The following is a 71,681-nucleotide window of genomic DNA, read 5'->3' on the forward strand; positions in this document are numbered from 1 at the left end:
CCGGCCGTTTCGTCGCCCTGTCTAGTCTACCCCATGTGTTGGGGATAAGAACATTTGTAAAGTCTGGTGTTAATTAATAAAAATAATTTTCAAACTATCAATCCTGAAAAGGTTACTGTCACTGTCTGGATTGCATGCAATGCAAGCAGCATAGCTGTTGATAATTGCTTAGGTGAATCAAAGGAACGGGAACGCAACCGTTCTACCGCACAAATCGGGAAGATCGTACAGAAGAACTTGGAGGCATGGAGTCGCCGTTGCACCGGCCGGCCGCTCAAAAACAATAACCACGTCGGCTGGGGATATAAGGGCATCCGATCCCGCTCCAAGCTGAGGAAAGGGCGCGCGCTATGGTCGGACAGGGTGCGAATACGGTACATCGTGCTGTAATACTCAAACCCTCCTACTTCGCCCGCCATCCGGCGGGCCTGGTTGTAGCCTGCACAGTAGCATTATTTTCGTTCTTCATACTTTCACAGTGTGTTGGCCAAGAGGCCAAGACCGACAAACGGCTATAATTGCCGGCCGTTTCTTCGCCCTGTCTAGTCCACCCCATGTGTTGGGATTAGAACATTTGTAAGTCTCGTCAGAATAGGACTCTAGGGCCCGACGTAGTCTCGGCATCACAGTAAACGGTGTATATTATCCGGCCGTTGTGTGTCGTCTATCCGATGTGTTAGGGAAGAGAACATTAATTTTGTAAGTCTAGACTCTCAGTTGTAAATCATGATCTCAGTCATACGAATTTTGAACCTGTCAATTCTGAAAAGTGTACTGTTTCCGGACCTTGTAACATGCTTCAAACCAAAACATGTTTTCAACAAAACGAGGCTTATCTATTATGATCGTACATTCACAGGGCCTTCAATATTCTCGTCCAAATTCGAGTTCTTGTACAGTAGGTATTGTATTGGTTTTAGCGTGTGTGTTAGAAGAACGTCTTTTCTTACATATTTGTAAATATGCGGCGAGGCGACAATAGGTTTTTTTAATTGTGATTAAATTAGTTCGAGCTCAAAACTCAATTCACAAAGGCTACATGTATATTGTGGTCACAACGAGTGGATGTGAACGCTGCGAAGAACAGGAAAGAGAAACAAAAGTGATATGGAAGAAATGGTTCAAAAGGAGAATACTTCGAACTAGTTTTCGTACAACACTCCTCAGTAAGCTACGTTCTACAAATGAAATAACATTCAAGAAAGGTACTAATAAAGAGAAATAAAGTGAGAATATACACCTATGAAACTGATAATATGCTAGCACTAAGGTGATACTCTTCAAATACTAAGGTGATACTGTGTTCAAAACCAGTGGATACGAACGCTGTGAAAAACACATTTGAATGTTTTTCATCCTTGCAACGTAGTTTCCTGAGGGGTGTTGTGTGAAAATTAGTTCGAAGTATTCTTAGAAAAGAAAAAGGACTGAGGAACTAAAAGTTACGCTCTAATGTCCGCTTACACCACCAGTTACTAAACAATCAGCTCATGCGGTAACATTGTACGACACTAACCGATAGGCATCAGCGGCTAATGCTAGCATTATAAGTAGCCTTATACGCTTGCAAATTCAAATTCAGACTTTACGGAGAATTTCAAAGTATTAAAATTAGGAAATTAGAGGCAACATGCCTCGTACTACTCTTTACTCTCCGAAACTCAACACTTGCAATCCAGATGTTTGCTTACTGTGGACATACCGTATTTTCCGGGGTATAAGCCGCACCGGGGTATAAGCCGCACCCCCTTTTTGAGGCAAAATATTGACTAAAAGTTGGTATTCGGAGTATAAGCCGCACCCACAAACCAAGATTTTTCACACTCATTGACAAATGGCCTTTCTACAAATCTATTATGGTTATGGAGCTAAATACCATGTTAGATCAGATTATGAAGTGTTAGTGCACCACAGGTTGCTGCAGAGATGTTGGTGTATTGCTGTGTTGACTACAGATCACTCCATGTTATCTACACTATCTTCAGTCTCGCTGAAACTGATGCACTAAAACTAGTAAAAGTGCCGGGATAGCAACACAGGCGCGAAGCTGAGTCGAATGACATGTCACATGACGTCAGCATGCATACTGATGTATGCTAAGCATTCATTCGCGCAAGCATATTCCGTGTATAAGCCGCAGGGGCGATTTTGGTCCGATTTTTAGCGAAAAAAACTGCGGCTTATACCCCGGAAAATGCGGTAGTTTGATGCGCTCCCCAAGATATCCAGCGAATGGCCGAGGGCCCTCTTCATTGGTGTGAGTTGCCACTAGGATGCAAGTCATTATTAATTGATCGAAGAAGGATAGATTTTCCATCACGGTTGTTAGAGTCATGCTGTAGCCCAGTTGATTAGAGCATTGCTCGCGAATGGCAATCCCTGGTTCGAGTCCTGGTGGTGTAACTGGTGATTTTTCTTTCTTTAGTATCTTGCTTGCAAGTGTTGAGTTTCGGAGAGAAAAGAGCAGTACGAGGCATGTGGCCTCTAATTTCCTAATAGGCAGCTAATGCTAGCAATATAAGTAGCATTATACGCTTGTTTAACCAGGCAGGCACAGTGGGTTGGTCAAAGACCATGATTGAGATACGAGAGGTACCTGGTTCAAGTCCTGCCTGGGAGCGGTTTTTTCAGCCGTGCTGCTACCCACAGTCAACTGGGAACTTGTGGCCAGGCACAAGGGGTACATGGATGCAGCTAATGGGGTCGTTTTCGGCACTTGTGCCAGTGGTTGTGAGACTTATCCACTCACCCCCACCGTTAGGCGCTGCATCTGCCGCTAGGGTTTATCGGGTGTTGGCGGCCGTCGTGAGTTCCCTTCGGGAACGGACACGATAATTTACTTTTTTTTTACTTTTTATACGCTTGTTTTAGCAAACTAGCACTGCCGAGCATTAAACTGGCATATCTGCAGCAAACTTGCATTATGGGTGCTTTTGATGCCAACTACTGATCTAGCAGAAAAGCGAAACCTGGTGGCAAGCGCAGTCCGCACTCCGCAGCAAGCTGAGGCGTGGTGTATCCTGCGTCATCTGAATCATGGTCCACATCTATTCCCAGCTAGCTTTCTACATAGTCATTTTAAAAGTCTCGCAACAATGATGTGTTGGTTCGCCGGTCAAAATTCGCCAAGTTCGACGCTCCATTAGCGTGCTATGGCACTCACATCAAACCTTGACGGTGTCCTCGAAAAACTATGTTATCATGCAATGATTATATCCAGAGTAAAATACGCGTCCTATGCAAACTATCCGAGATCTCTGATGGCCAGAAGCACGGACGCCCTCACTCGTATGACGAAAGCTGCAATGCGTGCCGTGCCTTCTTTGGCTTTCCACCGTGGACTTCCACTGCAGGGCTCTTCGAGAGGCTCTGTCTTCCGGCCCTCGAGGACGCCCTGGCAGCGAAAGTCCTAATATTCGTTCGTCGCTGCATCAATAGAGGCACAACCCAATGCCATTCTCTGAAACAAGACACCGCCCATGATACGATGTGAACCTCGTCACGCAATTTTTTGTGCTCTCTCGAAAAAGTCCAAGTATTCAAAGTAGGTATGTATGTATGTTTTTATTTGAATTCGCAAGTACACACGGGCTACAAGCCCAATTACATGGAAGCTAATGTGATAATGAGGTTAACTAAGAAAAAGGGTGGAGGAAGGAGGAGGACGGTAGCAAAGCAAAAGGGAGGACAATTCACGAGCAAAATTAACAATTTCACAAATATGAGAGTACCTGAGACCGGGGTACCTGTGGAATGATAAAATACTAAAGCAAACAGAAGAAAGGAAATCACAAGCCAATACACGCTTAACTGCGCTTGAGTTTTAATAAAGGGGGAAAACTGCAGCTCAAGAAAATTATAACACACAAAGTCATAATACGAATTTCACTGGATAAGATTTTATAGTAGCATAAGCAAACATTTCCTGACAACGAGAGGGACTGTAACTACAGCCACGCAGTAGCTGCTGTAGCAGCAGCAGCAGCAACAACAAGAACAACAACAACAACAGCAGCGCAGTGCAGACTACTCCAAGGAGTACGGAATTGCGAACATAGAAGGAAGTTTGCAGATCTAGCCTGCCAGCGTGAAGGGCAGGGCGGCTACGGCGATTTCACTGGGATGGTTGAGTAGGCAAACTTCGCTGGGTAGGGTGTTCCAGAGGACGGCACCACAGTGCGATGGACGGGATGTCCCTGCTGCTGATCGGGCTAGCGGGAGGCGCAAACCCTGTCCTTGTTGGAGGCGCGTGGTGTTTCCAGGAGCAACAGCAACAGAAAAAGCAACAGCAGTAACAGCAAATGCAAAAGCAACTGCAACGGCAACAGCAACAGCAACAGCAACAACAGCAACAACAGCAACAACAACAACAACAACAACAACAACAACAACAACAACAACAACAACAACAACAACAACAACAACAACAACAACAACAACAACAACAACAACAACAACAACAACAACAACAACAACAACAATGGCTGGCCATTCTAGACCGTCGTCTTTTCAGGCCTAGACGGGTCCGAGACCCTGTCATGACCAGACTTACCAATGTGCTTTTTCTCCCAACACATGGGGTGGACAAAGACAGTGCGACGAAACGGCTGGCCATTCTAGCCGCTCGTTGATCTTGTCCTAGACTAGAGCAAACCACATGACTGTACAAAGTCCGAACAGGAAACATACAAAGCGAGCCGCGGTGTCGACCCTGAGCCAGGTCTAGGATACGGCTCCCACCGCACGATGTCGCGTACTCGCATTCTGTTTGATGAGTGCACGCCCGTTCTCATCTGATTGTCGCGAGACAGGATGCCCCTATGTGCCCAGCTGAGTCGGTTATTGTTTTCCATCGGCCGGTTGGCTATCCCTTGGGTCAATCTTCATGCGCAGCCGATACCGTCGTCCTTGTCGCTGGCTGATCCCTGAGCTTATTTCAGCTGTACGGCAGCGCAATGCTGGGCTCAAATTCCTTATTCGCTCTCCAGAGGACGCTCAGCTGCAGGACCACCACCGGAAACCGGGAAGTTGGATAGAAAGCTGAAGAACCAGTACTTCAAGGAACGCCTGGAGGCTTCTGGGACAGACTCTCGAAAGTTGTGGAACATTTTGAATGCCTTCAGTGGTCGGATGACGCCAACACCTCCGCCTCTGGTAGCCGGGGCGGAGCTCGCTGCAGCGTTTGGGAAAGTCGTATCTGATCCTGGGCGCCCATCCAGCCTGCTTTCGGATGTATATTAATTTTATAGACGATTCAATATACAATATAGTATGTTTAATTATGTAACAATCCCGATACCTTCAACCAGTTTCTACCCACCCTAACAGAAGCAGTCATGAACCTACTGCAGTCCGTCGATTCATCCAAGGCCACAGGCCATGATGAATTGTCAGGTGTTGATCTGAAGAAGTCCGCGTGAGAATTAGCTCCGTCTCTGTGCATGATATTCAACGCTTCGCTCTCGACGGGGAGATTTCCACAACAGTTCAACTTGCTAATGTGTAGCCTTGATCCTGGTCAAACTGCTTCTTATCGGCCTATCTTTCTCTCCTGCCTATTGTAGCTCGTCTACTGGAGACACTAGTGGAGGACCAACTCGTGTCATACATAATGGAAATCGATCTCCTTGCTACTTCGCAGCTTGTATACAGGAAGCCACACAGCACCGAGGACACCCTTGTCCTAGTGGTGTACCGCTGCTTGCTAGCAAAGTATGAGCGAAGAAACAGGCGTAGCATTTGTCCAAAGCCTCGACTGTGTCAAGCACATAATTATTGCTGCTGGAAGAGCTCTCCAACATGGGTGTGATAGCAACTGGGAATTCCTGGCTTGCTAGTTACCTCAGCGACCGGAACCAGCGTGTAGTTATTGGCGGAACTATATCAGGCTACACACCGTGCAGTCGAGGCGTACCAAAGTGATCCGTTCTCGGCCCACTGCTCTTCACCCTGCATTTTCGCAACATCTACAATTGCATCCCACGTCCCGTCGTCAATGAAGAGGTTTGCGGACGATATCGTTCTGGAGGCATCTGGGAGTCGAGCAGTGGTGTGCAACTCTGACCAGACGAAGACACAAGGCTTGCATAATTATAACACCTCATGGTGGGCAGCAGAGTGCAGAACCGCTGTAGATGCGTTGCAACTGGAAACTGCTAACAATTGTGTCAAACGCTCGCTACCTTGGAGTTATTGTTGCTAATGAGCTCTTCTGGAATGCACCATTCCCCAAGTTCGACTCTCCATTGATGCGCTATGTCGCTACCATCAAAGCTTGATAGTCTCCTCGAAAAATATATGTTATCATGCACTGATTATGTCCAGACAAACGCGTCCAACGCAATCGATAGTCTCCTCGAAAATGTTATTTGATCATGCACTGATTATGTCCAGACATACGCGTCCAACGCAATCTATCCGCCCTCGTGGCCAGAAACATGGACGCCCTCCCTCGTATTACGAAAGCTGTGATCCGTGACTTTTTTGGCTTCCTGCAGCGGACTTCCACTGCAGTCCTCTTTGAGAGACTCTGTCTTCCTAGAGTCGAGGACGCCCTGGCAGCGAGGGTTCAAATATTCGTTCGTGGCTGCATCCACGGCCACAATGTCCTGTTTCCGAATTATCACGTCAGACCACAGAGTGCCAGGCAGCAATAGTGGATTGGTCAAAGACCATGATTGAGATACAAGAGCTACCTGGTTCAAGTCATGCCTGGGAGCGGTGTGTGTTGTTGTTGTTGTTATTGTTTGTTGTTGTTGTTTACCTATTTTACATCGTATGTCCAACGGACAGTTCTGCCCAATATTATGAAAGCGATGACAACCAGTAAGAAGAGTCGAAAATCGAGTAGCTTGGCGACAGCCGACACTGCTGCGGAAAGGATGATGTTGATGACGCGAGCGCTAGCGTGGCTCAGTTACTGTTTTTCTTTTTCTTTTATTTCTTTTTGAATCTATTCAACGTTTGTAGCCAGGCACAAGATGTTCATTGATGCGGATAATGGGGTTTCTCGGCACTAGTACCAGTGGTTGTGAGACTTATCCACACACCCTTACCGTTAGGTTAGTCGCTGAATCTGCCGCTAGGGTTTACCGGCTGTTATTGGCCGTCGTGAGTTCGATTCCGGAACGGACACGATAATTTACTTTACACAGACTGATCGCACCCGTGGAGCTGACCAAAACCTATTGCAGGTACCTTTCTCGCCCGGTCTTTCTGGTGAAGGCACAATCCAATTCATTGGTGCTATTCTCTAGAACAAGATACAGCCCATGATGCCTTGTGAATCTTGTGACGCACTTTCTGTGCTCTTAGCATAGCACTGAGCTATAGCGTAGTCGTCATCCTCTCGGAAACCGTTCAATATTAAAGGGGAAGTTAAGGCAAAAATTAAAATTTCACTGCGTACGCCAGTCACCTGGTCACCGTGCCTGCAGGGTACAACTTACTAGCCTGTTTGACCTTTTTTGGGTGCAGTCCTGTCACTCGAGTTGAACCTTGGTGTGAAAGTTGTCGCCTGCTGGCGTGGTGACCAGTTGATTTGGGCACCCAGGAGCACGTGACTGCTTGTTCAACCATGTTCGATTGGGAATAAAGGAGGAACGCTGCATCGCAGCCTTTTCGGACCAAAACCAGTCGAATCAGCGTCCAAAAGACTACAACATATTGGCCAATCGCGGTCATCCGTGCTTTTATAAGAACGAAATGGCGCTTTTAGTGACATTTTGCATACAAATCCCCATCTAGTAGGGCGCAGTCACCCACTTTCGGTGGAAGTGCGCGAGTTCGATTGGGATTCAAGTAGGAAGGGAGCGTCTCAGCTTTCTCGGACCAAGACCATTCGACTCAGCACCCCGAAGACTACAACTGGTGAAATTTTAATTTTTGCCTTAACTTCCCCTTTAAGCATTATCGCACTCTTATCATTGACCACCACAGAAACTGGTGATCTCTAAGCGGCAAAATATCAGCATAATTATATTGACCGCTTTAATATATTGACCACTTATTATTGACCACTTAGCCCGAGGACATAGAACTTTTTCCTCAACTTCAAGAAATCAGAACTGAAAGAAGAAAAATCTGAAGCCAAATGTGGGGATTTGAACCCAAACTGTCAGATTCTCAGTCAAAGAACTTGGGGAACATACTACAAGTGACAACCGAAAACTTCTGTTTATCGAGAAGTAATGTCCAATGTAAACGGCATACTCATGTACATACTATGTACTATTACATGAATACAGTGTACACAAATGTCGATCCAGCTTGTATTACTGATTGCGGTTATCAAATTGTTGTCTCCTCGCCGTTTGTTTAAACGGCATATGTACATACTATAATATACTATTACAATGGTATTCCTTTCTTCCTATAAACACAGCTAAAACAGGTTAGGCATGACATGTCGTGATAAATCTATTATTGTCCTCACAATCGGTCAATATATGAAATATACAATGTAGACCTCGGAAAAGACCTCTGCGGACCTCGGTCTTTTACTCATTCGAAATTTCATATATTAACCTCTTGTGCAATCATATAATTATACATATAATTTGCTTCATAACTCGTTTCCGTGAGATTTCTACTATTATATTTTATGTAGAATAGAAGAAGAATCACTAAAAACTAGGGGTGAAACGATTAGTTCGAATATTCGAGTATTCGTTCGAAAATTTCAAACGAGCGAGTATTCGAAATTTTGCACTCGATCGTTTTTTGTTTTTTTGTTTTTTTTTGTTTTTTTTTAGTATTGGCATTGTATTTTTCAAAAACTTTTGTTGTACGGCTGGTCCACTGGTATGCATGCGTTATGCATGGCTTTCAGTCAGCATTTTAAGACTTGGACGATGCGATCACCACGGCAAGTAACGTTCTGAGATATGAAAGTACTGATGAAAATCGTTACTTTACACTCTGTACAAGACGTTGACGACTTTTGTTCTATGTTCACAGATAATTTCTTCCGAATTTGTCGAGAACTCGCAAATCTAGTGCTTTTGAATTTTGATAATATACTCGAAATAATCGGATATGTACTCGATCGAATATTATGAACGAGTGATCGGTTGGTCAAAATAGATACTCGTTTCACCCCTACTAAAAACTCGTTCTTTACATTTAGAAGTACTCGTAAGAATGAAAATGAATGTTCACTTGCAACCCACGTTAAAATTTTGAGAATATGAGAGTTACTTCTTGTAGGCAGTACAATGTACACGTATATTCGTTGACACAACCACACTATAACCGATACGCACTGTACTAGATTTCCACGATTGCTTCACATAATTATGTACACATCCAGTGCATGTATAGCATGATGTAGAGTGGAATACTTGAACAAATACAACTCTCCGTAGAAGGAGTACCGGTATACCGGAACCTGCACAACATGTATACACCAGTATATAAACACGTCATTGCCTGGATGTCAGTCGCCCGCAACCTAAGCAGTGTAAGGTGGAAGCTACAGCGCCAGCAGCAGTACTACGAGTAGCAGCAGCAACAACATTAGGAGCAGCAGCACCCGTAGTAGCAGCAGCAGCACCAGCACCAGCAGCACCCGCAGGACCAGCAGCACTCGCCATGGAATCAGCAGCAGCAGCAGCAGCAATGTTGTCCGACTACATCAGCATGTCGGACTACACCAGCGCGTTCCCCCAAGAGATGGGTGGCTTTGATGAGAATGTATTCACGACGCCAGTAGACCAACATTACCAATGCTCGATCTGCCAAATGGTCTTGCGCAACCCAATGCTCGTGGTTGCGTGTGGACACCAGTTCTGCCATCAGTGCATCGTGAAAGCGCTGGAGTAAGTCACATATCTGAACTAAAACTGTCTGTATGATGATGTGCTCAAGATGTATGATTGACTTGTTATCACTGAGAAAGTAATATTTTAGCCCACTGCTGAGCTTGCAGGTCGCTTCACACTGCAAGTTTGCTACAATTATCGCAAATAGTCCGTCCAAGGAATATCTACAAAGATACACTAGCATGTTTTAACATTACTGTATTTTAGGGCAGCAAACCCTACCTCCCATGATGCCTCATGGGTCTGAAGCACTGCTACTGTACTCAGCATTCTTAGCTCATCGACATAATATGTATGCATACCTGTTGGGCTAGAACTGTCTACCCTGGCTTTTCACAAAGACACAGACGTGTTATGATATTTCCAAGTATTGACTGTTTATTGTTTGTGTGTATATATGTGTGCTTGTGTGTGTGTGTGTGTTGGGATTTTTTTTTCACTGTGTATTTTCTCGCCACTTTATGTTCACAGGAGGAGCGAAATTTGCCCGCTAGACAGAAAGCCAGTATCGTTGCAGGCTCCAGGAGCGGTAAGGTATTTTATATCCAATTATGCATTTGAATGCACACATATACAAGTCCGAACATTAATCTTGTCGATGCATGTACATGTATGCTGGCCTTGTTTCCATACATTCTAAAGTTTATATCTATGGTATTTTCTGCGCGTCACCGCAATATTTGCAGTTAGTACCCAATCGCGGCACGAAACGAATTGTTGGCAGATTTGAAGTGTTCTGTGAGAAGAGGGAGCGCGGCTGCACGTGGACAGGCACCTTAAATTCGTATGATGTAAGTACAGTCACTGTCAAGATACTTTCTTTCCTTCTCGCTCTTCTCTCTCATTTCTCTCATTCCCTGACTCGCTCACTCTCTCTCGTACGCCGTGTGTTTATGTGTTTGAGTTAGGTTGTTTGTGTACGTAACATGTGTGTGTATATTTAAATGTGTTCATAACCTCTGCAGTCACACACCGGAGTCTGTCCTAAAGTGATAGTCAAATGCCCGTTCCAGTATGCCGGAACTGGTTGCGACTACGAAGTAAGTTAATGTTTGTGCAATATAGTCCACCATCAATCCTAAAATTTCCCACGTTCAGGTGGGGGGGAGGGGCGGTTTGATATCTTACCCAGAATATTACCATGACCCGTAGCAGGGGCACACACTTCAGGTTCCTCCAGCAGGTTCGGATAGAGATATCTCTATGGTCGGTAGCCCATACGGAATAGTTGATACATCTACAGGTGCCTGGTTTTTTCAGGAGTGAACTTTGGTGGCTTGTTGTGACACTAAACTTCACGTTTGTAAGGTTTCTGCATATTTGCACTTTTTGGCATTCTTTCTGTGTGTACGAGTCGCACAGTCATTGCGTGTGTGTGCGTGCACCGCTGATGTACATGTATACGCCTGGATTTGTTGGAAAATTATATGTGTTTCAATTATATTATTGTTATTGACTGTCAGTATCAGCAAGTACAGTCATGTAGTACAATTTGTTCCCAAAATAACTTCGGGACAGTCTGTTCATGGTTTTCATTTTTTATTGGACTCGTTCTCTACACTTGCGATAATTTAGCGGCAATTCTAACGTTGTAGCGTTGTTCTCTTGTAATTTAGTGGAACCTGTATTGAGTAACTGAGTTTTATGTTTCGTTACATTGTCGTCAGATCTCCTGTGTACCGGTTTTGTGGCACAATGATTATAGCCATTATATTTGGTCGTCTCTATTCTTGTGCAATCATGCATATGTAGGTTGGTTCTCTTCATGTTATTGTGACCAATTTCATAGATGTTGGTTGCCTTGTTGCTTTTCTCCCCTCTCCTCTCACCCAAGCCATTCTGCATAAGCGAAGCTGTGGACGCAGCATACTGCTGCTACACTTCAACGCGGGAATGCGTATAATAATAATAATATTGACTGTATGAGTGTGCATGGCTTAAATGAATTGAATTATGTTGTACATGCGTGTCCATCTTGTCTCCAGTGTATGCGAGAAGATGTTGGTAGGCATTGCAGGCAACAGAGTCAGGAGCACAACAATATGATGGTACAGCGGATGGATGTGCTTACCAACAGCATATGGCAGGTCAGTGCACACTTTCAGAAACCTTTTTACACATGTGTGAACCTTTTCTTCTAACATGGCTGCTACATGTGCGTGTGATTTTTGTGTAATATCTAGCTTGTGCTAAAGATATTCTGGTCTCTGCTGTTCGCTGTGGTGTAGGTTGCTACACGCCCTGCGGAACATCGCCGAACCGTTCACACAGAGGTGTTTGGCCAAATCGCCGATCGTCTTCGCGGTGGCCATACATTTTATGGCGAAGCCTTCTACAGCGGTATGTTGTCTGAAGTTAGCTGTGTTGCTGCTGCTGTCAATGTTTACCCTGAATATGTTACCTTGTTAATGTCCAAGGCCACTTCTTGTAGTATTACTGCTTTACTCCCAATTCCCGTTCACAGCTTTAACAATGATGATCACAGTGTCATGTGTTAGTGTGCGTGTTTGCGTGTGTTCATGCGTGTGTGACCAACCTCAGCTAGTATGGGGTGCGCATAGGTTACTGTCTAGATCTGTTTCACTCACGACTGCGCATCGTTAATGTTAGAGACAATCAGTGTGGGCACATCCATTGCATTACCAGATTTGCGTGCCTCTCTTGTGAAGAGTGTAGACTTGGTATATGGAGGTTTGTGGTGAGTATTTTCAAAACCTGTATGTACATTGTCTGTGTATGTTCCTCTGCGTGCAGGTCCATGCGACAGTGGGTATCGGCTGCGCATAAAGATAGTGCCAAATCAACGCAAACTTGGCTTATATTATTCCCTAGTTAAGGTAGGAGGCCAGAAAACGTCCCCTTAACATTGCTCAAGTTCTTTGCTTAGGGCTTGAAACCATGATGTCAAATGTAGCCAGAAGTGAAAAACTACCTGCGGGGCGAGCCTTTCTGAAAGACGTAGGCTGGTTGCAATTCTGCCTTTGTGCGGAAGATTCAGGTTGGCTCGTGGTTCTACCACTGCATACAAACTCTAAAACGTTGATCTGGACCAGTAGTTGCTGCATTTAGGAACAATGATAGTTAATCCTGTTGAACTGTTGAAGGTGCTGTCTCCTTGCCACAATACTGTGTAAGAAGTAAAAGGGAGCTCCCCATGTAGCCTTGCTGCAATTTCTCCTTATTGAGACAGCAGTGGTGAATACGATCACTAGGAGACATGCTCAGGAGGTCGCGTGGTGCAAGTACTATTTTGTCACCGGTGAACGCCTAAATTTATACCTCGTGTATCTCATGTTTCGTGTTTTTCTCCGCTCTAGGGCAAGAACGATGAGCTGTTAGATTGGCCGTTCCGTCACACTGTGATTTTCCAGTGTCTGCACATCACGGAGGATCGTGTGATCGTGCAGAGGACAGTGCCACCACCGCGCGACGAGGACGAGGCTTGGAGTCGCCCGTCTACCGGCCAGCCGAGCGACACCAATCACGGCTGGGGATTTCAAGACATCCTGTCCCGCTCCAAGCTGAAGCACGCGGGCGTGCGACGGTCAGATAGGGTGCGCATAAGGTATATCGTGCTGTGGGAGCTGTGTCCTGCACCCGGGGCTGCTTAGAGATGTATGTATATGTATGTGCACACACTGTATGTATGTATGCATTTACTCATCATTCACATCACTATGTATGTATGTATTCATTTCATATGACTAGGTCTGTACATGTATGTATGATACAATCACTCTTTCATACACCTACACCATGAGGACGAGCGGCTAGAATGGCCCGCCGTTTCGTCGCCCTGTCTAGTCTACCCCATGTGTTGGGGATAAGAACATTTGTAAAGTCTGGTAATTAATAAAAAATAATTTTCAACCTGTGAAAAGGTTACTGTCACTGTCTGGATTGCATGCAATGCAAGCAGCATAGCTGTTGATAATTACTTAGGTAAGTCCAAGGGACCGGAACGCAACCGAGCTACCTCACGAATCGGGAAGATCGTGCAGAAGAATGTGCCACCACCGCGCGACGAGGCATGGAGTCGCCGTTGCACCGGCCGGCCGTTCAAAAACAATAACCACGTCGGCTGGGGATATAAGGGCATCCGATCCCGCTCCAAACTGAGGAAAGGGTGCGCGCTATGGTCGGACAGGGTGCGAATACGGTACATCGTGCTGTAATACTCAAACCCTCCTACTTCGCCCGCCATCCGGCGGTCCTGGTTGTAGCCAGCACAGCAGCATTATTTTCGTTGTTCATACTGTCACAGTGTGTTGGCCAAGAAGCCAAGAACGACGAACGGCTATAATTGCCGGCCATTTCTTCGCCCTGTCTAGTCCACCCCATGTGTTGGGATTAGAACATTTGTAAGTCTCGTCAGAATAGGACTCTAGGGCCCGACGTAGTCTCGGCATCACAGTAAACGGTGTATATTATCCGGCCGTTGTGTGTCGTCTATCCGATGTGTTAGGGAAGAGAACATTAATTTTGTAAGTCTAGACTCTCAGTTGTAAATCATGATCTCAGTCATACGAATTTTGAACCTGTCAATTCTGAAAAGTGTACTGTTTCCGGACCTTGTAACATGCTTCAAACCAAAACATGTTTTCAACAAAACGAGGCTTATCTATTATGATCGTACATTCACAGGGCCTTCAATATTCTCGTCCAAATTCGAGTTCTTGTACAGTAGGTATTGTATTGGTTTTAGCGTGTGTGTTAGAAGAACGTCTTTTCTTACATATTTGTAAATATGCGGCGAGGCGACAATAGGTTTTTTTAATTGTGATTAAATTAGTTCGAGCTCAAAACTCAATTCACAAAGGCTACATGTATATTGTGGTCACAACGAGTGGATGTGAACGCTGCGAAGAACAGGAAAGAGAAACAAAAGTGATATGGAAGAAATGGTTCAAAAGGAGAATACTTCGAACTAGTTTTCGTACAACACTCCTCAGTAAGCTACGTTCTACAAATGAAATAACATTCAAGAAAGGTACTAATAAAGAGAAATAAAGTGAGAATATACACCTATGAAACTGATAATATGCTAGCACTAAGGTGATACTCTTCAAATACTAAGGTGATACTGTGTTCAAAACCAGTGGATACGAACGCTGTGAAAAACACATTTGAATGTTTTTCATCCTTGCAACGTAGTTTCCTGAGGGGTGTTGTGTGAAAATTAGTTCGAAGTATTCTTAGAAAAGAAAAAGGACTGAGGAACTAAAAGTTACGCTCTAATGTCCGCTTACACCACCAGTTACTAAACAATCAGCTCATGCGGTAACATTGTACGACACTAACCGATAGGCATCAGCGGCTAATGCTAGCATTATAAGTAGCCTTATACGCTTGCAAATTCAAATTTAGACTTTACGGAGAATTTCAAAGTATTAAAATTAGGAAATTAGAGGCAACATGCCTCGTACTACTCTTTACTCTCCGAAACTCAACACTTGCAATCCAGATGTTTGCTTACTGTGGACATACCGTATTTTCCGGGGTATAAGCCGCACCGGGGTATAAGCCGCACCCCCTTTTTGAGGCAAAATATTGACTAAAAGTTGGTATTCGGAGTATAAGCCGCACCCACAAACCAAGATTTTTCACACTCATTGACAAATGGCCTTTCTACAAATCTATTATGGTTATGGAGCTAAATACCATGTTAGATCAGATTATGAAGTGTTAGTGCACCACAGGTTGCTGCAGAGATGTTGGTGTATTGCTGTGTTGACTACAGATCACTCCATGTTATCTACACTATCTTCAGTCTCGCTGAAACTGATGCACTAAAACTAGTAAAAGTGCCGGGATAGCAACACAGGCGCGAAGCTGAGTCGAATGACATGTCACATGACGTCAGCATGCATACTGATGTATGCTAAGCATTCATTCGCGCAAGCATATTCCGTGTATAAGCCGCAGGGGCGATTTTGGTCCGATTTTTAGCGAAAAAAACTGCGGCTTATACCCCGGAAAATGCGGTAGTTTGATGCGCTCCCCAAGATATCCAGCGAATGGCCGAGGGCCCTCTTCATTGGTGTGAGTTGCCACTAGGATGCAAGTCATTATTAATTGATCGAAGAAGGATAGATTTTCCATCACGGTTGTTAGAGTCATGCTGTAGCCCAGTTGATTAGAGCATTGCTCGCGAATGGCAATCCCTGGTTCGAGTCCTGGTGGTGTAACTGGTGATTTTTCTTTCTTTAGTATCTTGCTTGCAAGTGTTGAGTTTCGGAGAGAAAAGAGCAGTACGAGGCATGTGGCCTCTAATTTCCTAATAGGCAGCTAATGCTAGCAATATAAGTAGCATTATACGCTTGTTTAACCAGGCAGGCACAGTGGGTTGGTCAAAGACCATGATTGAGATACGAGAGGTACCTGGTTCAAGTCCTGCCTGGGAGCGGTTTTTTCAGCCGTGCTGCTACCCACAGTCAACTGGGAACTTGTGGCCAGGCACAAGGGGTACATGGATGCAGCTAATGGGGTCGTTTTCGGCACTTGTGCCAGTGGTTGTGAGACTTATCCACTCACCCCCACCGTTAGGCGCTGCATCTGCCGCTAGGGTTTATCGGGTGTTGGCGGCCGTCGTGAGTTCCCTTCGGGAACGGACACGATAATTTACTTTTTTTTTACTTTTTATACGCTTGTTTTAGCAAACTAGCACTGCCGAGCATTAAACTGGCATATCTGCAGCAAACTTGCATTATGGGTGCTTTTGATGCCAACTACTGATCTAGCAGAAAAGCGAAACCTGGTGGCAAGCGCAGTCCGCACTCCGCAGCAAGCTGAGGCGTGGTGTATCCTGCGTCATCTGAATCATGGTCCACATCTATTCCCAGCTAGCTTTCTACATAGTCATTTTAAAAATCTCGCAACATTAGAGAGGTTGCGCACAACGAAAATTCGTTAGATTTCGACCGTCCGGGTTCGAGTAACGAAAGTTGCTCCGAAGATCCGTCCAAACGTGACCGAAACAGAGCAAATCTACGAAAATATTTTTCGTTACCTGGAGTACTAAAATACTGATATTTTACAACTCCCTGTCTTGACTCTTCGTACCCGCGCGCCTGCCGCGTCGACCCACTACGAAAACGTTCACGCGTTGTGCGCAACCTCACGCTTTACGAATATTCGTTAGCTTTTTTCGTTAAAAATATTCGTTACGGCGCTACGAATTTTCGTTGTGCGCAACCTCTCTAATGATGTGTTGGTTCGCCGGTCAAAATTCGCCAAGTTCGACGCTCCATTAGCGTGCTATGGCGCTCACATCAAACCTTGACGGTGTCCTCGAAAAACTATGTTATCATGCAATGATTATATCCAGAGTAAAATACGCGTCCTATGCAAACTATCCGAGATCTCTGATGGCCAGAAGCACGGACGCCCTCACTCGTATGACGAAAGCTGCAATGCGTGCCTTCTTTGGCTTTCCACCGTGGACTTCCACTGCAGGGCTCTTCGAGAGGCTCTGTCTTCCGGCCCTCGAGGACGCCCTGGCAGCGAAAGTCCTAATATTCGTTCGTCGCTGCATCAATAGAGGCACAACCCAATGCCATTCTCTGAAACAAGACACCGCCCATGATACGATGTGAACCTCGTCACGCAATTTTTTGTGCTCTCTCGAAAAAGTCCAAGTATTCAAAGTAGGTATGTATGTATGTTTTTATTTGAATTCGCAAGTACACACGGGCTACAAGCCCAATTACATGGAAGCTAATGTGATAATGAGGTTAACTAAGAAAAAGGGTGGAGGAAGGAGGAGGACGGTAGCAAAGCAAAAGGGAGGACAATTCACGAGCAATATTAACAATTTCACAAATATGAGAGTACCTGAGACCGGGGTACCTGTGGAATGATAAAATGCTAAAGCAAACAGAAGAAAGGAAATCACAAGCCAATACACGCTTAACTGCGCTTGAGTTTTAATAAAGGGGGAAAACTGCAGCTCAAGAAAATTATAACACACAAAGTCTTAATACGAATTTCACTGGATAAAATTTTATAGTAGCATAAGCAAACATTTCCTGACAACGAGAGGGACTGTAACTACAGCCACGCAGTAGCTGCTGTAGCAGCAGCAGCAGCAACAACAAGAACAACAATTACAACAGCAGCGCAGTGCAGACTACTCCAAGGAGTATGGAATTGCGAACATAGAAGGGAGTTTGCAGATCTAGCCTGCCAGCGTGAAGGGCAGGGCGGCTACGGCGAATTCACTGGGACGGTTGAGTAGGCGAACTTCGCTGGGTAGGGTGTTCCAGAGGACGGCACCACAGTGCGATGGACGGGATGACCCTGCTGCTGATCGGGCTAGCGGGAGGCGCAAACCCTGTCCTTGCTGGAGGCGCGTGGTGTTTCCAGGAGCAACAGCAACAGCAACAGAAAAAGCAACAGCAGTAACAGCAAATGCAAAAGCAACTGCAACGGCAACAGCAACAGCAACAGGAACAACAGCAAAAACAACAGCAACAACAACATCATCAACAACAACAACAACAACAACAACAACAACAACAACAACAACAACAACAACAACAACAACAACAACAACACCAACAACAACAACAACAACAACAACAACAACAACAACAACAACAACAACAACAACAACAACAACAACAACACCACCAACAACAACAACAACAACAACAACAACAACAACAACAACAACAACAATGGCTGGCCATTCTAGACCGTCGTCTTTTCAGGCCTAGACGGGTCCGAGACCCTGTTATGACCAGACTTACCAATGTGCTTTTTCTCCCAACACATGGGGTGGACAATGACAGTGCGACGAAACGGCTGGCCATTCTAGCCGCTCGTTGATCTTGTCCTAGACTAGAGCAAACCACATGACTGTACAAAGTCCGAAGAGGAAACATACAAAGGGAGCCGCGGTGTCGACACAGAGCCAGGTCTAGGATACGGCTCCCACCGCACGATGTCGCGTACTCGCATTCTGTTCGATGAGTGCACGCCCGTTCCCATCTGATTGTCGCGAGACAGGATGCCCTTATGTGCCAAGCTGAGTCGGTTATTTTTTTCCATCGGCCGGTTGGCTATCCCTTGGGTCAATCTTCATGCGCAGCCGATACCGTCGTCCTTGTCGCTGGCTGATTCCTGAGCTTATTTCAGCTGTACGGCAGCGCAATGCTGGGCTCAAATTCCTTATTCGCTCTCCAGAGGACGCTCAGCTGCAGGATCACCACCGGAAACCGGGAAGTGGGATAGACAGCTGAAGAACCAGTACTTCAAGGAACGCCTGGAGGCTTCTGGGACAGACTCTCGAAAGTTGTGGCACATTTTGAATGCCTTCAGTGGTCGGATGACGCCAACACCTCCGCCTCTGGTAGCCGGGGTGGAGCTCGCTGCAGCGTTTGGGAAAGTCGTATCTGATCCTGGGCGCCCATCCAGCCTGCATTCGGATGTATATTAATTTCAATACACTATATTTAATTATGTAACAATCCCGATACCGTCAATCAGTTTCGACCCGCCCTAACAGAAGCAGTCATGAACCTACTGCAGTCCGTTGATTCATCCAAGGCCACAAGCCATGATGAATGGCCAGGTGTTGATCTGAAGAAGTCCGCATGAGAATTAGCTCCGTCTCTGTGCATGATATTCAACGCTTCGCTCTTGACGGGGAAATTAATTTTCCACAACAGTGTAGTTATTGGCGGAAGTAGACCAGGCTAGACACCGTGCAGTCGAGGCGTGCCACAGGGATCCGTTCTCGGCCCACTGCTCTTCACCCTGCATTTTCGCAACTTCTACAATAATTATTGCATCCCACATCCCGTCGTCCATGAAAAGAGGTTTGCGGACGATACAGTGGCGTGCAACTCTGACCAGACGAAGACACAAGGCTTGCATATAACACCTCGTGGTGGGCAACAGAGTGCAGAACCGCTGTAGATGCGTTGCGACTGAAAACTGCTAGCAATTGTGTCACACGCTCGCTACCTTGGAGTTATTGTTGCTAATGAGCTCTTCTAGAATGCACCATTCGCCAAGTTCGACGCTCTATTGGTGCGCTATGTCGCTCACATCAAAGCTTGATGGTCTCCTCGAAAAAGATATTTTATCATGCACTGATTATGTCCAGACATACGTGTCCAACGCAATCGATAGTCTCCTCGAAAAAATTATTATATTTTGCACTGATAATGTCCAGACATACGCGTCCAACGCAATCTATCCGCCCCTGGTGGCCAGAAACATGGACGCCCTCACTCGTGTTACGAAAGCTGTAATCCGTGACTTCTTTGGCTTCTTGCCGTGGACTTCCACTGCAGGGCTCTTTGAGAGACTCTGTCTTCCTAGAGTGGAGGACGCCTTGGCAACGAGAGTTCAAATATTCGTTCGTCGCTGCATCCACGGCCAAAGGGTCCTGTTTCGGAGTTATCACGTCACACCAAAGAGTGCCAGGCAGCAATAGTGGGTTGGTCAAAGACCATGATTTAGATACGAGAGCTACCTGGTTCAAGTCATGCCTGGGAGCGGTTTTTGTTGTTGTTTGTTGTTGTTTATATTATATTTTACATCGCATGTCCAACGGGCAGTTCTACCCAATATTATGAAAGTTTTGACAACCTGTAAGAACAGTCGAAAATCGAGTAGCTTGGCGACAGCCGACACTGCTGCGGAAAGGATGATGTTGATGGCGCAAGCGCTAGCGTGGCTCAGGTACTGTTTTTCTTTTTCATTTTTCATTTTTTCTGTTTTACATCTACACAACGTTTGGTACCGTTTGCGGGCGTGCTGCCACCCACAGTCAACTGGGAACTTGTGGCCAGGCACAATATCTACTTGTACATGGATGCGGCTAATGGGATTTTTCGGCACTAGTACCAGTGGTTGTGAGACTTATCCACTCACCCTTAACGTTAGGTTAGTCGCTGAATCTGCCGCTAGTGTTTACGGGCTGTTTTTCCCGCCGTCATGAGTTCGATTCCGGAACGGACACGATAACTTACTTTACACAGAGTGCTCGCACCCGTGGAGCTGACCAAAACCTATTGCAGGTCCATGTACCTTTCTCGCCCGGTCCTTTTGGTGGAGGCACAATCCAATTCATTGGTGCCATTCTCCACCCATGATGCCCTGTGAATCTTGTCACGCACATTTCTGTGCTCTTAGCATAGCACTGAGCTATGACGTAGTCGTCATCCTCTCGAAAACCGTTCAATATTACGCATTATCATTATCATTGATCACCACAGAAACTTTTGATCTCTAAGCGGTAAAATATCAGCATTACAATAATACTGATCTTTGATAAATACCCACACTCATTAGGGACCATACCATCAACAGTATAAAATTCAAATAATGTTGCTTGAATGTACTTTTCCATGCAGCACTGCACTTTTCCCTAAAAAGGAGTATTTTATAAACAGTATTTATTGGCTTTTAGGCCAATATTGTTTATAAAATACCACTAAGGCCAATAAATACTGTTTATACGAGAGAGCTTGGAAGCTCAGGGCCCTGCGCTATGCTTTGTTGCCTAGCTCATCGTGCATGTTGTTAGAACTGATGGAAATGCTTTTTCCTTTGACTAGCTACATCATTGTACTGCAAAAACGTTTCAATGATCACGGGCGTTCTGGAGTCGACGGGATGTCTGTCCTGACGTTCCCTGGGACCAGCGCTGACTCTGCCCATCACGGGCGTTCTTCTTCTTATTATACTGACGGCAACTAACATCCATTCTGATTGCATTTACTCGTCTCCCTACTTCGTATTTCTTTCCAGAAAATCTCCCCATACAGCAGGGAGTCGTTTTCATAATATGACTCCCTGGTATACATCTACATGACTGTATATACGGTAAAATTATTATGCTATCGGCCTACATGCGATTCCCGGGCTGGTCGACAGGCGGCCCAGCCAGCCTGTTAGTGGGATCTCGGCCTCGCACACAAATCCACACAAAATATTACTGCACTGAATGCATTCCCCCGATACACTTCGCATATATACTCATTCTCTTGATGGTACCGTACTCTTGATGGTACGGGACAGGTACGGGATAGTGTCAGGTATGTCGATGGCACAAACAAACAAAAATATTGTGACCAGCTGTCTATGCTGGTACGGTACGGTACGGGACAGATACGGGATAGCAAAAGGCGTGACACAAACAAACAAACAAACACCAAACGAGAGAGCTTGGAAGCTCAGGGCCCTACGCTATGCTTTGTTACTTAGCTCATCGTGCATGTTGTGGGAACTGATGGAAATGTTTCCTGGGAAGGCGCTGACTCTGCCGAGCACGCGCGTTCTGGAGTCGACGGGATCACTCTGCCGACGTTTCCTGTGACCGGCGCTGACTCGCCCGTTCACGCCTATTTTGGAGACGACGGGATCTCTCTTCCAAAGTATGTTTTTGCTGACGCATCCTATCACCTATTCGGCAACTAACATCCATTCTAATTTCATTTCCTCCTCGTCTCCCTATTTCTTTCCAGAAAGTCTCTCTATACATCAGGGAGTCGTACTGTATTGGCAGCTACCCTAACGGGTCACGCCGCCCACCACCCAAGCATGGGTATGATGAGGGACAGTTGCAACAGAAACAGAAAAAACAGCAAGCAGGGAGAGAAAGCAAGAGAAAGACGGCGATAGTAGTACATCTGGTGTGCGACGTATAGAAAAGAGAGATGACAAGAGATGCGCACAAAATAGGAAACAATAACTATTTTTGCAGTTCCGAAACAATCAAGCAGGTGATGGAGTGTGGGCACTCGAAGTCCCACCTGGACTCCACTGGAAGAACATCCCACGCAGGGATATCAGCGATAGGCCAAGCGTTGAAAAACAGCCATGAGGACACATCGTCTAGAAGTCCACCGCGCTCGAACTGAAATTGCAGGTTCAAACAATTTCCCACGCGGCGTCAGGCAGCGTAACTCTTCTCCCTGCAGCACCATCCATCTCCAGCAACCGTCTCCACTCACAGCTCATGCCTCTGCCACCACTGTACTCCTCCGAGCTTCGCAGTTTGAAACCATTCGGGGGTCAGCTACACCACTCCGAATGGAGAGACGAGGACGAATACGGTCGTGACGGAAAAGACACTGCCTTGGCGACCGCGTCGCGGAACCCTCGCCCCAGCAAATTCAGAAATACGCCAGGGGCAACTCTGGTGGACCCAGAGCCACCCCCTTGGCAAGACTAGTAAGAGGAACGACTGAAAACTCAGTTAAAACGGAGCTACAAAAAGTGCAACCGTTCCCTTCAAGCACATATGCAACACACAGGGAGTCGTATACATGTACATAATATTGTGGCCAGCTGTTTGTAGCCAGCTATGTTTGATGGTACGGTACGGTACGGGACAGATACGGGTGCCAGCAAATGGCCAGCTGTGCGATACGGTACGGGACAGATACGGGATAGCGCCAGGCGTGACACAAACAAACAAACAAACAAACAAACAAACACCAAATTAAAGCTGTGTGGACCCTGGCTAGCGCCAGACGTTACTGAAGTAACGTCTTCTGCATAGCTACGGGAAAAATCCTCTTTTTAGGGAAAGTGAAGATCAACATAATGTATAATAAATGTAGTAGCCTCAGGATTTATTGCAATTTACATTTATTCATATTGACCGCTTTAATATATTGACCACTTATTATTGACCACTTAGCCCGCGGACGTGAACTTTTTCCTCAATTTAGAAAAAATCCCAACTGAAAGAAGAAAAATCTGAAGCCAAATGTGGGGCTTTGAACCCAAACTGTCAGAATCTCAATCAAAGAACTTGGGGAACATACTACTAGTGACAACTGAAAACTTCTGTTTACAGAGAAGTAAAGTCCAATGTAAACAGCATATAACCGCAATCAGTAATACAAGCTGGATCGACATTTGTGTACACTGTATTCATGTATTGTAAAACTGTGGAGACAATGTTTCCTTTCTTTCTCTACACAATTTCTTCACATTTTTCATCGTTTTATTGCACATTTTCTCCACAGTTTTACAATACATGAATACAGAGTACACAAATGTCGATCCAGCTTGTATTACTGATTGCGGTTATCAAATTGTTGTCTCCTCGCCGTTTGTTTAAACGGCATATGTACATACTATAATATACTATTACAATAGTATTCCTTTCTTCCTATAAACACAGCTAAAACAGGTTAGGCATGCCATGTCGTGATAAATCTAATATTGCCCTCATAATCGGTCAATGTATGAAATATACAATGTAGACCTCGGCGGACCTTGGTCCTTTACTCGTTCCATATTTCATATATTGACCTCTTTAACCGTGCATTAATAGATACATATATAATTTGCTTCATAACTCGTTTCCATGTGATTTCAACTATTTTTATTTAATGTATAATAGAAGAAGAATCACTCAAAACTCGTTCTCATGTCATAACTTCTTCTATTTTACATTTAGAAGTGCTCGTAAGAATAAAATGAATGTTCACTTGCAACCCACGTTATTATTATGAAAATATGAGAGTTCCTTCTTGTAGGCAGTACAATGTACACGTATATTCTTTTACACAACCACACTATAACCGATACGCACTGTACTAGATTTCCACGATTGCTTCACATAATTATGTACACATCCAGTGCATGTTAATCATGATGTAGAGTGGAATACTTCAACAAATACAACTCTCCGTAGAAGGATTACCGGTATACCGGAACATTTACAACATGTATACACCAGTATATAAGCACGTCATTGCCTGGATGCCAGTCGCCCGCAACCTAAGCAGTGTAAGGTGGAAGCTACAGCGCCAGCAGCAATACTACGAGTAGCAGCAGCAACAACATTAGGAGCAGCAGCACCCGTAGTAGCAGCAGCAGCACCAGCACCACCAGCACCCGCAGGACCAGCAGCACTCGCCATGGAAGCAGCAGCAGCAGCAGCCATGTTGTCCGACTACATCAGCATGTCGGACTACACCAGCGCGTTCCCCCAAGAGATGGGTGGCTTTGATGAGAATGTATTCACTACGCCAGTAGACCAACATTACCAATGCTCGATCTGCCAAATGGTCTTGCGCAACCCAATGCTCGTGGTTGCGTGTGGACACCAGTTCTGCCATCAATGCATCGTGAAAGCCCTGGAGTAAGTCACATATCTGAACTAAAACTGTCTGTATGATGATGTGCTCAAGATGTATGATTGACTTGTTATCACTGAGAAAGTAATATTTTAGCCCACTGCTGAGCTTGCAGGTCGCTTCACACTGCAAGTTTGCTACAATTATCGCAAATAGTCCGTCCAAGGAATATCTACAAAGATACACTAGCATGTTTTAACATTACTGTATTTTAGGGCAGCAAACCCTACCTCCCATGATGCCTCATGGGTCTGAAGCACTGCTACTGTACTCAGCATTCTTAGCTCATCGACATAATATGTATGCATACCTGTTGGGCTAGAACTGTCTACCCTGGCTTTTCACAAAGACACAGACGTGTTATGATATTTCCAAGTATTGACTGTTTATTGTTTGTGTGTATATATGTGTGCTTGTGTGTGTGTGTGTGTGTGTGTTGGGATTTCTCTGTGTATTTTCTCGCCACTTTATGTTCACAGGAGGAGCGAAATTTGCCCGCTAGACAGAAAGCCAGTATCGTTGCAGGCTCCAGGAGCGGTAAGGTATTTTATATCCAATTATGCAGTTGAATGCACACATCGATGCATGTACATGTATGCTGGCCTTGTTTCCATACATTCTAAAGTTTTTATCTATGGTATTTTCTGCGCGTCACCGCAATATTTGCAGTTAGTACCCAATCGCGGCACGAAGCGAATTGTTGGCAGATTTGAAGTGTTCTGTGAGAAGAGGGAGCGCGGCTGCACGTGGACAGGCACCTTAAATTCGTATGATGTAAGTACAGTCACTGTCAAGATACTTATTTCTTTCCTTCTCGCTCTTCTCTCTCATTTCTCTCATTCCCTGACTCGCTCACTCTCTCTCGTACGCCGTGTGTTTATGTGTTTGAGTTAGGTTGTTTGTGTATGTAACATGTGTGTGTATATTTAAATGTGTTCATAACCTCTGCAGTCACACACCGGAGTCTGTCCTAAAGTGATAGTCAAATGCCCGTTCCAGTATGCCGGAACTGGTTGCGACTACGAAGTAAGTTAATGTTTGTGTAACATAGTCCACCATCAATCCTAAAATTTTCCACGTTCAGGGGGGGGGGGGGGAGGGGCGGTTTGATATCTTACCCAGAATATTACCATAACCCGTAGCAGGGGCACACACTTCAGGTTCCTCCAGCAGGTTCGGATAGAGATATCTCTATAGTCGGTAGCCCATACGGAATAGTTGATACATCTACAGGTGCCTGGATTTTTCAGGAGTGAACTTTGGTGGCTTGTTGTGACACTAAACTTCACGTTTGTAAGGTTTCTGCATATTTGCACTTTTTGGCATTCTTTCTGTGTGTACGAGTCGCACAGTCATTGCGTGTGTGTGCGTGCACCGCTGATGTACATGTATACGCCTGGATTTGTTGGAAAATTATGTGTTTCAATTTTATTATTGTTATTGACTGTATGAGTGTGCATGGCTTAATTGAATTGAATTATGTTGTACATGCGTGTCCATCTTGATTCCAGTGTATGCGAGAAGATGTTGGTGAGCACTGTTGGCAACAGAGTCAGGAGCACAACAATATGATGGTACAGCGGATGGATGTGCTTACCAACAGCATATGGCAGGTCAGTGCACGCTTTCAGAAACCTTTTTACACTTGTGTGAACCTTTTCTTCTAACATGGCTGCTACATGTGCGTGTGATTTTTGTGTAATATCTAGCTTGTGCTAAAGATATTCTGGTCTCTGCTGTTCGTTGTGGTGTAGGTTGCTACACGCCCTGCGGAACATCGCCGAACCGTTCACACAGAGGTGTTTGGCCAAATCGCCGATCGTCTTCGCGGTGGCCATACATTTTATGGCGAAGCCTTCTACAGCGGTATGTTGTCTGAAGTTAGCTGTGTTGCTGCTGCTGTCAATGTCAACCCTGAATATGTTACCTTGTTAATGTCCAAGGCCACTTCTTGTAGTATTACTGCTTTACTCCCTATTCCCGTTCACAGCTTTAACAATGATGATCACAGTGTCATGTGTTAGTGTGCGTGTTTGCGTGTGTTCATGCGTGTGTGACCAACCTCAGCTAGTTTGGGGTGCGCATAGGTTACTGTCTAGATCTGTTTCACTCACGACTGCGCATCGTTAATGTTAGAGACAATCAGTGTGGGCACATCCATTGCATTACCAGATTTGCGTGCCTCTCTTGTGAAGAGTGTAGACTTGGTATATGGAGGTTTGTGGTGAGCATTTTCAAAACCTTTGTGTACATTGTCTGTATGTTCCTCTGCGTGCAGGTCCATGCGACAGTGGGTATCGGCTGCGCATGAAGATAGTGCCAAATCAACGCAAACTTGGCTTATATTATTCCCTAGTTAAGGTAGGAGGCCAGAAAACGTCCCCTTAACATTGCTCAAGTTCTTTGCTTAGGGCTTGAAACCATGATGTCACATGTAGCCAGAAGTGAAAAACTACCTGCGGGGCGAGCCTTTCTGAAAGACGTAGGCTGGTTGCAATTCTGCCTTTGTGCGGAAGATTCAGGTTGGCTCGTGGTTCTATCACTGCCAAACTCTAAAACGTTGATCTGGACCAGTAGTTGCTGCATTTAGGAACAATGTTAGTTAACCCTGTTGAACTGCTGAAGGTGCTGTCTCCTTGCCATAATACTAACTAAGAAGTAAAAGGGAGCTCCCCATGTAGCCTTGCTGCAATTTCTCCTTATTGAGACAGCCGTGGTGAATACGATCACTAGGAGACATGCTCAGGAGGTCGCGTGGTGCAAGTACTATTTTGTCACCGGTGAACGCCTAAATTTATTCCTCGTGTATCTCATGTTTCGTGTTTTTCTCCGCTCTAGGGCAAGAACGATGAGCTGTTAGATTGGCCGTTCCGTCACACTGTGATTTTCCAGTGTCTGCACATCACGGAGGATCGTGTGATCGTGCAGAGGACAGTGCCACCACCGCGCGACGAGGACGAGGCTTGGAGTCGCCCGTCTACCGGCCAGCCGAGCGACACCAATCACGGCTGGGGATTTCAAGACATCCTGTCCCGCTCCAAGCTGAAGCACGCGGGCGTGCGACGGTCAGATAGGGTGCGCATAAGGTATATCGTGCTGTGGGAGCTGTGTCCTGCACCCGGGGCTGCTTAGAGATGTATGTATATGTATGTGCACACACTGTATGTATGTATGCATTTACTCATCAATCACATCACTATGTATGTATGTATTCATTTTACATGACTAGGTATGTACATGTATGTATGATACAATCACTCATTTCATACACCTACACCATGAGGACGAGCGGCTAGAATGGCCGGCCGTTTCGTCGCCCTGTCTAGTCTACCCCATGTGTTGGGGATAAGAACATTTGTAAAGTCTGGTAATTAATAAAAAATAATTTTCAACCTGTGAAAAGGTTACTGTCACTGTCTGGATTGCATGCAATGCAAGCAGCATGGCTGTTGATAATTACTTAGGTAAGTCCAAGGGACGGGAACGCGACCGTACTACCTCACGAATCGGGAAGATCGTGCAGAAGAATGTGCCACCACCGCGCGACGAGGCATGGTGTCGCCGTTGCACCGGCCGGCCGTTCAAAAACAATAACCACGTCGGCTGGGGATATAAGGGCATCCGATCCCGCTCCGAACTGAGGAAAGGGTGCGCGCTATGGTCGGACAGGGTGCGAATACGGTACATCGTGCTGTAATACTCAAACCCTCCTACTTCGCCCGCCATCCGGCGGTCCTGGTTGTAGCCAGCACAGCAGCATTATTTTCGTTGTTCATACTGTCACAGTGTGTTGGCCAAGAGGCCAAGAACGACGAACGGCTATAATTGCCGGCTGTTTCTTCGCCCTGTCTAGTCCACCCCATGTGTTGGGATGAGAACATTTGTAAGTCTCGTCAGAATAGGACTCTAGGGCCCGACGTAGTCTCGGCATCACAGTAAACTGTGTATATTATCCGGCCTTTCTGTGTCGTCTACCCGATGTGTTGCGGAAACGAACATTTTTAGTCTCATTGTAAGTCTCTCATTTGTTGTAAATCATGATCTCAGTCATACGAATTTTGAACCTCTCAATTCTGAAAAGTGTACTGTTTCCGGACACCGTGGTCCTCCGCCTTGTAATATGCTTCAAACAAATGTTTTCAACAAAACGAGGCTTATCTATTATGATCGTACATTCACAGGGCCTTCAATATTCTCGTCCAAATTCGAGTTCTTGTACAGTAGGTATTTGTTTTAGCGTGTATGTTTGATGAACCTCTTTCCTTACATATTTGTAAATAGGCGTACAGGTCCATGCGACAGAGAGTATCGGCTGCGCATGAAGATTGTGCCAAGACAACGCCAACTTGGGTTATAATTATAACCCAATGTATATTATCCGGCCGTTCTGTGTCCTCTACCCGATGTGTTGCGGAAAAGAACATCAATTTTGTAAGTCCCTACTCTCATTTGTTTAAAGTCATGTAAATTTATACCTCGTGTATCTCATGTTTCGTGTTGTTTATACGCTCTCTGTTGTTTTCCTCCCCTCTAGTCTAGGGCAAGAACGATGAGCTGTTAGATTGGCCGTTCCGTCACACTGTGATTGTCCAGTGTCTGCACATCACTAAGGACCGTGAGATCGTGCAAGGGACGGTGCCACCACCGCGCGACGAGGACGTGGCTTGGAGTCGCCAGTGTACCGGCCGGCCGAGCGAAACCAACCACGTCGGTTGGGGATATCAGGGCATCCGATCCCACTCCAAGCTGAGGCAAAGTGGCGCGCTATGGTCGGACAGGGTGCGAATACGGTACACCGTGCTGTAATACTCAATCCCTCCTACTTCGCCAGCCATCCGGCGGGCCTGGTTGTAGCCAGCACGGTAGCTTTATTTTCGTTGTTCATACTGTCACAGTGTGTTGGGCAAGAGGCCAAGAACGACGAACCGCTATAGTGGCTGGCCGTTTCGTCGCCCTGTCTAGTCCACCCCATGTGTTGGTATTAGAACATTTGTAAGTCTCGTCAGAATAGGAATCTAGGGCCCGGCGCAGTCTCGATATCACAGTAAACTGTGTATATTATCCGGCCGTCCTGTGTCATCTACCTGATGTGTTGCGGAAAGGAACTCTCATTTGTGGTAAGCCATGATCTCAGTCATACAAATTTTGAACCTGTCAATTCTGAAAAGGGTACTGTTTCCGAACACAGTGGTCCTCCGCCTTGTACCATGCTTTCAACAAAACAAGACAGTCGTACATATACATGTATCTATTATGATTGTACATGCAAAGCACGTTCACTATCCTCGTCCAAATTCGAGTACTTTTACAGCAGGTATTGTATTGGTTTTAGCGTGTGTGTTTGAAGAACGTTTTTTCTTACATATTTGTAAATATGCGGCGAGGCGACAATAGGTTTTTTTAATTGTGATTAAATTAGTTCGAGCTCAACACTCAATTCACAAAGGCTATATTGTGGTCACAACGAGTGGATGTTAACGCTGCGAAGAACAGGAAGGAGAAACAAAAGTGATATGGAAGAAATGGTTCAAAAGGAGAATACTTCGAACTAGTTTTCGTACAACACTCATCAGTAAGCTACCTTGTACAAATGAAAAAAATTCAAGAAAGGTACTAATAAAGAGAAATAAAGTGAGAATATACACCTATGAAACTGATAATATGCTAGCACTAAGGTGATACTCTTCAAATACTAAGGTGATACTGGGTTCAAAACCAGTGGATACGAACTCGGCAAAAAACACATTTGAAGGATTTCATCCTTGCAACGTAGTTTCCTGAGGGGTGTTGTGCGAAAACTAGTTCGAAGTATTCTAAGTGAAGAAAAAGGACTGAGGAACTAAAAGTTACGCTCCAATGTCCACTTACACCACCAGTTACTAAAAAATCAGCTCATGCGGTAACATTTTACCACACTAACCGATAGGCATCGGCGGCTAATGCTAGCATTACGAGAGAGCTTGGAAGCTCAGGGCCCTACGCTATGCTTTTAATGTAAAAAGGCCAGAAAATCCGATTTTATGGAGATAAAAAGGAAAAGAAGGAGCAAACCGAAAGCGGATGAAATGAGAGAAAAATAACAATCCGCAATACTTTTGCCTAGCTCATATTCATACTGATTGAAACGTTTTTGCAACGCAACGATGTAGCCAATCAACGGAAAAAACATTTCCATCAATTCTAGTAACATGTACAATGAGGTAGGCAAAAAATGTCCTGATGTCTGTCCTGACGTTTCCTGTGACCGGCGCTGACTCTGCCGATCACAGGCGTTCTGGCCTCGACGGGATCTCTCTTCCAACTTTTCCTGTGACCGGCGCTGAATCGCCCGTTCACGCTTATTTTGGAGTTGACAAGATGTCTGTCCTGACGTTTCCTGTGACTGGCGCTGACTCTGCCGATCACGGGCGTTCTGGACTCGACGGGATCTCTCTTCCGACGTTTCCTGTGACCGGCGGTGAATCGCCCGTTCACGCTTATAGGGCTTTCAAATGCAAGATAATAACGTGAAGCAACATGGAAGAGTTATGTATGAATGCGAAGTGTATGGGGGAATGCATGTAGGGCGATAGTGCGGGTTCGAATCCCAGGATATGCCTAAAAAAATAGGAGAATTGAAAAATTTATAACATCCTATGCTTTTTTGCCGTCAGATACGGATAGCGCCAGGCGTGACACAAACACACAAACACACCAACACACAAACACCAAACGAGAGAGCTTGGAAGCTCAGGGCCCTACGCTATGCTTTTTTGCCTTGATGACCTAGACAAAAAAAAAGCATAGGGATGTTATAAATTCTTTCAAAAAATCCTTTTTCTATCGCGCGCCCTGCATGCATCCCCCGATACACTTCGCATACATACATACTAATTCTTCCAAGTTGCTTCACGTTATGATCTTGCGTTTGAAAGCCCTATTTGAATATGCATTGTGGCCAGCCGTCTTTGATGGTACGGTACGGTACGGAATAGGTACGGGACAGGTACGATCGAGAGTAATACGACACCGTCTACCGCCTTGATGACGGCAAAAAAAGCATAGGGATGTTATAAATTTTTCAATTCTCCAATTTTTTTTCAGGCATATCCTGGGATTCGAACCCGCACTATCGCCCTACATGCATTCCCCCATACACTTCGCATTCATACTCATTCTTCCAAGTTGCCACCTCAGCCGACTGGACCGAGTCCAGCACAGGGCCCTCGGAATCATCGGTCCGGGAGCAATCCTGCCTAGTCTGGCAATCAGACGGACAGTAGCTGCCCTAGCTTGTTTATACAAGCTACAAGTAATTACGGGCCCACCTCAACTTCTCGCGGTCCTGCCAGCTCGCCGTCAGCAGTCGGCCAACCCGCGAACCCGGAGCGACCATGCCAGCGCTGCTGGCCACCCGTTTCAACTGGACGCCAGCCTGCCAGCCTCTACCCCGTTAGTCCTGAAGCGATCATTTCCCCACTGTGTGCTCCACCAGTGGAATGCATTGCCCTGTGATCTGCTCCTGCATCCTCCCCATCGCAGCCGAATGCAGGCATTCAAGACGCAGGTATACCGCTACCTGCGCGCCGAGAACTGGATGTGGGCTACTGACTCAGTCTAAACTCAGTATCTACATGTAGGTATTGCTCTCTTTTTCCTTGTTTTCTCTACTCTCTGTCTCTCTCTGTCTCTCTCTCTCTCTGTCTCTCTCTCTCTCTCTCTCTCTCTCTCTCTCTCTCTCTCTTTTTCTGTCTCTCTTTCTCTGTCTCTCTCTCTGTCTCTCTCTCTTTCCGTCTCTTTCGCTCTCTCTCTCTCTCTCTCTCTCTCTCTCTCTCTCTCTCTCTCTCTCTCTCTCTCTCTCTCTCTCTCTCTCTCTCTCTCTCTCTCTCTCTCTCTCCGTCTCTCTCTCTCTCTCCGTCTCTCTCTCTCTCTCTCTCTCTCTCTCTCTCTCTCTCTCTCTCTCTCTCTCTCTCTCTCTCTCTCAGTCTCTCTCTCTCTCTCTCTCTCTCTCTCTCTCTCTCTCTCTCCACACTATACTTTTCGCTATATATATTTTTCAATCGTTTTTGTTTCTCTTCTTCTCCCGATTTTCTGATGCGTGAAGTAGGCGCGGATGCCGAGACCATTGGTCGGCGGAGCCTGCAGCACCTCATCACCACCGCTGCGTTGCATTTGCAGCCCCATTCAGTCAATGTCTTGTTAGTCTGTTGTTTTGTCATTTCCTGCTTCTTTCTTCTTTTACGAATTGGGTGCGTGGTTTCAAGTAAAAAAAAAAAAAAAAAAAAAAAAGTTGCGTCACGTTATGATCTTGCGTTTGAAAGCCCTATTTGAATATTGCGGCCAGCTGTATGTTGCCAGCTGTGTTTGATGGTACGGTACGGTACGGGACAGATACGGGGTAGCGCTAGGTGTGACACAAACAAACAAACACACAAATACCAAACGAGAGAGCTTGGAAGCTCAGGGCTCTACGCTTTGCTTTTTTGCCTAGCTCATCGTACATGTTATAAGAACTGATGGAAAGGTCTTTTTCCGTTGATTGGCCACATCACTGTATTGCAAAAACGTTTCAATCGGTTTGAATATTATGAGTTAGGCAAAAGTATTTGCAGAATTTATTGCGGATTGTTATTTCTCTAATAATCATCTGCTTTTGGTTTGCTCCTTCTTTTCTTTTATCTCTTTATACTGTAAATCAACAAATTTTGGCCGATGAGAAATAAAAACCTCTCTATTAGAGAGGTTAAGATGCACGTTATTTCCGACGTGACGCGCAATTTCACGTCAAATTTGAAATCGATCGGTATTTTGCTCTCACATGCATCCATTGCTCAATCATGCATCATTTGCCTATATGACAAACTTTGGCCTGCGATTTACTTTGGCCGGTAGGTACCAAGCGGCGAAATCAGCGAAATTAAATCGCCAGCGAAAATTAGTTGATTTTAAATTTTTAATACAGTAATCGGATTTTCTGGCCTTTTTGTAGTAATACATGTACATTGACCTGTTGAGCCAATGACGACGCCGAATGCATGGTTGCCTGTGGAGCACATTACATAACTTTACAGTCTCCTAAAATACGTATCCTGTCCGACGGCAAAAGAGTCTGCAGATTTAGTTTTTTTGCGCGTCGACGGGATGTCTGTCCTGACGTTTCCTGGGACCGGCGCTCTGCCGATCACGGGCGTTCTGGACTCGACGGGTTGTCTGTCCTCACGATTCCGGGGACCGGCTTAGACTCTGCCGATCACGGGCCTTCTGGACTCGACGGGATGTCTGTCCTGACGTTTTGTTTGTTTATTTACGGCTTCTCCAGAGGTAAATGGATACCTATCATGGGAGTCTCACCAAACCAATAAAATAATGAAAATAAAATTATGTATGGAGCGCAAAAAACTCAAAATCTGAGATTTTCTAAGTCAAATGAGAGAATGTCTGTCCTGGCGTTGCCCGGGACCGGCGCGGACTCTGCCGATCACGGGCGTTCTGGAGTCGACGGGATCTCTCTTCCGACGTTTCCTGTGACCAGCGCTGAATCGCTCGTTCACGCTTATTTTGGAGACGACGGGATCTCTCTTCCAAAGTATGTTTATGCTGACGCATCCTATCACCTATTCGGCGTCCATTCTAATTTAATTTCCTCCTCGTCTCCCTATTTCTTTCCACATCTCCCTCTACATCAGGGAGTCGTATACATATTACGACGATTATTGGTACGGTACGGGACAGATACAGGAGCCCGCAAATATTGTGGAGAGCTGTTATGTACAATCCTGTAGAGCCTTTGTAGTCACAGATACGGGACAGATACGGGACAGATACGGGATAGCTCCAGGCGTGACACAAACAAACAAACACACAAACAAACACCAAATTAAAGCTGTGTGGACCCTGGCTAGCGCTAGACGTTACTGAAGTAACGTCTTCTGCATAGCTACGGGAATTAAAGCTGTGTGGACCCTGGCTAGCGCCAGACGTTACTGAAGTAACGTCTTCTGCATAGCTACGGGAATTAGAGCTGTGTGGACCCTGGCTAGCGCCAGACGTTACTGAAGTAACGTCTTCTGCATAGCTACGGGAATTAAAGCTGTGTGGACCCTGGCTAGCGCCAGACGTTACTGAAGTAACGTCTTCTGCATAGCTACGGGAATAAGTAGCATTATACGCTTGCAAATTTAAATTTAGATTTTACGGAGAATTTCAAAGTATTAAATAAGGAAATTAGAGGCAACATGCCTCGTATTACTCTTTACTCTCCGAAACTCAACACTTGCAAGCCAGATGTTTGCTTACTGTGGACATACTTTGATGCGCTCCCCAAGATATCAAGCAAATGACCGAGGGTCCTCTTGATTGGTGTGAGTTGCCAGTATGATGCAATTCATTATTCATTGATCGAAGAAGGATAGATTTTCCATCACGGTTGTTAGAGTCATGCTGTAGCTCAGTTGATTAGAGCATTGTTCGCGAATGGCAAGATCCCTGGTTCGAGTCCTGGTGGTGTAACTAGTGAATTTTTCTTTCTTTCGTATCTGGCTTGCAAGTGTTGAGTTTCGGAGAGAAAAGAGCAGTACGAGGCATGTGGCCTCTAATTTCGTAATAGGCAGCTAATGCTAGCAATATAAGTAGCATTATACGCTTGTTTTAGTAAACTAGCACTGCCGAGCATTAAAGTGGCATATCTGCAGCAAACTGGCATTACGGGTGCTTTTCATGCCAACTACTGATCTAGCAGAAAAGCGAAACCTGGTGGCACGCGCAGTCCGCACTCCGCAGCTGGCTGAGGCGTGGTGTATCCTGCGTCATCTGAATATTGGTCCACATCTATTCCCAGCTAGCTTTGCTACATAGTCATTTTAAAAATCTCGCAACAATGATGTGTTGTTGCGCCGGTCAAAATTCGCCAAGTTCGACGCTCCATTAGATTGATTGATTTTATTTTTACTTCGCAAGTTCAAACGGGTTCCTGGCCCAGTTATATGAAAGCGAAGGATAGAATTTGCCAAAATCCTAATGAGCAACAGCATAGGCAATATATCATAGAAGTGGAGTACTATGCGAAGAGAATACTGAGAAGAAAAGGAACATGTCAAAACCTGACGAAACACAACCTATTCCAGGCACACATAAGGAAGGCAGGCTAGCTTAAAATCTTGCAATCTGGATACGGTGCGCACCTCTCTAGGCAAACTGTTCCCCAGCAATGCTCCTGCGGTGGCGAATCTCGTTTGGCCACACCGACTGCGAGCTGGCTGGCTGAGCAGACCATTGGCATGCTGATGGCGCGTACTTCTGCTGGTTTGAGAAGCTGGGCTAGAGCAAGGCTAGTGGAGTCATTTAGACACCGCCAGATGAAGATCAGGAGCTTTTTGTTTAAAAAGTTCAGTGACGCGGTAAATCGAGTTGGCAGCCAAGAGGGGCTGCATCGCGGAACATGGCGGGCTGCCATCAATGCATCGGATCGCCCGGTTTTGCATAGCTTGCAGACGCTGAAGTTGGGTCGCGCGGAGGGTTGCAGAGAAGCAGCAGGCACCATATATCATATCCGGCATGACAATAGCCTTTACATATCTTGCGCCAGTTGCGGGAGAGGCATCGACGGGCTCGCCACAAGGCGCCAATCTTCCTCGCAACTTTAGTCACTATGGCGCTGACGTGTACATCCCAACTCAGGCGGTTGTCAAGAAAGACACCAAGATACCGCGCAGACTTCACTATCAGTAGAGAGGTATCGCAGCACACGATAGAGACCTCAGGCCCGGCATGTTGTGGTGAGATAGTCATTACCTGGATTTTGGAGGCGTTTAAAATTAGGCCGCGTGACTTAAGCCATATGGCAAGATCAGTGACAGCTGAAGAGACGGATTTGGAGACTTCCCCAGCGGAAGCTTTTGAATCATACAGGGCAATGTCGTCTGCGAATTGCACGCTGGGTATTGGCGATGAGACCAATTTTACATCACGGGTGTAGACGTTAAAGAGAACAGGCCCCAAGACGGAGCCTTGGGGCACACCACAGGTGCAGTCAAGAGCACGACTTGTGGCCGAAGCGACTGTAACTTGCTGCCTGCGATCTGTCAGGTAATTCGCGAACCACTTCAGGGCGACACCAGAGATATCAACGTCAAAAAGGTCTTGGATGAGGATACCATACCGGACTTTGTCAAAAGCCTTGGACATGTCGAGGAGGCACAGCCCTGTTACCAGACCACTGTCCTTCGCCTTCTGCAAGCTGTCCGTGAGAACACAGAGGGCATCCTCAGTGGAGCACTTCTTCCTGAAAGCAAACTGAGAATCAGGTAGGGCATTACTCAAGTCTAGATGGTGAACTAGCTGACGCTGCACCACTCTCTCCAACAGCTTTGAGACAACTGGAAGGAGGGAAATAATAATAATAATAATAATAATAATAATAATAATAATAATATTAACTGGTTTGAGGGAAAGGGACAAACGGGAAAAGTCTGAAGAAAAAATTGACTGTCACCACCAGGACTCGAACCAGGGACCCTCGCTTGTAGCCAGCGATGCTCTAACCACTGAGCTATGGTGTAGTCGTCATCCCAGCAGAGGCCGTTCAACATTTTCTTCAGACTTCGTAACTCACACTTCCTGTGAATCCACACAGGCGGGTGGGACGCAGCCCTCACTGTAACCCACACACTTCACGTACAAACTAGCACGCGGGGAGCCCCAAGTCATAAAATATTAACTGGTTTGAGGGAAAGATATAATAATAATAATAATAATAATAATAATGTAAAAGAGAAAAGGACATATGGATACGAGTTAAGAGTAACTCTCCATCACTGTAACATGATACTATATACAGTCAGAAAGTGCAATAACTAGGCACAAAACTGACAGAGTACTGAGACATTCGACGTCCTGACACCTAACTTCAACACATCTCCGTAGCGCTAACCGACAGCCTTCCAACTTGGAAGGTTCAAGGTTGTGGAAAGACCAAAGAGGGGAAGGCAAGCGCAACGAAAACGAGCAAAAGCTACAGTCCCAACGGAACAAAGAATGTCGATTGTTACTGGACGATGACGAGACCAGTACGATATTTGACAAAGCGGTCTAACTACAATTCGAAGCAGCAAAGCAGCACACCACCCAACTTGGGTGGGTCATAAATATCAAAGATAAGTAAAGAAAGGGAAGCTTTGCGAAAACGAATATCGTACTGGTCTCGTCATCGTCCAGTAACAATCGACATTCTTTGTTCCGTTGGGACTGTAGCTTTTGCTCGTTTTCGTTGCGCTTGCCTTCCCCTCTTTGGTCTTTCCACAACCTTGAACCTTCCAAGTTGGAAGGCTGTCGGTTAGCGCTACGGAGATGTGTTGAAGTTAGGTGTCAGGACGTCGAATGTCTCAGTACTCTGTCAGTTTTGTGCCTAGTTATTGCACTTTCTGACTGTATATAGTATCATGTTACAGTGATGGAGAGTTACTCTTAACTCGTATCCATATGTCCTTTTCTCTTTTACATTTATTTATGGCTCAACATCCGAGTTTCAAATAATAATAATAATAATAATAATAATAATAATAATCAGAAAGGTTTGCTCCCCACACCGGAGCTCGCGCTATTCCGCCGACTTTACTTGACACTTGACTGACTCACGACTGCCATCCAGAGCACACGAGAAGTCCATCGAACCTTCGACTCGGCAAACCTGCAAGAAAGCACCACTCCCTGCTCAATACACAGTGTTTCGGGGAATTCACCCCTCATCAGTTGAGCTTGAGTAGGCTGAGGAAGATTGTGCCTGGAGAGCACCACTTATATAGTGCTGTCCAGGCACAAACATCACCAGGGATACAAACTTACAGAGACGCTCCGCTTCCAGCGCGACAAACACCTCGTGAACACCAGATAGCAGCGTGAGTCAGTGTCGCTCCTGGACGGTGAGACAGACGTTGAGGACCCTCGGTCATTCGCAACGCTGTCACCTCCAAACCAACTAGTCGCAAGCCCGCGCTGGGCACAACAGTACGAAGTAGTGGTTGCGACTTCGGCGATGATTTGTCAGAAAGGTTTGCTCCCCACACCGGAGCTCGCGCTATTCCGCCGACTTTACTTGACACTTGACTGACTCACGACTGCCATCCAGAGCACACGAGAAGTCCATCGAACCTTCGACTCGGCAAACCTGCAAGAAAGCACCACTCCCTGCTCAATACACAGTGTTTCGGGGAATTCACCCCTCATCAGTTGAGCTTGAGTAGGCTGAGGAAGATATTGCGAATGACCGAGGGTCCTCAACGTCTGTCTCACCGTCCAGGAGCGACACTGACTCACGCTGCTATCTGGTGTTCACGAGGTGTTTGTCGCGCTGGAAGCGGAGCGTCTCTGTAAGTTTGTATCCCTGGTGATGTTTGTGCCTGGACAGCACTATATAAGTGGTGCTCTCCAGGCACAATCTTCCTCAGCCTACTCAAGCTCAACTGATGAGGGGTGAATTCCCCGAAACACTGTGTATTGAGCAGGGAGTGGTGCTTTCTTGCAGGTTTGCCGAGTCGAAGGTTCGATGGACTTCTCGTGTGCTCTGGATGGCAGTCGTGAGTCAGTCAAGTGTCAAGTAAAGTCGGCGGAATAGCGCGAGCTCCGGTGTGGGGAGCAAACCTTTCTGACAAATCATCGCCGAAGTCGCAACCACTACTTAATAATAATAATAATAATAATAATAATTTGTAAGAAATGGTTTGCTCCCCACACCGGAGCTCGCGCTATTCTATTTCTATTTCTATTTCTATGGGAGCAAACCATTTCTTACAAATCATCGCCGAAGTCGCAACCACTACTTCGTAATAATAATAATAATAATAATAATTCTCGTCTACGTTCCAAAGGGAACTCACGACAATGGGGTGACAAAAAGCACCGCGGCAGAGAGAGAAAAGAGAAGATATAATATTTGACGAAAACAATCACGGTGTGGATTTCACATGAGTTCCAATACACCACATCAGCAAAGCTCTTTCTTAGAAAAATAAAATAATAAAATAAGATAAATGAAATGAAATCATTGGTCATCACAGTTAGTCATGTGCGTCCACACCAAAATCACAGCCGGTCATGTGTGTCACACCACCCCAGAACAAATGTTACTCCACTTCTGCCGGTCAACTGCACAACTTCTTAGGGTTTCGAGGTGCCGGCTCGTCTTCAATGCGACGGCGGTGAACTTGACGTCTTGCTGGAGGGTGGTGACTAAACAGGACCTTGGAGCTCCCCTCCTGTGCCTCACAGCGTCCTCCATTGATGCGTATGCAATCATTGCTTGATTGCCTGGTGTCGATGATGGCTGGCGTAGGATGTGTCCAAGCAGACGCCATCTCGCTCGCTTTGCCATAGCGGATATTGGCTCAGTGTCAGCAAGCTTAGGAAAGGAGGGAAACAGGGCGACAATTGGTGGGGATTGATGGGCCCCCGGTCTTGTAAAGCGGTACAACAGTCGCCAGCTTGAACGCCAAAGGAACCGTGCCAGTGCGGAGGGAAGTGCAAAACAGTACTGCTAAAGAGTATGCCAATAAATCGGAACACTGGTGCAATAGCGAACCCGGTATGCCGTCACTTCCCGTAGCTTTGCGACCATCTACCTGCTGAAGGAGACGTTGAACGTCCGATGGAGTTACAGGGGTGAACTCGGTTAGGGAGACAGGCCCGTTGTGGCCACACGGAACGCCGAGATGGTCGGGTCGGTTTGTGTCTGTAACAATAGAGTGGAACGTGTTGCTGATCTCATGGACGTCGCAGCACGGATCATGACGGCACCGTGAGCGCCCTGTCACGGCGTTGAGAACTTCCTAGGACTTTCTTGGGCTACCAGCATTCTCTTTGCACTGGGTGGCGAAGTGCGCATTTTTCTTTTGCCTAGAAGCGTTCCGAGCAATGCTACGTGCTCGTTTGAACTCAGTGTAAAGATTTCCATTCGTTTTGTCCAGTCTCCAACGTTCATGAATGCGACGTTTTCGCTGCATTAGCCTGTGTAGTTCTGCGTCTACCCACCGTGGTGGGGATTGTCTGGGAGGCTTTCAGTTGCAAAGGGGGCATGCTTATCCATAACGTGCATAAACTGGGCATGCCATTCTCTCCACATGATATTTACGTCATTGAAGTCAGAAAAGTCATGTAGGTTGGCCTCACAGATATCATGACGGAACGCGGTACTGTCTATCTTATGGATTCTTCGCATGTGCCTTGGGGCCTGCCGTGAAGTCTGGGGAACATCGACCTGGATATTGCACTCCACGGCACTGTGATCACTAATATCAAGAGGTACGACAGTAGCTTCAGTTACATGGGTAGGGTCAGCCAGAATGAGATCTATTATAGTACCATTCGGACAGCGGGGAGTTTCACGAGTGGGTTCTCTAACGATGTTCTTGAGGCCATAGGCGGCACAGAGGTCACTGAGACAGTGATGCTGAGGACCAGGCTGTTTTGGGTCCATGTTGACGTTGAAGTCACCAACCATTGTAATGGAGGCAACGGTGTCCTCGAAAAAGCTATTTTTATCATGCAATGATTGTATCCAGAAAAACACACGCGTCCAATGCAAACTATCCGAGATCTCTGATGGCCAGAAGCACGGACGCCCTCACTCTTATGACGAAAGCTGCAAAGCGTGCCTTCTTTGACTTTCCGCCGTGGACTTCCACTGCAGGGCTCTTCGAGAGACTCTGTCTTCCTACCCTCGAGGACGCCCTGGCAGCGAAAGTCCTAATATTCGTTCGTCGCTGCATCAATAGAGGCACAATCCAATGCCATTCTCTGGATCAAGACACCGCCCATGATACGATGTGAACCTCGTCACGCCCATTTCTGTGCTCTCTCGAAAAAGTCCAAGTATTCAAAGTAGGTATGTATGTATGTTTTTATTTGAATTCGCAAGTACACACGGGCTACAAGCCCAATTACATGGAAGCGAATGTGTTAATGAGGTTAACTAAGGAAAAGGGTGGAGGAAGGAGGAGGACGGTAGCAAAGCAAAAGGGAGGACAATTCACGAGCAAAATTAAAAATTTCACAAATATGAGAGTACCTGAGACCGGGGTTACCTGTGGAACGATAAAATGCTAAAGGAAACAGAAGAAAGGAAATCACAAGCCAATACACGCTAAACTGCGCTTGGGTTTTAATAAAGGGGGAAAACTGGAGCTCAAGAAAATTATAACACACAAAGTCATAATAAGAAATTAACTGGATAAATAGTAGCATAAGCAAACATTTCCTGACAACGAGAGGGACTGTAACTACAGCCACGCAGTAGCTGCTGTAGCAGCAGCAGCAGCAGCAGCAACAACAACAGCAGCAGCGCCGTGCAGACTACTCCAAGGAGTATGGGATTGCGAACATAGAAGGGAGTTTGCAGATCTAGCCTGCCAGCGTGAAGGGCAAGGCGGCTACGGCGAATTCACTGGGACGGTTGAGTAGGCCAACTTCGCTGGGGACGGTGTTCCAGAGGACGGAACCACAGTGCAATGGACGGGATGTCCCTGCTGCTGATCGGGCTAGCGAGAGGCGCAAACCCTGTCCTTGCTGGAGGCGGGTGGTGTTTCCAGGAGCAACAGCAACAGCAACAGAAAAAGTACCAGCAGCAGCAGCAACAGCAGTAACAGCAAATGCAAAAGCAACTGCAACGGCAAGCGCAAAAGCAACAACAACAAAAGCAACAACAACAAAAGCAACAACAACAACAACAACAACAACAACAACAACAACAACAACAACAACAACAACAACAACAACAACAACAACAACAACAACAACAACAACAACAACAACAACAACAACAACAACAACAACAACAACAACAACAACAACAACAACAACAACAACAACAACAACAACAACAACAACAACAACAACAACAACAACAACAACAACAACAACAACAACAACAACAACAACAACAACAACAACAACAACAACAACAACAACAACAACAACAACAACAACAACAACAACAACAACAACAACAACAACAACAACAACAACAACAACAACAACAACAACAACAACAACAACAACAACAACAACAACAACAACAACAACAACAACAACAACAACAACAACAACAACAACAACAACAACAACAACAACAACAACAACAACAACAACAACAACAACAACAACAACAACAACAACAACAACAACAACAACAACAACAACAACAACAACAACAACAACAACAACAACAACAACAACAACAACAACAACAACAACAACAACAACAACAACAACAACAACAACAACAACAACAACAACAACAACAACAACAACAACAACAACAACAACAACAACAACAACAACAACAACAATGGCTGGCCATTCTAGACCGTCGTCTTTTCAGGCCTAGACGGGTCCGAGACCCTGTTATGACCAGACTTACCAATATGCTTTTTCTCCCAACACATGGGGTGGACAATGACAGTGCGACGAAACGGCTGGCCATTCTAGCCGCTCGTTGATCTTGTCCTAGACTAGAGCACTCCATCATTCACCCCAGTGTCTGGAGATATGTGGATTTTGTAGAAAAAAAAAAAAAAAAAAAAAAAAAAAAGAGCAAACCACATGACTGTACAAAGTCCGAACAGGAAACATACAAAGGGAGCCGCGGTGTCGACACCGAGCCAGGTCAAGGATACGGCTCCCACCGCACGATGTAGCGTACTCGCATTCTGTTTGATGAGTGCACGCCCGTTTCCATCTGATTGTCGCGCGGCAGGATGCCCTTGTGTGCCCAGCTGAGTCGGTTATTGTTTTCCATCGGCCGGTCAGCTATCCCTTGGGTCAATCTTCATTCGCAGCCGATACCGTCGTCCTTGTCGCAGGCTGATCCCCGAGCTTATTTCAGCTGTACGGCAGCGCAATGCTGGGCTCAAATTGCTTATTCGCTCTCCAGAGGACGCTCAGCTGCAGGATCACCACCGGAAACCGGGAAGTTGGATAGACAGCTGAAGAACCAGTACTTCAAGGAACGCCTGGAGGCTTCTGAGACAGATTCTCGAAAGTTGTGGCACATTTTGAATGCCTTCAGTGGTCGGATGACGCCAACACCTCCGCCTCTGGTAGCCGGGGCGGAGCTCGCTGCAGCGTTTGGGAAAGTCGTATCTCATCCTGGGCGCCCATCCAGCCTGCTTTCGAATGTATATTAATTTTATAGACGAGTCATTATACTATATTTCATAATGTAACAATCCCGATACCTTCAATCAGTTTCGACCCGCCCTAACAGAAGCAGTCATGAACCTACTGCAGTCCGTTGATTCATCCAAGGCCACAAGCCATGATGAATTGCCAGGTGTTGATCTCAAGAAGTCCGCATGAGAATTAGCTCCGTCTCTGTGCATGATATTCAACGCTTCGCTCTTGACGGGGAGATTAATTTTCCACAACAGTTCAACTTGCTAATGTGTTTCCTTTGTTCAAGGGTGGTAGCCTTGACCCGGGTCAAGCTGCTTCTTATCGGCCTATCTTTCTCTCCTGCCTATTGTAGCTCGTCTACTGAAGACACTAGTGGAGGCCCAACTCGTGTCATACATGATGGAAATCGATCTCCTTGCTACTTCGCAGTTTGTATACAGGAAGCCACACAGCACCGAGGACGCCCTTGTCCTAGTGGTGTACCGCTGGTTGTTAGCAAAGTATGAGCGGAAAGAAACAGGCGTAGCATTTGTCGACAAGTCCAAAGCCTCAACTCTGTCAAGCACATATTGCCGCTGGAAGAGCTCTCCAACATGAGTGTGACACAAGATGCGAATTCCTGGCTTGCTAGTTACCTCAGCGACCGGAACCAGCGTGTAGTTATTGGCGGAAGTAGACCAGACTACACAACGTGCAGTCGAGGCGTACCACAGGGATCCGTTCTCGGCCCACTGCTCTTCACCCTGCATTTTCGCCACATCTACAATTGCATCCCACATCCCGTCGTCCATGAAAAGAGGTTTCCGGACGATACAGTGGCGTGCAACTCTGACCAGACGAAGACACAAGGCTTGCATATAACACCTCGTTGTGGGCAGCAGAGTGCAGAACCGCTGTTGATGCGTTGCAAATGAAAACTGCTAGCAATTGTGTCACACGCTCGCTACCTTGGAGTTATTGTTGCTAATGAGCTCTTCTGGAATGCACCATTCGCCAAGTTCGACGCTCTATTGGTGCGTTATGTCGCTCACATCAAAGCTTGATGGTCTCCTCGAAAAGATATTTTATCATGCACTGATTATGTCCAGACTGTCTTCCTAGAGTGAAGGACGCCCTGGCAACGAGAGTTCAAATATTCGTTCGTCGCTGCATCCACGGCCAAAGTGTCCTGTTTCGGAGTTATCACGTCACACCACAGAGTGCCAGGCAGCAGTAGTGGGTTGGTCAACGACCATGATTTAGATACGAGAGCTACCTGGTTCAAGTCATGCCTGGGAGCGGTTTTTGTTGTTGTTGTTTGTTGTTGTTGTTTATATATTTTACATCGCATGTCCAACGGGCAGTTCTACCCAATATTACGAAAGTTTTGACACCCTGTAAGAACAGTCGAAAATCGAGTAGCTTGACGACAGCCGACACTGCTGCGGAAAGGATGATGTTGATGGCGCGAGCGCTAGCGTGGCTCAGGTACTGTTTTTCTTTTTCATTTTTCATTTTTTCTGTTTTACATCTACACAACGTATGGTACCGTTTGTGGGCGTGCTGCCACCCACAGTCAACTGGGAACTTATGGCCAGGCACAAGATCTACTTGTACATGGATGCGGCTAATGCGATTTCTCGGCACTAGTACCAGTGGTTGTGAGACTTATCCACTCCCCCTTACCGTTAGGTTAGTCGCTGAATCTGTCGCTAGGGTTTACCGGCTGTTATTCCCGCCGTCGTGAGTTCGATTCCGGAACGGACACGATAATTTACTTTACACAGAGTGCTCGCACCCGTGGAGCTGACCAAAACCTATTGCAGGTACATGTACCTTTCTCGCCCGGTCCTTTTGGTGGAGGCACAATCCAATTCATTGGTGCCATTCTCCACCCATGATGCCCTGTGAATCTTGTCACGCACATTTCTGTGCTCTTAGCATAGCACTGAGCTATGACGTAGTCGTCATCCTCTCGAAAACCGTTCAATATTACGCATTATCGCACTCTTATCATTGACCACCACAGAAACTTGTGATCTCTAAGCGGTAAAATATCAGCATTATACTGAGCTTTGATAAATACCCACACTCATTAGTGACCATACCATCAACAGTATAAAATTCAAATAATTTTGCTTGAATGTACTTTTCCATGCAGCACTGCACTTTTCCCTAAAAAGGAGTATTTTATAAACAGTAGTTATTGGCTTTTAGGCCAATACCACTAAGGCCAATAAATACTGTTTATAAAATCCTCTTTTTAGGGAAAGTGAAGATCAACATAATGTATAATAAATGTAGTAGCGCAATTAGGAGTATAATCGATGCAGACATGGCCAAACAACAACGAGTTCATGGAATTTTTAAGGATTTTTATGTTATTCAAAATCGATTTTCGTGTTCCGCTCATCAGTGAATAGTATCGGAACTGTGTACAGAAATAGAACATTTTATAACAGCATAATTAATTAAAAGTGTGAACAACAAAGGAAGTGCTACAGCATTACATAATAGGTGTCAAACATAGTGCTAACGTATATAACTGAGTGCAGCCACAAAGCAAGAGGTGATACAGTGCAACATGACACACCATTTACATCTGATAACCAGCTACGAGAACAACTTTAGCGCGACTACATGCTTCTTTTGTTTACAAAGAACAGGATTATGCACACGAATACATACAGCTTCCAGAACCTTCAACTGCTTAACATAACTTGCACGGCACAAAACAGAAAAGTGAGAATCATCGTACACACTACGACAATCTGGACGTGATAACAAGTGACAAAATACAGCTGACTTTTTGCTCACGTCGCTCTCTTCCGTCTCATCCCGCTCCCTTCCTTCGATTTTCCTTAAGAATGGATACCCACATGACTTATTGAACAAAATACTGAAGCAAGAATCTAATAACAAAGATACATTCACAGGTCCTCGAAAGTGTCCTATCTACTTATGCCTGCCTTGGAAAGGCAACGCGTCTGTCAGCATGTCCAGAGCTATCAAGACCCTAGTCAATAAAACATACTTTGCTGCCCACTTCATCCCCGTGTTCACCACGGTACGTGCGTTCATGGTGAGGAAGGATGTCCTACCTCCCCAGCTTTCAAGCCATTTGGTTTATCTCTTTGAGTGCCGGAATTGTGCTGCCCGGTACGTTGGTAGGACTCTTCAACACCTGAACGCACGTATCAGACAACATGTGCCGTTGCACTTATTACCACCAGCAGCCAGAGCAAAGCGGCCAAAGCGTGGTAGGCCGTGTAAGAACCCAGTTAGCTCAGTAGACAAACACGCTGTGCCGACAGCGCCGGCTGTTCCCGTGCCACCACCGGCCCCACCACCTGGGGTGCCGTGGGTGGCTGGGGCTGGGGTGGGTTTGCCATCATTGACCTGGCCACCACTTCTCGACCCACTGCAAACGGCAGCGGAGCCTACTCTAGCACAACATCATCGTCCTGGAATGGAGGAGGGGCCACCGAGAGACACTGAACCTTCACCTCGGCAGTTGCCCTTGCCTCCGCCTGAGCCACCCCCTTTACCTTTGGTGACTACCGAGACGGTGGTCCCCCCGGTGCTGGGATCCACGGTGCCGACTGTGTCTGGACAGAGAGGGAGATCATCGACAAACCAAAATGAAACCAATATCCTCACCCATAGACCCAGAAGAAGCACAGCAAACTATTCACTTGAAATTTATGCACGGAATGGACTTGGCCCACGCAAAATGGACAGTGGAAATGGGTGTGCAGTAGCAGAGAACCCAGCAACGGTGACGTGGAGCAGCGGTCAAACGACTTGTGATGCTGGTGGAGATGATGGAGCCATGTTGGAGGCTGATAAGGAGTGCAGTGAGACTGAGCATCAAACGGATGATGAGGAAGTGACTGATGATGATGATGGTGGTGATGAGGACGATGATGATGATGAAGATGAGACGGAGGACGAGGATAAGGCGGAGGAGATCGAAGGAAGGGAGCGGGATGAGACGGAAGAGAGCGACGTGAGCAAAAAGTCAGCTGTATTTTGTCACTTGTTATCACGTCCAGATTGTCGTAGTGTGTACGATGATTCTCACTTTTCTGTTTTGTGCCGTGCAAGTTATGTTAAGCAGTTGAAGGTTCTGGAAGCTGTATGTATTCGTGTGCATAATCCTGTTCTTTGTAAACAAAAGAAGCATGTAGTCGCGCTAAAGTTGTTCTCGTAGCTGGTTATCAGATGTAAATGGTGTGTCATGTTGCACTGTATCACCTCTTGCTTTGTGGCTGCACTCAGTTATATACGTTAGCACTATGTTTGACACCTATTATGTAATGCTGTAGCACTTCCTTTGTTGTTCACACTTTTAATTAATTATGCTGTTATAAAATGTTCTATTTCTGTACACAGTACCCTCAGTTCCGATACTATTCACTGATGAGCGGAACACGAAAATCGATTTTGAATAACATAAAAATCCTTAAAAATTCCATGAACTCGTTGTTGTTTGGCCATGTCTGCATCGATTATACTCCTAATTGCACTAATAAAATTGCTTTCTCCACGCCGACTCTTTAAATACCTTAAGCGGAGATACAATAGTGAACAGATAGTTGTTCTGAACAAAGCCTGGCGGAAACGCCATGTTTGTCGTAGTATTGCACTAAATATCTCGTTTCTTCAGCGTTGTCGCGATAATGGCGTGTGCCCGAGCTCCATCCAGAACCGAGTGCACAAGGCCCGGGCATATCATGCACTAGAGATAGAAAGAGTGTTTCTGAAAGAGGATATAGCCCGGTCCTCGGACACACTTCGTACTGTACAGTCTGAGTTTAGAGGATTGTATCGTGCTGCTCGCGCGTTCCTTTCAGTCCATGACTACCTTCGATTTAGTTCCCTAATTGCTGCAAATGACAATAAACAACAAGTCAAGTTGATTGCAAAGTATGAGAAGAATTACAAGTGGTTACGCGTAAAGCGATTTGGTTCGCTCCACATGAATACGGATACAATTATTAACCGCGCTAACATCCAGCTTACTACCGTCCAAAAGGAACTACTTTGCCGAGGCACGGACTTCGGTATTCCTCCAAGCAGCAACAAGAAAGAGGTCATCCTAACAGAATTTGAATTATTTCACAAAAAACTCATCAACCTTACGCCAGTATCTAATGCCCAACAAGCCGTATGCACTGCCAGTGTTAGGGCAATAGCGGAGGAGCATGCCGAGAAGCCTCCTGATCGCAGCACATTCTCCTTATCTCGTGAACATCTTAAAACTCGCCAGGAACTCATTAAAAACAATGCGATCATTATCACCCGACCTGACAAAGGACGGGCCACAGTCATCCTCACTAGAGAGGAATACCTTTCTAAAATGGCAGTCATCCTTGATGATACCTCGAAGTTCTCAAAATTAGGCCCAGTCGCGACTCATGACAACACCGTAAAAGTAGAGAAGAACCTAGTTACGTATCTCAAGCGACTAAAAGCCGAAAAGGAAATTACCAATGGCGAGTTTCTTAAAATCAAGCCAATGGGTTCCGTCCGTCCACGACTTTATGGCTTGCCAAAAATACATAAAACCAATTGTCCTTTGCGACCGATACTATCAATGGTTTCATCTCCACAGTACAGCATTTCTAAGTGGCTCTGTGTTATTCTCGGGGTCGTACAAAGTTATTACTGTACGCGCACAGTGAAAGACAGTTTCCAGTTTGTAGATATCTTGCGCTCTCATCAGGTTCCCGCTAGTGCTCATATGTGTTCATTTGACGTAGTATCATTGTTCACGAACGTACCATTGGATGAGACAATCGATATTTGTGCTGATGTACTGTATCGAAATGATTCGGTAGATACTCCTTGGTTGTCGGAGACAGCCTTCCGTAAGTTAATGTCCTTGGTCACTACTGGCGTAGAGTTCTCGTTCAACGACATAATGTATCGGCAGGTGGACGGTGTGGCCATGGGGTCCCCCCTTGGACCCGTTTTGGCAAATATATTCGTTGGATACTGTGAATCCTTGATCAATGAGTCGATGTGGCCTAAGGTATACGTTCGTTTCGTCGATGATTCTTTTACATATTTTGATTCCGTTGAGCAATGTGACACATTCTTTCATCATCTAAACAACCTACACCCAGCGCTTAGATACACATGTGAGCATGAGCATGACAACAAACTAGCCTTTCTGGATGGGCAGGTAGAAAAATCTAATAACAGTGTCGTAACATCAGTCTACCGAAAGCCCACTTTCACTGGGCAGTACATCGTCTATGATTCATATTGCTCACATCAATACAAGGTGAACCTGGTACGTAACCTGGTGGGGAGAGCAAAGCGGCTCTGCTCTGAAACGAAGCTCAACGACGAGCTGGAATTTCTCAGATCAATTTTCCTTAAGAATGGATACCCACATGACTTATTGAACAAAATACTGAAGCAAGAATCTAATAACAAAGATACATTCACAGGTCCTCGAAAGTGTCCTATCTACTTATGCCTGCCTTGGAAAGGCAACGCGTCTGTCAGCATGTCCAGAGCTATCAAGACCCTAGTCAATAAAACATACTTTGCTGCCCACTTCATCCCCGTGTTCACCACGGTACGTGCGTTCATGGTGAGGAAGGATGTCCTACCTCCCCAGCTTTCAAGCCATTTGGTTTATCTCTTTGAGTGCCGGAATTGTGCTGCCCGGTACGTTGGTAGGACTCTTCAACACCTGAACGCACGTATCAGACAACATGTGCCGTTGCACTTATTACCACCAGCAGCCAGAGCAAAGCGGCCAAAGCGTGGTAGGCCGTGTAAGAACCCAGTTAGCTCAGTAGACAAACACGCTGTGCCGACAGCGCCGGCTGTTCCCGTGCCACCACCGGCCCCACCACCTGGGGTGCCGTGGGTGGCTGGGGCTGGGGTGGGTTTGCCATCATTGACCTGGCCACCACTTCTCGACCCACTGCAAACGGCAGCGGAGCCTACTCTAGCACAACATCATCGTCCTGGAATGGAGGAGGGGCCACCGAGAGACACTGAACCTTCACCTCGGCAGTTGCCCTTGCCTCCGCCTGAGCCACCCCCTTTACCTTTGGTGACTACCGAGACGGTGGTCCCCCCGGTGCTGGGATCCACGGTGCCGACTGTGTCTGGACAGAGAGGGAGATCATCGACAAACCAAAATGAAACCAATATCCTCACCCATAGACCCAGAAGAAGCACAGCAAACTATTCACTTGAAATTTATGCACGGAATGGACTTGGCCCACGCAAAATGGACAGTGGAAATGGGTGTGCAGTAGCAGAGAACCCAGCAACGGTGACGCGGAGCAGCGGTCAAACGACTTGTGATGCTGGTGGAGATGATGGAGCCATGTTGGAGGCTGATAAGGAGTGCAGTGAGACTGAGCATCAAACGGATGATGAGGAAGTGACTGATGATGATGATGGTGGTGATGAGGACGATGATGATGATGAAGATGAGACGGAGGACGAGGATAAGGCGGAGGAGATCGAAGGAAGGGAGCGGGATGAGACGGAAGAGAGCGACGTGAGCAAAAAGTCAGCTGTATTTTGTCACTTGTTATCACGTCCAGATTGTCGTAGTGTGTACGATGATTCTCACTTTTCTGTTTTGTGCCGTGCAAGTTATGTTAAGCAGTTGAAGGTTCTGGAAGCTGTATGTATTCGTGTGCATAATCCTGTTCTTTGTAAACAAAAGAAGCATGTAGTCGCGCTAAAGTTGTTCTCGTAGCTGGTTATCAGATGTAAATGGTGTGTCATGTTGCACTGTATCACCTCTTGCTTTGTGGCTGCACTCAGTTATATACGTTAGCACTATGTTTGACACCTATTATGTAATGCTGTAGCACTTCCTTTGTTGTTCACACTTTTAATTAATTATGCTGTTATAAAATGTTCTATTTCTGTACACAGTACCCTCAGTTCCGATACTATTCACTGATGAGCGGAACACGAAAATCGATTTTGAATAACATAAAAATCCTTAAAAATTCCATGAACTCGTTGTTGTTTGGCCATGTCTGCATCGATTATACTCCTAATTGCACTAATAAAATTGCTTTCTCCACGCCGACTCTTTAAATGTAGTAGCCTCAGGATTTATTGCAATTTACATTTATTATCATATTGACCGCTTTAATATATTGACCACTTATTATTGACCAATTAGGCCGAGGACATGAACTTTTTCCTCAATTTAGAAAAAATCCCAACTGAAAGAAGAAAAATCTGAAGCCAAATGTGGGGATTTGAACCCAAACTGTCAGAATCTCAGTCAAAAAACTTGGGGAACATACTACAAGTGACAACTGAAAACTTCTGTTTATAGAGAAGTAAAGTCCAATGTAAACAGCATATAACCGCAATCAGTAATACAAGCTGGATCGACATTTGTGTACACTGTATTCATGTATTGTAAAACTGTGGAGACAATGTTTCCTTTCTTTCTCTACACAATTTCTTCACATTTTTCATCGTTTTATTGCACATTGTCTCCACAGTTTTACAATACATGAATACAGTGTACACAAATGTCGATCCAGCTTGTATTACTGATTGCGGTCATCAAATTGTTGTCTCCTCGCCGTTTGTTTAAACGGCATATGTACATACTATAATATACTATTACAATAGTATTCCTTTCTTCCTATAAACACAGCTAAAACAGGTTAGGCATGCCATGTCGTGATAAATCTAATATTGCCCTCATAATCGGTCAATGTATGAAATATACAATGTAGACCTCGGCGGACCTTGGTCTTTTACTCGTTCCATATTTCATATATTGACCTCTTTAACCGTGCATTAATAGATACATATATAATTTGCTTCATAACTCGTTTCCATGTGATTTCAACTATTTTTTATTTAATGTATAATAGAAGAAGAATCACTCAAAACTCGTTCTCATGTCATAACTTCTTCTATTTTACATTTAGAAGTTCTCGTAAGAATAAAATGAATGTTCACTTGCAACCCACGTTAAAATTTTGAGAATATGAGAGTTCCTTCTTGTAGGCAGTACAATGTACACGTATATTCTTTTACACAACCACACTATAACCGATACGCACTGTACTAGATTTCCACGATTGCTTCACATATTTATGTACACATCCAGTGCATGTTAACCATGATGTAGAGTGGAATACTTGAACAAATACAAGTCTCCGTAGAAGGATTACCGGTATACCGGAACATTTACAACATGTATACACCAGTATAATTAGCACGTCATTGCCTGGATGCCAGTCGCCCGCAACCTAAGCAGTGTAAGGTGGAAGCTACAGCGCCAGCAGCAGTACTACGAGTAGCAGCAGCAGCAACAACATTAGGAGCAGCAGCACCCGTAGTAGCAGCAGCAGCACCAGCACCATCAGCACCCGCAGGACCAGCAGCACTCGCCATGGAAGCAGCAGCAGCAGCAGCAATGTTGTCCGACTACATCAGCATGTCGGACTACACCAGCGCGTTCCCCCAAGCGATGGGTGGCTTTGATGAGAATGTATTCACGACGCCAGTAGACCAACATTTCCTATGCTCGATCTGCCAAATGGTCTTGCGCAACCCCATGCTCTTGGTTGCGTGTGGACACCTTTTCTGCCATCAATGCATCGTGGAAGCACTGGAGTAAGTCACATATCTGAACTAAAACTGTCTGTATGACGATGTGTTCAAGATATATGATTGACTTGTCATCACTGAGAAAGTAATCTTTTAGCCGATCGCTGAGCTTGCATGTCGTTCACACTGCAAGTTTGCTACAATTATCGCAAATAGTCCGTCCACGGAATATCTAGAAAGATACACTAGCATGTTTTAACATAACTGTTTTAGTTTCAATGTACAGGTAGAAGTTATTCGACCTTGTTCTCCTTGATCCTGTTGTCCTTGATTGTTGTGCACATACAAAAGGGCAGCAAACCCTACCTACCATGGTACCTCATGGGTCTGAAGCACTACTACTGTAATCGTCATTCCTACCTCATGGACATATATCATATGTATAACGGTTGGGGGCTAGAACTGTCTACCCTGGCTTTTCACAAAGACACGGGCGTGTTATGATGATAATATTTCCAAGTACGGACTGTTTATTGTATGAGCTAATTATTTGTGTGTGGTGTGTGGTGTGTGTGTGTGTGTGTGTTGGTGTTCTCTGTGTATTTTCCCGCCGCTTTATGTTCACAGGAGGAGCGAAATATGCCCGCTAGACAGAACGCCAGTATCGTTGCAGGCTCCAGGAGCGGTAAGTTATTTTATATCCAATTATGCAGTTGAATGCACACATATACAAGTCCGAACATTAATCTTGTCGATGCATGTACATGTATGCTGGCCTTGTTTCCATACATTCTAAAGTTTTTATCTATGGTATTTTCTGCGCGTCACCGCAATATTTGCAGTTAGTACCCAATCGCGCCATGAAGCGAATTGTTGGCAGATTTGAAGTGTTCTGTGAGAAGAGGGAGCGCGGCTGCACGTGGACAGGCACCTTAGATTCGTATGATGTAAGTACAGTCACTGTCAAGGTGCTTATGTCTTTCCTTCTCGCTCTTCTCTCTCATTTCTCTCGACTCGCTCACTCTCTGTCTCTCTCCTACGCCGTGTGTTTATGTGTTTGAGTCAGGTTGTTTGTGTATGTTAACATGTATGTGTATCTAAATATGTTCATAACCTCTGCAGTCACACACCAAGGTCTGTCCTAAAGTGATCGTCAACTGCCCGTTCCAGTATGCCGGAACTGGGTGCGACTACGAAGTAAGTTTAAAAAATGCTTTGCGTAACATAGTCCACCATCAATCCTACGATTTTCAACGTTCAGGAAGAGGGGGGAGGGGCGGTTTGATATCTTACCCAGAATATTACCATAACCCGTAGCAGGGGCACACACTTCAGGTTCCTCCAGCAGGTGCGAATCGATAGATCTCTATAGTAGGTAGCCCATACGGAATAGTTTACACATGTACAGGTGCCTGCCTTTTTCGAGAGTGAACTTTGGTGGCTTCTCTTCAGGTGGTAGACGGTCAAAGCCGAGGAGAGCAAGAACAAGAACAAGAAGAATAGCTAGAAGCTACAATGATGAATGTGTGAGCCATACACAAAGAAATAATGCAGAAAAGATTCAAGTGTGTGAAAGATAGTGCCACAACAGTAGACAACCACTGGGCATACAGTCTCTGACCAGTTGTAGACAACCTACATGTTACTATATCAGTCTAAGTGCGATTTGATCAACTCATTAATTCTGTCGATTAGTTGTCTATTGCTTTCAGGTATTGTCCAGTGGTGGAACACTGTGTTTTGGTTTGACACTACATTAGGTTAACACAGACTTGCATCTTTTGCTGTTTGACTATGGGTCACACAGTCATCGTGAATGCGTGCACTCGTCAATGTATGTTTAAATGCCCGACCGTATGACCGTATGTCTGCATTGCATTATGTTCTCTATGCGTGTCCATCTTGTCTTCAGTGTATGCCAGATGAAATGGAACAGCATTGTCGGCAGCAGAGTGATCAGCATAACGTGTTGATGGCACGAAGCATGGATATGCTTTCCAGTACCTTGTGGCAGGTCAGTGCACACTTTCAGAAACCTTTTTACACATGTGTGAACCTTTTCTTCTAACATGGCTGCTACATGTGCGTGTGATTGGGATTTTTGTGCAGCTTGTACTAAAGATATTCTTGTCTCTGCTGTTCGCTGTGGTGTAGGTTGCCACACGCCCTGCGGAACATCGCCAAACCGTTCACACAGAGGTGTTTGGCCAAATCGCCGATCGTCTTCGCGGTGGCCATACATTTTATGGCGAAGCCTTCTACAGCGGTATGTTGTCTGGAGTTAGTTGTGTTGCTGCCGCTGTCAATGTTTACCCTGAATATGTTTACTTGTTGATGTCTGAGGGCTCTTCTTGTAATATTACTGCTTTACTCCCAATTCTCGTTCATAGCTTTAACAATGATGATCACAGTGTCCATGTGCGTGTGTGCGTGTGTTGTACGTGTGTGACCAACCTCAGCTAGTATGGGGTGCGCATAAGTTACTGTCTTGATCTGTTTCACTCACGTCTGCTATCGTGTGGGCACATCCATGATTGCATTACCAGATTTGCGTGCCTCTCTTGTGACGGGTGTAGACTTGGTATATGGTGGTGTGTGGTGAGTATTTTCAAAACCTGTATGTACATTGTCTGTGTATATCCCTCTGCGTGCAGGTCCATGCGACAGTGGGTATCGGCTGCGCATGAAGATAGTGCCAAATCAACGCAAACTTGGCTTGTATTATTCCCTAGTTAAGGTAGGAGACCAGAAAACGTCCCCTTAACATTGCTCAAGTTCTTTGTTTAGGGCTTGAAACCATGATGTCACATGTAGCCAGAAGTGAAAAACTACATGCGGGGCGGGCCTCTCTGAAAGACGTAGGCATGTTGCAATTCTGCCTTTGTGCGGAAGATTCAGGTTGGCTCGTGGTTCTATCACTGCATACAAACTCTAAAACGTTGATCTGGACCAGTAGTTGCTGCATTTAGGAACAATGCAAGTTAACCCTGTGTTGAGAGTAATTATCCCTGTGTTTAGAGAATTGTTTAATGTGCTACTGTTTCCTTGCCACAATACTATCTAAGAAGTAGTATGTAGCCTTGCTACAAAACTGTATCTCTCCTTGTTCAGACAGCCGTGGTGAATACGATCACTAGCGGACATGCTCAGGAGGTCGCGTGGTACAAGTACTATTTTGGCACCGGTGAACGCCTAAATTTATACCTCGTGTATCTCGTGTTTCGTGTTTTTCTCGTCTCTAGGGCAAGAACGATGAGCTGTTAGATTGGCCATTCCGTCACACTGTGATTTTCCAGTGTCTGCACAGCACGAAGAATCGTGTGGTCGTGCAGATGACAGTGCCACCACCGCGCGACGAGGACGAGGCTTGGAGTCGCCCATGTACCGGCCAGCCGAGCGACACCAATCACGGCTGGGGATTTCAAGACATCCTGTCCCGCTCCAAGCAGCGGCATGCGGGCGTGTTACGGTCCGACAGGCTGCGGATAAGATATATCGTGCTGTGGGAGCTGTGTCCTGCACCCGGGGCTGCTTAGAGATGTATGTATATGTATGTGCACACACTGTATGTATGGATGCATTCATTCTTTACATCACTATTTACATGTATTTTACATCACTATATGTATGTTGCATCACTATATAATATTATGTACATGTATGTTTTTTATGCTTCACCACCACCATTTCACTGCACAATGACGAGCGGCTAGAATGGCCGGCCGTTTCGTCGCCCTGTCTAGTCCACCCCATGTGTTGGGGATGAGAACATTTGTAAAGTCTGGTGTTAATTAATAAAAATAATTTTCAAATGTCAATCCTGAAAAGGTTACTGTCACTGTCTAGACTGCATGCAATGCAAGCAGCATAGCTGTTGATAATTACTTAGGTAAGTCCAAGGGACGGGAACGCAACCGTACTACCTCACGAATCGGGAAGATCGTGCAGAAGAATGTGCCACCACCGCGCGACGAGGCATGGAGTCGCCGGTTCACCGGCCGCTCGAAAACAATAACCTCGTCGGCTGGGGATATCAGGGCATCCGATCCCGCTCCAAGCTGAGGCAAAGGGGCGCGCTATGGTCGGACAGGGTGCAACTACGGTACATCGTGCTGTATTACTCAAACCCTCCTACTTCGCCAGCCATCCGGCGGGCCTGGTTGTAGCCTGCACAGTAGCATTATTTACGTTGTTCATACTTTCACAGTGTGTTTGCCAAGAGGCCAAGAACGACGAACGGTTATAATGGCCGGCCGTTTCGTCGCCCTGTCTAGTAAACCCTATGCATTGGAATTAGAACATTTGTAAGTCTCGTCAGAATAGACTCTAGGCCCCGGCGTAGTCTCGATATCACAGTAAACTGTGTGTTCCATCCGGCCGTTCTGTGTCGTCTACCCGATGTGTTGCGGAAAAGAAGTAGCATTATTTTCGTTGTTCATACTGTCACAGTATGTTGGCGAAGAGGCCAAGAACGACGAACGGCTATAATGGCCGGCCGTTTCGTCGCCTTGTCTAGTCCACTCCATGTGTTGGGATAAGAACATTTGTAAATCTCGTCAGAATAGGAATCTAGGGCCCGGCGCAGTTTCCACATCACAGTAAACTTTGTATATTATCCGGCCGTCCTGTGTCGTCTACCCGATGTGTTGCGGATAAGAACATTAATTTTGTAAGTCCCGACTCTTATTTGTTTAAAGTCATGTAAATTTATACCTCATGTATCTCGTGTTTCGTGTTGTATATACGCTCGCTGCTCTTTTTCTCCACTCTAGGGCAAGAACGATGCGCAGTTAGATTGGCCGTTCCGTCACACTGTGATTTTCCAGTACTTCGCACGCCATGCGGCAGGCCTGGTTGTAGCCAGACCAGTAGCATTATGTTCCTTGTTCATACTGTCACAGTGTGTTGGCGAAGAGGCCAAGAACAACGAACGGCTAAAATTGCCGGCCGTTTCTTCGCCCTGTCTAGTCCACCCCATGTGTTGGGATTATAACATTTGTAAGTCTCGTCAGAATAGGACTCTAGGGCCCGACGTAGTCTCGATATCACAGTAAACTGTGTATATTAGAGAGGTTCCGCATAACGTAATTACGTTAGTAAAAAACGTAGTCCATCTACGGAAAGTCTTACGTAAACTGCATGCGCATCTGGGTTTCGCCATACGGAGTTTTCAAATCACGTAGCTGCCCATGGCAACTCCGAACGCGGCAGTGTACGACCAGATCGATCTGGGGAGAGAGTCATAAATTTGTACCCCAATCCACTTACGGACCAGCTACGTTATCAGAGCCCTATCTACGTACTCTCCGTAGACAACTTTCCGTAAGTGGAGTGTAAACTCGCGAATTCACGGGTTTTTCCCGCCCACTAACGTAAAGTTGCTCAACTTTACGTAGTGCGGAACCTCTCTAATATCCGGCCATTGTGTTTAGTCTCCCCGATGTGTTAGGGAAGAGAACATTAAGTCTGGACTCTCAATTTTTGTAAGCCATGATCTCAGTCATACAAATTTTGAACCTGTCAATTCTGAAAAGGTTACTGTTTCCGAACACAGTGGTCCTCCACCTTGTACCATGCTTTAAACAAAACCATGTTTTCAACAAAACAAGACAGTCATACATGTACATGTATCTATTATGGTTGTACATGCACAGCACGCTCACTATCCTCGTTTAAATTCGAGAACTTGTACAGTAGGTATTGTATTGGTTTTAGCGTGCGTGTTAGAAGAACGTCTTTTCTTACATATTTGTAAATATGCGGCGAGGCGACAATAGGTTTTTTTAATTGTGGTAAACAGAACGAGCTCAACACTCAATTCACAACGGCTTTATTGCGGTCACAACGAGTGGATGTGAACGCTGCGAAGAATAGGAAGGAGAAACAAAAGTGATATGGAAGAAATGGTTAAAACAGAGAATACTTCGAACTAGTTTTCGTACAACACTCCTCAGTAAGTTACGTTGTACAAATGAAAAACATTCAAAAAAAGTACTAATAAAGAGAAATAAAGTGAGAATATACACCTATGAAACTGATAATATGCTAGCACTAAGGTGATACTCTTCAAATACTAAGGTGATACTGGGTTCAAAACCAGTGGATACGAACGCGGTGAAAAACACAGTTGAAAGGTTTTCATCTTTGCAACGTAGTTTCCTGAGGGGTGTTGTGAGAAAACTAGTGAGAACTAATCTTATTAAAGTAAAGGGACTGAGGAACTAAAAGTTACGCTCTAATGACCACTAACACCACCAGTTACTAAACAATCAGCTCATGCGGTAACATTGCACGACACTGACCGATAGGCATTGGCGGCTAATGCTAGCATTATAAGTAGCATGATACGCTTGTTTTAGTAAACTAGCACTATTATTAATGAAATTTATGAGGGGTGAATTCCCCAAAACACTGTGTATTGAGCAGGGAGTGGTGCTTTCTTGCAGGTTTGCCGAGTGGAAGGTGCGACCTGCTCCTCGTGTGCTCTGGATGGTAGTCGTGAGTCAGTTAAGTGTCAAGTTCTCCAAGAAGTGTGTGTTCCTAGTTGGAACAATCAACTTCATGACCCGCGGGTTCGAGCTCCGCAGTCGTACATCTGACTGCAAAATCCCCACGACGCAGCTCACCAGATCAAGGTGTGGGTCCTCTTCACTCAGCAGAGTTGAGTCGCGCGAGCTGCAACGCCCGGTGCCGAAAGGCGGGCTCACGCTCCTACATGGCTACTTCCCCTTGTCTAAACCCCAAGACGAAAATGATAGTAGCCGACTCGCCGAAGAAAAAAAACTTCATGACTATTACCGCCGAAATCGCAACTTCTAAGTTAGCACTATTATGGAGTTGGCTTTATTTCACTCACGTTGTCATGACATGAGGTAAGAACCCCATCACCGGGCCAAGAGAGACCAAGGGTAATGAGAGAAAAAAATAGATAAATGGCCAACGCAATGGAGACCGAAGCAAAAAGGATTGTAAAAACCAAAGCAAAAATATTGAAAGCCGACGCAGAAACTGAGAGACGGACAGAAATAAGCAGAACGATGGAGGAGGCCAGGACATACTCGAATACAAAAAGATGGAGGAGGACAGGACATATTCGAATACAAAAAGAGTAATCACAAAAATGGACTACCAGTACAGGAATAGACCTGTAGAAATATAGGAAGAGATGAATGCCGAACATACTCAAATAGCAAGAGAAAAATCAGGCTGTGAGGACCGTCATACTGCACATTCATGGATGTCAAAGCAAATGCAGTATTGGAGGTTTAAACGGTTTACCCGTAACATGAGGAGCCTAATGCCGAATGCCCAGAACCGACTTGACGATGTTCAGCGTGCCCAGGATAGCACATTGCTGAGCCCTTTCAATGCGCAGGGTGCCTGCCAATGCCAACACAAAGTGTGACAGGGACACACCAGTCAGTCCACCAAGCGCCCCAACAACCAGGGGCACAACGCAGCACAACGCGGCACAACGCGGACATCATCCACATGCCAGATGCGCCGCAGCTCTTGGCAAAGGGGAGCGTACTTTGTTATTTTTCGTGGATTTTATTTTATTATTATACTACAAGCGAAGGTCCCTGGTTCGAGTCCTGGTGGTGACAGTCAATTTTTTCTTCAGACTTTTCCCGTTTGTCTCTTTCCCTCAAACCATGCAGTTAATATTTTATGACTTGGGGCTCCCCGCGTGCTAGTTTGTACGTGAAGTATGTGGGTACAGTGAGGGCTGCGTCCCACCCGCCTGTGTGGATTCACAGGAAGTGTGAGTTACGAAGTCTGAAGAAAACGTTGAACGGTCTCTGCTGGGATGACGACTACACCATAGCTCAGTGGTTAGAGCATCGCTGGCTACAAGCGAAGGTCCCTGGTTCGAGTCCTGGTGGTGACAGTCAATTTTTTCTTCAGACTTTTCCCGTTTGTCTCTTTCCCTCAAACCAGTTATTATTATCTCTCCTTTATTCACTTCTTTCGAAGGCGATAAGCCAGACCCACCGGGAAAACTTTCCATGGGTGGGACAGCAAAAAGAAAGTGAAACAACAAACAAAAATAAATATATAAATAAAACCTAAAAACCAAAGGGACAAGAAATAGTTGAAGGAAGAGGAAGAAAGGAAAGAAACTCAATCCGAACTCCAACATCAAAACAATTATAAAGAATTTGCAGCGACAGGCAAAATACATCAACCAATGAAGGGAGTAACAAAGGAAATATCAGTCTTTATCAGTCGTTATTCAAGTCTCTTAGCTATTGAACATGCAAACGCAGCAGAGGTGCATCTACATGTTAAGGATAGTTCTTAGTATTTTAACGTCAACCTGGGTGAGGGACCAAATCCTCGAAATCTCCCGCTTCAAATCATAATATTTCGAGCGCTTTTCAGCCATTTTCTTATTGATGTTGTTCTCACCAGGAACGCTGATGTCTAAATTGTAGGCGATGCGCTCCTTGTCATCAACAAGGAGCAGATCGGGCCTGTTTGCTGATAGTTTCAGGTCAGTTGGGACCGAATACTCCCAATAGAGCCGATACCGATCACTTTTGACCAATGCCTTGAGCTGGTGGTCGAATCGTGAAGCACCAGTAGGTAGATCTCGTGCTCTACACATTTCGAAGTGCACATACAGTCAAACCTCTTTAGGACGAACACCAAGGGACCGATGGTATTTGTTCGTAATAACGGGAGTTCTTCTTATCCATGCCTTATACCCAGTGAATAGACAGTGATTTATCCAATAGAGCTATGAACACTAGTTCTTCTAAAGCGAAAGTTTGTCTTATCAGTGTTCTTCTTAACGAGGTTTCACTGTACTTTACTATCCGGTTATGACGTTCGATGTAACTGGTCCGAGCAAGAACTGGGCAGGCACTGACAATGTGGTCAATTGTTTCTAAGCTGCCCTTGCAAAGCCTGCAATTTGCATCAGTTCAAGCAATTGACTTCATTATGGCGTATTGGTAATTTTTCGTTTTGAGGGATTGGTCTTGTGCTGCCATAATCATGCCTTCAGTTGAAGGTTTCAGTGTCCTTGATTTCAACCACATGAAGGTAAGCTCCTTATCTAGGTGATTCTCCTCCAATCGGCTCCAATATCTCCCATGCAGCGGCATAGTGGAAAGTGTTTTGGATTTTCGCTTATTATTATTATTATTATTTGAAACTCGGATGTTGAGCCATAAATAAATGTAGAAGCGAAAATGACATATGGATACGAGTTGAGAGTAATTCTCCATCACTGTAACATGATACTTTAGTCAGAAAGTGCAATAACTAGGCACAAAACTGACAGAGTACTGAAACATTCGACGTCCTGACACCTAGCTTCAATTGAACCTTCCAAGTTGGAAGGCTGTCGGTTAGCGCTACGGAGATTGCAGGTTGCCCTTTTGGATTGTATTTCACTCCATTATTCACCCCAGTGTCTGGAGTTATGTGGATTTTGTAGAGGGAAGAAAAAAAAAAAACGTCAAAGTAATTCCTGTCCAAAGTCAGGTTACTTGGGCGGCGGCAGTACGGAATTAAGACTGAGAAGGCCCACTACATTAAGTTGTCAGCTTCCTCATCATCCCCAACAGTCAGCGCTTGCTTGCTAGTCATTCACATTTCTCAAGACAAGTTTCCTCGGAGACAAAAAAGAAAGAAAATACTCAGTAGAGATACAAACTCCAGATTCAGTAACAACACTCGGAAATGGCTTCCACGAGTAGACTTTCCTGCGTTCTCTTCAGATGATGGGGGAGGAGAAAGAGTTTGCACGTAGAGGCTTAGAGTAATCAACGAAAAGATCGCCTTGAAACAAGGCGTCAAAGATAGAACTTTTAGGCTGCGTTTACACGGAGACGAAACGAAAGGAAACGGAACGAAACGGAACGAAAACGGGCTCGCCTCGAATCGTTTTCAAACCGTTTACACGAGTGCAGCAAATCGTTTGGAACCGTTTCCACGAAAGCGGGAAACGGGCGATCAGGCTGGAGTTAGCACGTGCTGGCTTGGCGCAAGGGCGGGAAGTAACACGTTAGTTGGAGTTGGTACGTGCTGGTGGCCGCAAAGGTCAGGTATTTCCCGCGAAATATAGTCCCACGCTGAATGGTTTCCATGACCGCGCTCCGTTTCCAATCGTTTTCACTGTTTTCATCGTTTACACGAGCACGAAAACGTTTTGAAAACACTTTGAAGTGCGTTTCCATTTCGTTCCGTTAAGGTATCGTTTTCGGGCGTTGTCGTGTAAACGATAGTAGTAAACGCAACGATTTCGTTCCGTTTAGGTCTTACTTCGTTGTCGTGTAAACGCAAATCGTTTTCAATCGTTGTCGTGTAAACGCAGCCTTAGATGCGTGTATGCTCAGCATATGCGTATCGAGATCCACGTCTTCACAGCTAGCGCTGCTGTACTAGCGATAGCATGTGAAATTGGGTTCGATGGAGAGAATACACTTTGCTATGTTGTCTTTTTATGATAATGGAACCAATATTTTTGTCAACTTTGCACATGGCCATGTTCGCTGGGTGGGAATTACATGTATGTGAAGTGGTGTGTGTGTTTTTTTTGCGCGCGTTCATGTACAGATCAGTCCTACGAACACACACACACACATACATACACACACACACACACACACACACACGTTTCATATGTTTGTTGTGGTCATGCTTGGCCATTATTGCTCTCTGAGTACTGTGTTGCAGCTATGGGTATCATGTCGTAGTGGAATAGCACTTTGTTATCAGCACTTGATGTGTATTTCTCACAGCTTCATTCTCACAAGTCACACTTGTAAACTTCAGCACTGTCACTAGATGTCACCAGGTGTTACTTCTATTTGGGTGTATCATAAAGGTACATTTCAGATGCATTGTTCATTCGTTCAACGATGCTTCCTGATGAGTGTTGAACAAAAACGTTTTCGAATCTTTCTCAATCGTTATCTTCACTATTGCGTAATCTTTCCTTTTTGTTACTGTACATGTCAGGCATCGATTGATTCCGATTATTTAAGTAGTCGCATGTCCATCCAACTGCTTCTCGTAATTGATCTTCTTTGTTTACCACTCGTCTCCGTTTACCACTCGGTGGTGGTATCGAACCGGAGGCCACAACCAGGAACGTCGACACACCGGTCTAATCACCATTTGTCATCTACATAGCGAGTCACGACCACTCAAATGATGTATGTATTAAAAATACCTTACGTGGCTTTAATTTTTCTCCAGATATAACAGAAATCATTTTATTGAGCATATAAAATAAGAATAATACGGACTGGGACTAATATGCCTTGTCTTTAATCATATTCCGAGTCTTCATCATGGGCGTCACAATCACTATCGCGAGAAGCATAATCTTTTTCTTCTGTTGACTCGTTTTCGAAGAGTTCGAACTCATCTTCAGTTTCCTCATATTCAGCATCAGCGTCGTAGTCCGAATCCCCATCGACTTGACCGACAAAGTAAACTACAAACGACACCATTGACTTGACGATCTACCAGATGGTAACGAAACTCTTGCGTACCATTCGACAAAACTACAATTTCGAGGTTGTCTATACTTCAACTTAAAAGTTTTTAAAAAAACTTCAAGGATATACAAATTAACAAGTCAAATGCCATCAAGACCGTAGCTTTAAAAATAGGTTGTTCCTTTTTACAAATTACTGAATGATCATGTGTGACCACTTTAGGACTTACTGGTGTTTGCTGTATATCCAAGAATCAGTGACTGTGTGCTTTATCGGCAGACAATATGACTGTACACATGAATGCATAAATGTACAAACCCAGCTGGCGCGCAACACGGCGCATTCATACAGCTCATCAGTATGACTAGACGACACAAAACTGAGGAATACGCCTGCTTTGCGCATCACGATGACAACCGTACCAAAATTCTTCTAGAATAACCAATTGACAAAATGATTTCTTTATTAGTTGACCACTCGTGAATAAAAGAAGACTTCACATTACTCAAGGCAGTCTTCATAACTATTACTCCTAAAACTACATGTAGGGAGTCTACACATTACTCCTAGACTCAACGATAGAACAAGGCGTAGTGGGTCTTCCCCGGTGGATAGTTGGTGCCATGACTGCCGTCTAGTCCCTTTACCACTGCATCGTCGAAGCGAATCCATTTGCCAGTGTTGGAATCCTTGGAATCCTTTAGAGTAATGACCACCGTCTCCTGTGGCGCCTTTGTGATAGATGATTGCAGAAACGTGACATTCAAAAACACAACGTAGCACCCATTAATGCGGAGGACACATGAAATATTTCTGATAGTTTATTAAATTGACTGACTCTCACTAACTAGCGCACCACCACAAGCCACTACTGACCAACTAATACTAGTTATAGCAAACTTGCAGTGTGAAACGACCTTCAAGCTCAGCGATCGGCTAAAATGATTACTTTCTCAAGGAGGACAAGTCAATCATGCATCATGAGCATATCCTCATGCAGAAAGTTTTGGTTCAGACGTGTGAATTACTTCAGCGCATCCATGATGCACTCAGGCCAGAATTGATGTCCACACGCAACCACGAGCATGGGGTTGCGCAAGACCGTTTGGCAGATCGGGCATTGGTAATTCTTGTGCACTGGCGTCTTGAATACATCCTCATCATAATCTTGGCTACTGTTGGTTCTCCATGGGACCATGAAAAAAAACTCCGCCCTGTAGAAACGAGGACAGAAACTGCATAATAAGGCTTGATCTCGAATCGATCAATCCTAAAAAACGATCTGCAAACTCGCCAGTACGCCTGCTACTGGCCACTTCACTCCCCAGCTCTCTCAGGTATGCCAACCGCAGAAGGTCACGACAGCGTTGAATACTGCTTTCCATCCCATTCTGGTCTGAATCTAGCTTCGTGTACATCTTCTGAAGTCTCTTACGCAAGGTAGAAACTGCACTGCTCGTGCCCGTCTTCTCTTCCCTGTGCGTCTCGTGGTTGTTTGATCTGATGGATAGTTCGCACAGCACTTCTTTGCATGTTTGACAGTAATTGGTTATTGATAACGACTCTGATACTGTTATTGAATACCTGGCGACAGGGATTCAGCCTCTCCCTGGGACTGCCCAGGCTTCTTGGCTTCTCCATCCACTGGAGCAGGCAACTTCACTGTAAGGTCTCGATGAACACGGTCGAACCTAGCATCATCGACCAGCAACTGGTCTAAAGGGTGTAAAGCTCCAACAAACGTGACACTTGATCCTGCTGTGGTCGTCGATTGCCATTGACAAACAGTCTCTGCAGATCTTGTGCAAACAGTGCAGTCGCTTACTAGGCCTGGTTTCCCCATCTGGGCGACGAGAGCAGGGTGGTGGACGACACACGATTGGGTCATGTCGTAGCAAAGCAAACGCAGGCAGGGACGCCATGTAGACTGCTGCCGCAAGACCCACAGTCCCAGTTGCCGACGCAGTAGCTGCAACGAGTTTATTGCCTTCCCGGTTTGTTGAAAATTGGCTAGTAGCGTCCATGATCAAGGCATTTTTTATGATGACGAGTTCGAGCATACAATAATGTATGGCCAAGATACCTACTCTAGATACCTACTCTGCTTTTCATTTCAAACACTATCTGCATGACCTCCAAACGCTTTACCATGCAGACCACCAGCGCTGATCAGGTGCATTCAGTGTACATAATTGTGTAGCCTACATACTAGAACTGTGGTAACAAACATAGATATGCTCCTACCTCCGAAAGGATGCAAAATTATGCTCCAAATTTTCAACCACGAAATATTGGTTAATAATTATGCCGGCATAATCCTCCCATGCTCACCAGCAACACAGCGCATTAATACGGTTCAGCTGCTCAAAGACGCTTTGTGCTGTTACAGCCATCACGGTGTACGACGATACTTCGACACCAAGCGCAATCGTCACAAGATTGTTCAGAGTAGCGGATAGAGACAAAAATGATTTTTATTTTATTTAGACATCACTGGTGGATTAAACGAGATAGGTGTGTGTCTTGTAAATAGAACGAAACGGAAGGAGTCTTCACATTACTCCTACATGCGTGGATAAAACAAGACGTCATTACACGTTAGTCCTAAAACTAGATATAGTCCTAAAAGTCCTAAAAACAGTCCTAAAACTAGATTCATGGAGTCTAATAAACAATACTCAAGGGAGTGTACACATTACTCCTAGACTCGACTATAGAACAAGACGTAGGGGGTCTTCCCCGGCGGATAATTGGTGACCTGAGTGGCGTCTAGGGCCTTCACCACTGCGTCGTCGAAGCGAATCCATTTGCCAGTGGTGGGATCCTTCGAATCGTTTGAGTAATGACCACTGTCTCCTGTGGCGCCGTGGTGATAGATGACTGCAGAAGAGAAATATTCAAATATACATTGTGCCCTTTAATGCGGTGAATGCATGAAATTATTGTGATACCGTGTTTAATGGACTGACATAATTGTTGCATTTACAATGCAGTTGCGTGATGGCCACCACTTTCTGAATAATGGTTTTCATCCCTCGATATAATGCATGCCAAAGGATATATTGATTTTACTTATTTTTACCACAGTTGTGCACTTCTAATATTTTTGTTTTCACCCCTCATACTACGGATGTGAAAGGAAATGCACTTACCCGAAATAAGCTCGTACTCCGGCGACACAAGTGGAGATGGCTCAATCATGGCTGGATAACACAAATAGGAGACAAAGATTATAAACTTCCGAAATGTGAAACTGGAATTCACGAAACTAACGATTATAGTTAAGAGCACAGTCCTAACTTAAATCTCGTTACTTTTGGTGATCATGGTACAATTTCAGTCTACTGATAAAACGAAAACGAGACCTATAATAATAAAATTATGATACTCACATCGTTGCAGGGTCAACTTGAATCCGAACTTCACGCGCTTGTGTATTTTCTCTAAACCGCGTGTTGAATCGAACGTGAATCGTTTCAAGTGAACCATGAGGAGGGTGGGAAGCCGCGTGAACGTGGTCTTCCTAACCGCTCCTTCAGCATATTCTTCCAGTTCCACGGCACTTGCTAAGACGTCGAATGCATCCTGAATAGTCTGGATGCGGATGTCGTCGACACCTAGCGGAAGCGTGACAAATCTTTCTTCGGTGACGGAGACCACGACGCCCTTCCTGTCGGTGATAGTGTTCTTGAGCTCGCCGAAAACCAGGTGTTGAATCGGCGATGGTGCCGTTGCTACAAATTCACCCCATTTTGCCTCATCGTGTAATTTATTGAGCAAGGAAGAGAGGAATTCCTCGGCATCTTCCTGCTCCCCCTACAGAACAGAAAGACATCGGAAGTGTCGGAAATGTCATTATTATTGTGTGATATCATACCCGTGAATTCCTTTAAAAGCAAGGTTTTAACCAAACGGGACGCCTGTCTTTTTTATTGCCTATCAATGTAAATGACATTTTGAATTTTGACTGAAGACCTAACTAAAATGTTTTTATGCCGAACAGACAGAAAGCATTCCTATGAGTTCGTCATAGAGACCGTAAATCAATCTGGATAAAGATGAATGAGCACCTTAACTTACGTGTACTGAAAAATATGGGTTCACGATTGGCATGATCTCGTAGAACTGGCATGGTTCGAACGGAGTACCAATCGGCACTTGAGGGCCTTTGACCTTCTTGGGCTTTGCTCGTTTAACTCTCACGCCCTCCCAAGTGCCAAGATCCTCCTTTTTGGCTACTGTTGGTTCTCCACTCGACCATGTGAAAAACTCCGCCCTGTAGAAAGGAGAACAGAAATTGCATAATATTGAATCCTACAAAATAACCTTTCTGCCAAACGTCCACAATGCACTTCTTATTTCTCCTGCTGGAGACATATCGAGGAATGAACGGCAAACAATTAGCGCTTTTATAGCTACAATGTCAATACACATAGTCATGAATCTACACTACAATGATCGAACGGTTAGGTGAACAGCATTAAGTAAGCTGTAGGAAGACCTACAGGGAAGCGCTCTCGTTGGCAACTTCATTCTCCCTTGTTCATAAAGGGATTAAAAACTAATTGCCTTACAGTGCGTTGATGACTGGTTTATCCGGGCTGCCCGCTGTTGACTGAAGCATGACAATGCCGCGGATAAGGCACACGTTCAAAGACTGCAAGATCTACAAAATCACCAGAAGAGAGGACATACGAGTACATGGATAGTATTGGTGAAGAATACTCGAAGACGTAGGACCGATCAAATATTTCGTGCTAATTAAAATTCTCAGCAGCCCTCTTGCAAGTGTGAATCCAACATAGGGCATGGCACAAATACCCTTTAAATCATGGATACGGAGGCAAACTGGGATATAGATTGCAAATGGTTGGCTTCTTTGCTTACCACATGGATGTAGCACATCTGGCCCCTGTTCTTGAGCCCTCGGAACTGGATCTTGGGTTCCTCAGGGCTTGTCGCGTTGTTGCTGCAGGTCGCCATTCCGAAATTTTAGACAAAACGAACCTAAAATGACTGTCGAAAGTTTTACAAAGAGTGCGCTGAATGATTGTCGCTTTCCTGTAAACAAACGAAGAACTAATGACACCGGCAACCAGCGTCTCCACAACCCGACTATTTATACATGTAGGTGATCGCTATTCCCTACTGTGGTGCGTATTGGGTACCGTCTATGTGTATTCGACGGTAAAATAGCATATTGTAAAATGCATACAACGCGATATCAAGCTGCAGCGGATTGTATGAGTGAGTAGGTGGCCCTACTGCAGCGTATTGTTTGTAAATCTTAAAAATTTAATTTTCAAATCTTATACTTATGGACTGGGATGGAGAGGCAAGGATTAATTTATAGAAGAAGAAGAAAAGAACCAAGGAACTAAAATAATGTTACGCTATTAATGTATAATGTCCACAAACACCACCAGGTACTCAACAATCAGCTCATGCGATAACATTGCACGACACTGACCGACGGTACTGACGATCCACAACTGATTGGCTTACAGCTCTAGCACATCCTGGATGCGCACTCCAACAGCTTTCCAACTTCGAAGGTTCTGAGTTATAGAAATAACATATTGAGGGGAAGGTGAGCGCAACCAGGATAAGCAAAAACTGAAAGTCTCAGCTGGTAAGGACGTTGGCGGATATTCATGCATGTCAACTTAGAACCTTGCAAGTTGGAAGGCTGTTAGAGTGAACGCAAGCCAGAGCGCAACACAAGAGTGAAACTTGTACTCCCAAGTCGAAAGATAATGGAGGCGATTGAAATCAGGGACAGAAGGCCCGAAATCAATGAGTACGAGGGATGGTCTTTAACGGAAAAGGACACTTCTGTGTGTGTGTGTGTGTGTGTGTGTGTGTATGTTTGCGTGTGTGAGAGTGTATGTGTGTGTGTGTGCGTTTGTGTTTGAGTTTGTGCATGTGCGGTTGTGTCATTTCCACGTTACACGTTACACGTTTCACTCTTATGTTGCGCTCTTGCTTGCGTTCCCTTGCAACCCCTTAACACTTCTGTCACGCTTCTCACTCACTTTGTTTGATTATCACCATGTGACCAGTGTGTACCTCTTCTTGTCCTCGCCATAACGCCAAAAATCAAATCAATTCAGGAAAATTCAATTCAATTCAAAGTCGTGACACATCCGGTAAAAAACAGCAAGAAATAATATCTCGGTGCAAAAGAAGAAAAAGGAAATAAAAAGCCGCTTCATTTTAAAGGACCAAATGAAGAAAAGCAAACAGACAGACCGCACCACGCTGTGTCACAGTAATCAAATATAGGTAGAATATACGACGTAAAGAACAATTTTCGGCAGTGAGGTTGCAACATGCCAAGGGAGGAGCTAGCTCGCTTGCATACTGACTGGATCTGTGGGGACCAGGACATATGGCTGTCGAATATAACACCAAGGTGTTTGTGCTCATGAACAATTTTAACGTTAGCATTGGCTCCTGGAAAGTGCAACGGCTGAGTAGGCGGCGATGGGCTGATGAACATTGCTTTGGTCTTCGCGATGTTGGGCCTCAGCTTCCAAGCTTCCATCCATGCTATCGTGAAGTTAATGCCGGTCTGCATGGAGGTAACGAGGTTGGACGGC

General features: G+C 45.4%; 5 protein-coding genes across 5 annotated transcripts in view; 4 read left to right on the forward strand and 1 right to left on the reverse strand.

The window, feature by feature from the left end:
• Positions 1 to 62, forward strand: part of LOC135812922 (uncharacterized) — a 2,737-nt gene extending 2,675 nt beyond the window's left edge. Inside the window, exon 6 of the mRNA XM_065326139.1 lies at positions 1 to 62. This exon is cut by the window's left edge and continues 487 nt beyond it. The gene's annotated coding sequence lies outside the window, so the exon portion shown is untranslated.
• A 9,367-nt stretch (positions 63 to 9,429) lies between these two features.
• Positions 9,430 to 13,590, forward strand: LOC135812568 (TNF receptor-associated factor 4-like). Its single transcript, XM_065325895.1, has 8 exons — positions 9,430 to 9,818; positions 10,293 to 10,350; positions 10,508 to 10,612; positions 10,787 to 10,861; positions 11,807 to 11,908; positions 12,050 to 12,161; positions 12,576 to 12,658; positions 13,139 to 13,590. The coding sequence occupies exons 1-8, from the start codon at positions 9,592 to 9,594 to the stop codon at positions 13,430 to 13,432; spliced, it is 1,056 nt and encodes a 351-aa protein (XP_065181967.1). The 5' UTR covers positions 9,430 to 9,591; the 3' UTR covers positions 13,433 to 13,590.
• Positions 13,591 to 24,566: 10,976 nt separating this feature from the next.
• LOC135812570 (uncharacterized) lies at positions 24,567 to 28,323 on the forward strand. The gene is made up of 8 exons (XM_065325896.1): positions 24,567 to 24,936; positions 25,411 to 25,468; positions 25,601 to 25,705; positions 25,883 to 25,957; positions 26,443 to 26,544; positions 26,686 to 26,797; positions 27,210 to 27,292; positions 27,770 to 28,323. The coding sequence occupies exons 1-8, from the start codon at positions 24,713 to 24,715 to the stop codon at positions 28,061 to 28,063; spliced, it is 1,053 nt and encodes a 350-aa protein (XP_065181968.1). The 5' UTR covers positions 24,567 to 24,712; the 3' UTR covers positions 28,064 to 28,323.
• Positions 28,324 to 53,265: 24,942 nt separating this feature from the next.
• Positions 53,266 to 57,405, forward strand: LOC135812571 (uncharacterized). The gene is made up of 8 exons (XM_065325897.1): positions 53,266 to 53,686; positions 54,248 to 54,305; positions 54,463 to 54,567; positions 54,743 to 54,817; positions 55,533 to 55,634; positions 55,775 to 55,886; positions 56,275 to 56,357; positions 56,863 to 57,405. Exons 1-8 carry the CDS (start codon positions 53,463 to 53,465, stop codon positions 57,154 to 57,156), a joined length of 1,053 nt encoding a protein of 350 aa, XP_065181969.1. The 5' UTR covers positions 53,266 to 53,462; the 3' UTR covers positions 57,157 to 57,405.
• Positions 57,406 to 67,535: 10,130 nt separating this feature from the next.
• LOC135812572 (ubiquitin carboxyl-terminal hydrolase 10-A-like) lies at positions 67,536 to 70,166 on the reverse strand. Its single transcript, XM_065325898.1, has 6 exons — positions 69,967 to 70,166; positions 69,654 to 69,745; positions 69,160 to 69,355; positions 68,472 to 68,895; positions 68,232 to 68,282; positions 67,536 to 67,959 (listed from the first exon to the last, which is right to left on the reverse strand). Exons 1-6 carry the CDS (start codon positions 70,060 to 70,062, stop codon positions 67,781 to 67,783), a joined length of 1,038 nt encoding a protein of 345 aa, XP_065181970.1. The 5' UTR covers positions 70,063 to 70,166; the 3' UTR covers positions 67,536 to 67,780.
• Positions 70,167 to 71,681: the final 1,515 nt, after the last annotated feature.

Source organism: Sycon ciliatum, chromosome 3 (genome assembly GCF_964019385.1).
Source record: "Sycon ciliatum chromosome 3, ocSycCili1.1, whole genome shotgun sequence".
Lineage (NCBI taxonomy): Eukaryota > Metazoa > Porifera > Calcarea > Leucosolenida > Sycettidae > Sycon > Sycon ciliatum.

Bases quoted from the DNA above. Each gene is read 5' to 3' on its own strand.
- LOC135812568 (XM_065325895.1), top strand. From the start codon at position 9,592: ATGGAATCAGCAGCAGCAGCAGCAGCAATGTTGTCCGACTACATCAGC. The intron at 10,613-10,786 runs GTAAGTACAGTC...TAACCTCTGCAG, and splicing joins GCACCTTAAATTCGTATGAT to TCACACACCGGAGTCTGTCC. The intron at 11,909-12,049 runs GTCAGTGCACAC...GCTGTGGTGTAG, and splicing joins TTACCAACAGCATATGGCAG to GTTGCTACACGCCCTGCGGA.
- LOC135812571 (XM_065325897.1), top strand. From the start codon at position 53,463: ATGGAAGCAGCAGCAGCAGCAGCAATGTTGTCCGACTACATCAGCATG. The intron at 53,687-54,247 runs GTAAGTCACATA...TTATGTTCACAG, and splicing joins TGCATCGTGGAAGCACTGGA to GAGGAGCGAAATATGCCCGC. The intron at 54,818-55,532 runs GTAAGTTTAAAA...TCTTGTCTTCAG, and splicing joins GAACTGGGTGCGACTACGAA to TGTATGCCAGATGAAATGGA.
- LOC135812572 (XM_065325898.1), bottom strand. From the start codon at position 70,062: ATGGCGACCTGCAGCAACAACGCGACAAGCCCTGAGGAACCCAAGATC. The intron at 69,746-69,966 runs GTAAGCAAAGAA...GTGATTTTGTAG, and splicing joins AGATGTGCTACATCCATGTG to ATCTTGCAGTCTTTGAACGT. The intron at 68,896-69,159 runs GTAAGTTAAGGT...TCTGTTCTGTAG, and splicing joins ACCCATATTTTTCAGTACAC to GGGGAGCAGGAAGATGCCGA.
- LOC135812570 (XM_065325896.1), top strand. From the start codon at position 24,713: ATGGAAGCAGCAGCAGCAGCAGCCATGTTGTCCGACTACATCAGCATG. The intron at 24,937-25,410 runs GTAAGTCACATA...TTATGTTCACAG, and splicing joins TGCATCGTGAAAGCCCTGGA to GAGGAGCGAAATTTGCCCGC. The intron at 27,293-27,769 runs GTAGGAGGCCAG...TCTCCGCTCTAG, and splicing joins TATATTATTCCCTAGTTAAG to GGCAAGAACGATGAGCTGTT.